This window comes from Suncus etruscus, chromosome 20 (assembly GCF_024139225.1).
Source record: "Suncus etruscus isolate mSunEtr1 chromosome 20, mSunEtr1.pri.cur, whole genome shotgun sequence".
Lineage (NCBI taxonomy): Eukaryota > Metazoa > Chordata > Mammalia > Eulipotyphla > Soricidae > Suncus > Suncus etruscus.
This window is the reverse complement of record NC_064867.1, coordinates 32981562-33053650: the sequence shown is the minus strand read 5'-3', so window position 1 is coordinate 33053650 and position 72089 is coordinate 32981562. Positions and strand designations below refer to the sequence as shown.

The following is a 72089-nucleotide window of genomic DNA, read 5'->3' as shown; positions in this document are numbered from 1 at the left end:
ACCATATGGGACACTGGGATTCGAACCAACCACCTTTGGTCCTGGATCGGCTGCTTGCAAGGAAAACGCCGCTGTGCTATCTCTCCAGGCCCTGAAGTCCTCATTTTTATTTTAAAAGTTCTTTTGTTTCAGATTTCACATTTCAATTGATATTTGACTATAGAGATTTATATTTTTGTTTCCAAATAGCTATTCAGTTGACCTCCCATTTACTAAAAATTACCATTCTTTCTCTCTTATCCTGAAGTTAAATTCTTATAAATCAGTCCTATGTATATATGTATACATTCCATATATATATATATATATATATATATATATATATATATATATATATATATATATAAGAGACTGATTATATATTTGCTTTTCTGTTACATTGGTCTATTTTTCTATCTTTGTAGCAAATAAGATTTCTTTCTTTTTTTGTTTTTTGCTTTTGGGTCACACCCAGCAGCACTCAGGGATTACTCCTGGCTCTATGCTCAGAAATCGCTCTTGGCAGGTTCGGGGGACCATATAGAATGCCAGGATTCGAAGCACTGTCCTTCTGCATGCAAGGCAAATGCCCTACGTCCATGCTATCTCTCCAGCCCCAAATAAGATTTCTTAACTACTGCAGCTTTTAATTGGGCTTGAAAGCAGATAATATAAGTCCTTTGGTGTTCTTTGAGGCTGCTTTGGTTCATTTTTGCTCTTTCATTTTTCATATATATTTGTTTATTTGGTTTTGGGACTTCACTCAGCGGTGTTCAAGGGCTACTTTCATCTCTGTGGTTCCCTATACAAATGTAAAAGTCAGCATATCCATTTTCACACCAAAATTCTAGGATTTTTATTAAAATGGTTCTGAATCTCCAAATACAGTGAGGATAGCATGACAATATTGTCAGCAGCATGAACATAGGATATTCTTCCATTTACTCAGTCTTTTTGCTTCATTATCTTTAGTTTTCAGGGTAGAGTGTAAGTTGTCCCATTTTTTTAAATTTAATTGCTGATGCTATTGTAAAAATCATTTTCATCTCATTTTCTATTTTTACAGAAATAAAGTTCATTTTTAAATATCGACCTTCTATTTAGCACGTCTATTAAATTATCTTTCGAAAATAATGCTTTTAGGACTAGAGAGATAGCACAGCGATAGGGCATTTTTCTTGCTTGGGGCTGACCCAGGACGGACCTGGGTTCAATTCCTGGCATCCCATATGGTTCCCTGAGCCTACCAGGAGCAATTTCTGAGCACAGAGCCAGGAGTAACCCCTGCGCGTCACCGGGTGTGGCCCAAACACCAAATAATAAATCAATATGTAAAATAAAATAATGTTTTCTGTAGAAAAAAATTTCTACAAAGTTTTTTGTAGAAGCCACGTCTCTGTAAGTAATGTTAGTTTGCTGCTTTTTTTTTTCTTTATAAAGTGTTAGGACAGACTTTTCATCAGATGTTGCACAGAAATAAATCTTATTCCTGATTTCAGAAAGGCTTTAACTAGTTCACCACCAGGCGCTTCAGGCTTTTTTAATACATTTTTTTATCAAATTAATGAAGCTTTTTTGCCTTCCTAGTTCAAAGATTTTTAAAATCCTAAACAAGTTGGCCCAGAAAGACATTACAGATAATACCAGAAAGAGTATTACATCTCTTGCCTTCTATATGGCCAACCCTGACTCAATCCCCCAACACTACCTATGTTTCCCTGACCAACTAATAGGAATGATCTCTGAGCAATCTGGAGTAAGCCTGAGTAATAACAAGTGTGCACCACCATCCCTAAAATATGAACTAGTACTAAATTGTATACAATTATTTTATGTAAAAATTTTGTAATAGTTTTTTTTATTTAAACGCAGTAATTACAAACATGATTGTGGTTGGGTTTCAGTCATGTAGGAAAAAAAAAAACCATCACCAGTGCAACATTCCCATCACCAATGTCCCACATCTCCCTCCTCCCCACCCAAACCCCCACAAAAATGTATACAAAAAAATTTTGTAAAAAGATTCTATAATAGTTCAGGCAGAATATTTAAGCACTGAAAAATACTGACTATGGATGTTTGAATATCACATAATATATTTTAAGATGACATGCAGTTATTGAAACTCTGCAAACCAGCCTGTAACTACTAGTGATCTATATTCGTCTGTTTGGACATTTAGTCAGCAGTGTTTGTTTAGCTCAAGACCATTTGTGCTCTCTCTGAGTGCCTAAAACAGTAAATTTTAAAACAAAAGGGTAAATAGAAACATCATTTATCACAAAATTTTGCCCGACTAAACAACTCTGTGTATGAAAATGTCTTTCTCTATACAATAATGTCATGCAGTTGGAGAGCCTTCAGAAATAACTTGTTATTTTAAACCACCTATCCACAATTTTTTTTCCTGGTTGCAAGAGGCTTTTCTAATGTTTGAGGGGTGAAAAAAATAATGAGACTGATAGTAATTGGCAGATTTTTTTTTTGATAGCTTCTTCCTGTTTAGTAACTACAAACTTCTGGAGCATTTTTCTCAGTCTCCTCTCTCTTGTTTTCATTACCCTATCACAACAAACCAAAATAAATGTACAGAGATATAGCTGGAGAGAATACTCTAGTTCCTTTTTTTTTTCTGTCTTAGGCAGTCTTCTCTTGCGGCAGGTTTGTGTACAAGGCAACATCAGAATTTCAACTCAAACAGAGTGATAAACTCTTGAACAGATGTTACCTTTGGAGAAAGATGTGGGGGAAAGCCTCCCTTTTCAAGGCAGTTTTAGCAGAAGAGCCACATTCAAGCTAATAATGAAGAGGACATACTTCTTGAGTTAAAGAAGCAGAAGAAATGAGTTTGGGGGCCAGAGCCATAGCACAGCAGGTAGGGCTTTTGCCTTGCATGCAGCCAACCCTGGTTCTATCCTCAGCATCCCATATGGTCCCCTGAGTACTGTCAGGAGCTATTTCTAAGTGCTGAGTCAGGAGTGACCCCTGAGTGCCCCTAGCTATGGCTCAGAAACAAAAAAAAAATTAGTATGGATGAAGGACTGATGAAAGACAGACTAGAGGAGGCAAACTGTCTAAGCAGGATGTCTCTGAACAAGACCATAAACTCTTTTGTGTGTGTGTGGTTTTTGGGTCACACCTGGCAGTGCTCAGGGGTTACTCCTGCCTCCATGCTCAGAAATTGCTCCTGGCAGGCATGGGGGACCATATGGGACGCCGGGATTCGAACCGATAACCTTCTGCATGAAAGGCCTTACCTCCATGCTATCTCTCCGGCCCCAAGACCATGAACTCTTATAGAGCATACATGGATAAAGTCTGTTTTACAGCTGATATGTCCCTTTATAACTGAATTTGAAATTATACATTGAGACCTTCTGGATTCTTTCAAGGGAATGTGCATATAACAAATATGTACTAGAAGGTGTAATGTCTGCTAATATTATTAATGTTTTCAATCCGTTGGGCTGTAATCAGAGGCAAATATTACTATACAAAGATATTTAACTTACTTTTTGCTTTTATCATAGAAATAGCTGAATATAGATTAAAAAGTTAGATAGTAAAAGGTTTTTAACAAGGAACAATCTTCAATTTTCACCCCTCTGAGGGAGCGGTTCTTAATTTTTCGCAATTGTTATGAACTTAATCCATTTTAATACTTCTGGTAACCCTTTTACTACCAAGCCTCTTTTCCCCAAAATACACTCTCCTTTGCCCCATCATCATAGTATGGTTATCTATAATTTTGCATTAAATTAGTTGCTTGTGTTTATTGCACAATAGTGCTGAAAGTACTGCTTCTAATTATTAGCTAGACGTTATACACAATTCTGTTTATGAGCTTGAATTGCCACTTAGATTTCTGGAGTTATTACTTTTTGGGAGTGGGAGGGAGAGATGGAAAGAGGTGGAACTCCTTTATACAGTTGATTCTCAAATTTTCCAAGAGATGGAATACATCAGGTTTTCTTAATTTCTCAAGTAATCTCACATGGATTTCTTCTCCTCTTTGCTCTTGTTGGTTCATCCCCACATTTTCCTTTTAGTTCTGGTAGAGTTGGGACATCACTTTTACTTTAAAAAAAAATGAGGGGCCGGAGAGATAGAAAGAAGGTAAGGCGTTTGCCTTACCTGCAGAAGGTCGGTGGTTCCAATCCCGGCATCCCGTATGATCCCCTGAGCCTGCCTGGAGCGATTTCTGAACATAAAGCCAGGACTAACCCCTGAGCACTGCCGGGTGTGACCAAAAAAAAAAAAAAGGGAGACCTTTTGATTTAAAAAATGTCTTTATTCTTCTTGTGCATTGATTGATGGTTTTGGCTGAGTATAAAACTCTAAATTGGAAATATTTTTTTTTAATTTTGAAAACTTGGCTCTATGGATTTCTCAGCTCCCATCATTTCTACTAAGAAGTTCAGTATCATTCTGATTCCTTATTCTTTCAATGGAATTTTTTATTTGTTCTTCCAGAACTCTTGGGGATTGTCTCTACAGAAAAGGCATTGATATTTGCAATGATATGTTTCTGTTCTAATATGTTTAACCTTTCTTGGTTTTTGTTATTGTTTTAATCAACATAGGTGCTTATCATTCTTTATTCTAAAGTTAAAATCTGAGGAACTGTATTATGGAGACAGTACCAACTACATGTTTCAAAAATGAGGGTGGATGTTGGCCCAGGGGAAAACATAACTACAAACTCCAAAATGTCTAAAACATTGTTACACAACCAACATCACAGTATTTTCCAGCACCTTCAGTGTTAACATCATGTCACCCTGTGCCACCCCTTCGCAAGCTCGCACGCGCACACACACACACACACACACACACACTCTTTGTACTCACATGTATTAGATCAGGTCGCTCTAATTTAATTCTGCAGTAAAGCCCTTTAACCTGATTTAACCTCATATTCCCTTAAGTGATTTGACCACCAGATTTATTTTTTTTTGTTTAGAAAGGTACATCATTAACACATTCATAAAACAGTTGGAGAAATTCCATATAAGACATAGACTTTGCTGGTCCCCAAAAGAGCAATTTAGCATTGGAATTAGTCACCCAGAGAGTCTGGACACTCCTTGTCCAGAGGGCTTCCAAACAGGACATCTGTTTTTGGCATAGTGCTCACTGAACAATAGCACTTTATTGGAGTGTCTTCCTCTTCCTGTCCCCTAGTAGTGGTGTGACAGGCCTGGAGCCTACCTTCTACATGCTTCTACAACTCCAGCTCCTAATGGCTACAAAAACTACTCCTTCTCATGATTATGTTTACTGAGCACTTTTTCAGTGATTGTCCCTATGCTAAATGGCTCTGCTCCGGTTATCTCTTTCAGTCTTCATAGCAACTTTACCTTGTCCTCAAGCTTACTGTTTTTCAGATGAGGGCAATTAGATATAGAAAGATCACAAAACAGAGGAGCCAGTCAGAGGTCAGAATTCAAACACATAATTCTAATCTGATAGTCCCTCTCCTCTTTCTTTGCTGTTAATGTTCCAACAGCAGCCCTAAAGAAAAAAATATGCATATCCCTCTATTCATCAAGTATAATCTGGATTGATGCAAGGCTTACCTCTGCGACTGTTTTCTAAATCTTTTAATTCTGAATTTAGGGACAGAGATAGTACAGTGGATGGGTGCTTGTCTTGAATGCAGCCAACCCTGGTCCCCTGAGCACTGTCAAGCAAGATCCCTGAACACAGAGCCAGGAGTAAACTCTGAGTTCTGCCAGATGTGACCCAAACGCCTCCATATATATTTAATTCTGGGTTTATTACTATTCTTAAAAACAAATTTTATTCCAGATTTCTTTTTTCTTCTCTTTTTATTTCGCTATAATTTTCCTAAAGTGAATGGTTCCTAATACAAGACTTCTCCTTCATAAACTTTAATATTGTTCTTGCATATAAGTTACTGAAACACCAGATATCTAGATCCGTGAAAATTGACACGGGTTGGAAGTTTCTTTTCCAATATATTTACAAATTGTCACAGCGTCATGTTCAGAACAGAGACTTCTGTGAGATTAGAACTGAGGGACATTCTAGGACCAGAGTAATAGCTAAGACACTTGCTTTGCACATGGTCAACCTAGGTCTGATCCATGGCATCTTGTGTGGTCCCCCAAGCTTGCCAGGAGTTATGTCTGAATGCAGAGCCCCACCAAGTGTGACCCCCCCAAAAAAGAAAGAAAGCTTGGGTTCTTATTTCCTTCACTTTGACCCATCATGATCTCAAAAGCAAATCATGTGTCCCCTTTTTTTCAATCTGCCAAAGGAGAAACTATTAAAAGAGCATTTTGATTTCTGGCCCAGGATACCTACTGGCATATGGGAAGAAAGATTATAACATTTCCATGTTCACTTACACAGCACAAATGCCTGGGTTGGTAGGGACATGGCAAAATTAATTTGGGACCATATTTGTGAGAACCCTAACGGTAAGCAGAAACAATGAAGAGAGAGAAAATAATCAGAACCCCAAAGAATCTCCTTCAGGACACTGTCAGCGAAGATAGTAGGCTTTAGAGAACATATGAAGAATTTTCCTGAGCATATCCTCTTGGAAACTGCACATCATGTTTCTCCATGAAGCTTTGGCTTGAGAATCTTTTGCTCTTTGAGACATACATCATCAATGTGTAATGAAAGTTTATTAAAATTCACTGTTGTCTGATATAGAACTGGAAGATTGGAAAAAAAATTTGTCTCCTTAGAAAGTAGTGTGCACAGGCCATGGCTTTTTATTCTCTGCATCCATATTCATACTCTATCTCTACTGTGTAGGTTCTTACTTCCAAATCTGAGCCTCAGTTTCCTCTTTTTTAGGACACTTACAGGTGAACCTATTTCTCAAGGCTGTGGTGAGGATTGAGAGACAATCCAGTGCTTGTATGTGGTACCATACAAAGCAAAAATTAAGGGGTCTGCTAATAGCAGCTAATGTATTATTCAGGCAGTGCAATCTTCCTCTAGATATCATAACAGTTTTTCTCCCCTTTCTTATGAAGAGAAACATTGAACCTCAAAGATAATTAGTTTGGGTGGTTGGTTCAAAGTTCAAAATCCTTTCTGGCCCACTTCCCTACTCTCATATAATGATGCCACTCAGAAGAGGGGCATTACTTTATTTTTGAAATTGGTTTTACACACACACACACACACACACACACACACACACACACACACACACACACTCGGAGATTCCCAGAGTTTCAAACCAAGTTAGAAGGTCTAAAAGGAATGGGCCAAGCCTTATCTCCCTATCTGGGGCTGCCCCAGATGTGAAAGTGATGGATGCACCACTGTAGAAAGTGACAACACGGTTACTCATTCCTCAGGAGGTCTCTGTTTGTGTAAACACTCACAGTCATTCTTTCCTGGGTGACTGAATGGAGAAACAGTGCTTGCTGCATTTGAAGCCTGGCACATCCAATAGCTTGTGTCTCGTCTGCTAGAGAACAAATTAGAAGCAGGCTCTCTGGACCCATCTTTAAGTCAAAACAAAATATGCTATCTAGGGATCCACACCCCGTTCAGGCCCTTTGGTTTATGGAGTACAACAGAATTCAGGTCAGGACGTTCTGAATGAGAAGACAGGGATAAAGGAAGGCAGAGGGAAAAGCATATGGGGGCAGCATTTTCTGTTTTCATAGCAATGAAGGAGCTGCTTTTCTAATTTTGTCTTGTCTACTTGGGGGATGGAGAAGACAAATTTTTTTTCTTGAACCCTAATCTAACTCCTGCATTTATCAAAAGGGAAAAACTCAAGCTTCCTGTGGGAAGAAATTGCAGCTTAATTATTTTTATGTAGAGTATTGAAGACTGGCTATCTTTTCAGGGGAGCTGAAATCTGAGCCAAAGAAGAAACCTTTGGGAAAGTAACCTAATTTATCTATTTTCACTGGACAATGAAAACACACTTCCCAACATCGAATCTTCTGGCCAGCAAGACAAAGGAGGGAAGAGCTAGGCCTAGGAAAATACCCCCATGCATTGGCTCCAAAACTTATATTTGCATGTTGAAAATAGTTACCCGACTAAACTTTCAGAGTTGAGGGATCGGGTAATCACAGGGAGAAAAGAGGTACAGCATATGTTTGAGATGGAGAAAATATGAAATATTTTTAGGCGGAAGGAACATCAACTACTACTACCACCACTACACACACACACAAACACACACACACACACATGTGGGATTTCTCACTTGTATAGAAATCCATTGAGTGGACTTGATTGTGTAATGACTATGAGCACAGGTTCTGAGGGTCCTTGAGTTCAAGTTGAGATGTTTTCAGAGTTGTTTAGACCTGTACCACCACTATTTTCCTCCAGCATATCCTCTTAGGACATACACTGCAGAGTATGTAAAACTGAGTTCTTGGGGGTGCAAGAACAGAGCTTGGAGATGTTTAAGACGGTAAAACTGTGCTAGTGTATACATGCTGTTATGTATTTGTCAGAACCCATAGAATGTACAACACGAAGCATGTTCCCTATGGTAAGCTATGGACTTACTAACAACCATTCACTACTGGTTCATAGGGTTTGTAATAAATGGTCACAACTGCTGCCAGAATTCATTATAAGAAAAATGGGAGCTAAGAAATGGGGCATCTGTGCAAGTTTGGGGGTCAGAAAAAGGATACTAAGACCCCTTTCTGATCAGTTTCTAAGTAAGCTGAAAACTGCCCTGTAAAATAAACTATTTTTCAGAGTAGCATTTTCTAGCTCATAAAGCATATTGCATACAGAAAATTTCAGGGGTGTCATGGATCTTTATAATCACATGAATCTTTCATTCTTCTCCCTAGTGCAGAAATGACTAACATTAACACTTCCCCCCAACTTTCCAATAAAGTTGAGATTCCCCCCTAGGGATCTGAGTCTTGCATTAAGAAGCATGGCTTCGGTTGACAGGGTGTCATTAAAATCATATGTTAAAAGTGAAACATAACAAAATCGAACCAGAAAAAATGATGAGCCATCGGTTTTTCTTGCAACACAGGGATCCTTTGCGCATCCTTCATTTCCCTTTCCCAGCATTCCACAGAGGCACTGCACCAAACCTCGATGGCAGAAGAGCTTGGACATCGACCTGATGGGAATTCATGCATAAACCCACCTTTGCAGCTGCTGGGTAGAGCAGGGAAGGCAGCTTTTGATAGGAAATGGCTTTTCCTAAGAAAAGTGGGACTTGAGCAGTGAAGTAAGTTAGCCCAGGGGGAGGGTCAAGTTTATGGCTGACCCCCCAGGGTTAAACAGTAAAGAGTTTAAAGCTCACAATAAAGTCTAATTTGGGGTGTCCCAGAGGACACAGACCTTTTTGGGGTGCCATTGAAGCCCAGACATCCCCCAAATCCTAAACCTCAAGCTTTAGTAGCAGTCCCATTGGCTGGTAGAGTTTACACTCAATTTTTGTTTATGTGGCTGTTAAAACCTATGAGCCTTTGGAAAATATTGATTTCCCCCTTGGAACTAGAGGGACTGGTTATTGGTCTCTTCAAGACCTCCTTGTTGGTCTCTTCAAGGTACTTTGTTTTTCAAGAAGACCAGTGGTGGCCCACTCCTGACAGTTACCCCCACGGAGAGTACTCCTGTGGCAGAAACCATCTCCAGCCCAGGCAGAAGAAAGTGGAATGACCCGATAAGGGCTTCAGGGTCAGTGCTGGAATGTGAGGCCTCACCTTACTAGCCATGGGCCATGGGCAAGTCCCTTCCCGTCTCTATTTCTAGCTTGTTTCTCTCTGAACTCCAGTTACAGTGAGCCCAGGTAGGCTGTGGCTGGTACAGGACGGTACCCTATAAATACTTCTGGCTTCTCCCCCTCCCTACCCCAGCTGTCAGAATCCACAGTTGCCTCATCAACTCATCCCCTGTTTGATAAGCAAATCCTTGATGAGCATCTTCTAGGATGCTCTTGGGGAGCTGGGGACATAAATACCCCCAGATTTACCTTGGATAAGACAGATGCACCTTGGATTTCAGAAGTCTAGAGTTCATAGGTAGTTCATGGCTTTATCTCTGAGATCTAGTGATTCCAATTCACAGAGCTCTCCCCAGTGGCCATGTTTCACATACACAGTGGGTGGCCAGAGAAGCAGAATGGGGTGGGGGGAGATGCTTATTTCACATGCAGCATACCAAGATTCAATCCCTGGCACTATATATGGACCCAGAGTGATCCTTGAGCATAGAGACAGGAGTAAATCCTGAGCACCACTGGGTGTGCCCCCTTCAAAACTAATTTCTTAAATGCATAGTGGAGCCAGGAAAATAGTAAAGGTCTCTATCAAGGTTTGAGTCCCTATATAGCAGCCTTACCAACCATCAGGTATGGCCCTCCCTTTGGCAACAAAGGGTCACTGTTGAGTTCACTGCATCCTCAGGTTCTTGCACAGGGCCACCAGCCTGGTTTGACTACGAGTCACCTGGAGTGACCCTGTTGCCTCTGAGCACCACTTCAGGGACCTCTCAAAAATAAAACAAAAGGGGGTAGAGCAAGAGCTCATCAGGGAGGGCATTTGCCTTGCACAAGTCCAACCCAGGTTCAAAACTCTAACATCCAATATGGTCCCCTGACTTTTGGTCCTGCCAAAAGTAATTTCTGAGCACAGAGCTACGAATAACCCCTGACTACCACTGACTGTCACACTCCTCCCTAACAAATAAATAAATCTGAACAGAAAGAAAATTCATAGTAGTTGTGAGCTTGAAGGACACTTCAGACAAGGAAAGAAAAACACTATTTAGTCTCACTTACGCATGCAGTTAAAAAAGAACAACTGGTAAAAATTTAATTAAAAAAAAAAAGAACTGAATTAATGGACACAGGGAACAGACTGGAGGCTGCCTGAGAGTGGGGTCATGATTGAGGGTGAAATGGGAGAAAGGGGCAAAAAGCACCAACTTTTGTGTGATGGAAGGATAAAGTTTAGTGTTGGTGTACAGCATGGGACTAGAATTTCTGATAAGGGGCTATATTTTGTATATTTGAAAATTGCAAAGAAAGTGCATTACACCATAAACAGAATCTACCTCCATCTGATGAGATGTGTGACTAGATTGTGGTGGTTAGTTTACAACTACTGTATAGCTGTAACCAGGCTACAACTCAGATCATTCAACTATATAGTCTGGTAGACTTATTATGTTGTATGTCAATTGTGTATATCATTCTTAAAATTGAGACTCTTTTTGATAGCCTTTTGGATTTGAGTAGTAAATTAAGTACACTAAGTCCAATGGGCTCCAATTATATCACTGTACAAAGTCTACACCATCTGAGGTCAGCAATATGGCTCATGGTAGAGTATATGCCCTGATTTGATCGCCAATACCTTATGTCCCCACCCTGCCCAGCACTGCCAGGAGTGTCCCAAAAATAAATAAAGTCTACACTCCCCAGTGACTCACAAGACTATGTTAAATACTTAAGAGTTTTATTTCATTTACTTTGACCACCAATCATCTGTAGAAACACACATGAGTCACCCGCCCCAGGCAGTTGGGAAAACACTGTGTTCCAGGGCCTGAGAACTCATAGATTTGGACTTACCTCCATCTTCTATATGTTTTCTTCACTTCTGTTTTGTCTGGTTGATGATTTTAAAGCACTGTTGGCCAGCATACTTTCGGGTCTGACCCCTAGAGCAACAGCGACAGAAATTTCAAAACTAGAAGCTCAGCTAGATTCTGATGTTGACATTCTCAATTATAAATAAATACGTTTCCAGGTGTTACTTCCCTTTATATTCTAATAATATGTCAACCACTTTCTCCTCTTGAAGTTACAGGACAGGAAAAAAATACACCTCTGAGGAAGTTTAACTAACACAGAAAGTTCTTTCCTTTTATTTGAATTTTTATTTTAGCGTGGCTATAAGAAAAGAATTACAATGCAGTTAAAGAATAAATTTGATGACTATATTACAAACACAAAGCATGCATTGTATTCGATACAATGGAGGAGTGAAATCTTCCTCTGAAAAAAATAGGTTTTTAAGGAAGTTTAAGATAATGCTTTCCCAGGGGGGGTGGGGGCACAGAGAAATAGCATAGAGGTAGGGCACTTGCCTTGCATGCAGAAGGATGGTGGTTCGAGTCCTTGCATCCCATATGGTTTCCCAAGCCTGCCAGGAACAACTTAAGAGCACTGAGCCAGGAGTAACCCCTGAGCACTGCTGGGTATGACCCAGAAATCAAAAAATAATAATAATACTTTTCCAAAATTACATGTGTTCCAGAACCCTAAGCTCATTAAAAATCATGTACAGAGGCCAAAGAGATAGTAAATGTGTACTTGCATGAAGCTGACCTGGGTTCCCTCCCCAACACCATTTATAGACCCCCCAAGTCCCTTCAGGAGTGATCCCTAAACTCAGAGCTAGGAATAGGCCTGACTTCTCACAAGCAAACTTCTTGGCAAACTATGGAAGTAGATAAGGACAGGGCCATTTGCAGCAAAACACCTCATGAAGCTGCAAACCCTTCTGTGCTCTCTCCCAGAGCCTGGCCAGTCTCTGTCCTCTAGAGCAGTAGCCAATCTTCAACATGAAGAAGCTCTGTGCTCTTTTCTCACTATCCAGGCCTGATATTCACTCACTGAGGCCTTTCCACCATTTTTGGGAAGGCCACTCTGTTCCCCAGAACTAACTTCACGACCTTTCTCTTTCATTTCAGAACTCACCATGGTTGACACGGAGATGCCCTTCTGGCCCACCAATTTTGGGATCAGCTCTGTGGATCTCTCTGTGATGGATGATCATTCACACTCCTTTGACATCAAGCCCTTCACCACGGTGGATTTCTCCAGCATTTCAACACCCCACTATGAAGACCTTCCATTCGCAAGAGCAGACCCCATGGTGGCCGATTACAAATATGACCTGAAGCTCCAAGACTACCAAAGTATGATGTTTATATTGATTTTCTAGACTAGACATGCTTCTGAGAGGAAAATTCTGTAGAGAAGACATCACCATTGATTGATTTGTGCTTGGCATGTTAAGTGTTGTATGTTATACCAAAGAGAAAGATGGTGTATAAATACCCCAGATCGTACCCTGTGGGTCCCACCTTTCTCCTTCCTTTCTTTTCTTGATTCTTTACAAGCATTTTCCAGCATGATGATTACATTACTATGTGTACCTCAGGCAAGAGGGGGTACTCCTGGCTCTGTGCTCAGAAATCACTACAAGAGGCCTGAGGGGACCATATGGATGCCAGCACAGCTGTGTGCAGGGCAAATGCCTTGCCTGCTATACAATTTTTCAGGCCTCTATTAATTTTTTGTTTGTTTGTTTGTTTTGTTTGTTTGGGTTTTTTTTTTTTTTTGGTTTTTTGGGCCACACCCGTTTGGTGCTCAGGGGCTACTCCTGGCTAAGCGCTCAGAAATCGCCCCTGGCTTGGGGGACCATATGGGACGCCGGGGGATCAAACCTCGGTCACAAATTTTCCTTGGCTAGCGCTTGCAAGGCGCTTACCTCTAGTGCCACCTTCCCGGCCCCCGCTATTAATATTTTAACGTTGTCATTTTTTAAAAAGTCACTAACACTATACTAGTAATTGTAATATTTATAATAGATGATGTGACTTGGTGGATTAAAAAATATTAATAAGTTTGCATTTGCTTATGTTTACATACAATTTGCCTATCTAAAAGGAGACAGAAGATGAAATTTGAATATTTTTGTTATACTAATGATGCAGTTACATTAACTTTTCACATATAAATGTTTTTAGCTGTTAAAAAAAAAAAGGAGTTCATCATCCAAATTGAAATTTTTTTGGTCACTTTGGAAAGCTAAGTTTTTGCCTTACCTTACTTACTATCATTAAGTTACTATTATCATTCATTTTTGCTTCATTCTGTACTTTGAGGTGCTAACAGCAGAGTAAAATATGGTTTTCACGGAAATGCAATCTGTAATGCTAAAATCTGTTACTCAGCACAAATGCAAGTTTTGACATTGTTTAGTCTTTTATGGATGAATCTTGATGGGCTTACCCAATCCAAGTGCAATTTTAGACTCAAGAAAAACTAAAGCTGCACTTTTCAAGATATAATACAGTTCTCTGATGCTACTTCCTTGATTTTTATCTCTTTGTGGTCAGTGTGCTGGTTTTCAAAGCTGCCACCATGCAATTGGCCACCACTGTTTGACAATAAGTAAGAACTTCTTGTATTTCTGGTTGATTATTTTTTAGATAAATAAAATATTTAGTTATATTTATATATGTGGTTTGCCATTGAGCCTACTGTTGAAACTTAATAGGCCTGATCCTAACCAACAGGAAGGTAGAATGTTCTTTCCATAGGTGTTCTCTGGCCTCTGTCAAAGATCGTTTTACATTCACCCCTCTTCTATGAGCAGTGATGGGAAGGACCTAGTCTGGTCTTTGAGGGCAGGGGCTAGTAGAGAGACTTCTGAACGCTTCTTAGGGAATTCAGAATCCATTTCTATAGATATTTAAGCAACTAGATCAGATGGTTTAACACTTGAGCCACCCAAAACTGCCCTCAACTGTGCCAGGAATTGAACTCGGGCTCTTGCATGAGCATGAGATGTGATCCAGCCCTTTGAGACACACCTTGAAGTCTCATTTGCCATGTGCCTTCAAGCTGGATTCCTCCTTCCTTGCGTGTGGCAGACTTCCTTCTGCACTTCTCACTGACGCCATTAAAATGCTTCTAAACTGCAGCATTTCTGTGAAAACATATCGTTTTGTATTGTGAAGAGTGTCAGCTGCCAACAGAGTGCTGAGTAGCAAAATAACAACCTAAGCTGTTCCCAGTGCTACATAATCGCCATTGGAGCCATTAGTATTTGGAGGTGTTGAGTTTTAGTATTTGGAAGTGTTGAGGGGTCAGAGAGCTCCAGGCTTAATCCCTTCCTCCAGTTTCAAGCTATGGGCACCTCCATTTTCCTCTTTGTTTGCTTTTTCCTGTCCCACTTCAATACTACCAGTAGGGCAGGAGACAAGTAACACCATGGTCTGAGCACAAGCTCCAATAACACGAGGTCCCAGATTCAGTCCCCAACCATGATTGGGAGTGACCCCTGAGCACAGAGCTGGGTGTGGCCCAGAAACCAAACAAACAATCAAACAAACAAATAGGAGAGTGTGGGCCGTTCCACTCGTCATGGGCCCACCCATTCCTCATGGGCCTCCTTCTTGGTGGGATAGTAATATATTCACATTCTTTGCTCACAGGCGCCATCAAAGTGGAGCCCGCGTCCCCACCGTACTATTCGGAGAAGACACAGCTGTATAATAAGTCTCACGAGGAGTCATCCAACTCTCTCATGGCCATTGAGTGTCGCGTCTGTGGGGACAAAGCTTCTGGCTTTCACTACGGTGTTCACGCCTGTGAAGGGTGTAAGGTAAAGACTAGTAGTATATCCAAGAACTTGCTCACCTCTCCACTCTCTGATTTCCTGTTGTAAACAGTTGACCAGGAATTGAAATAGAGTGGCCAGTTCTGCTTTTTACTTTTTGGGTTAAGCCCCTTCTTCCAGAGAACAAGTCTTTGAAAGATTGAAGTAAGCTTGTGTGCCTCATTTGAATCCTTTCCAATCGGAACTTTATGGGTCAGATTTAATCCAGTTCTTGCTTCTTGATAATTGGGAAAAAAACAAAGTGACTTGTTCGAGGTAGCATGACAAGGCTTGGAGGGCCTGAACTGTTGTTGTTATTGATATTTTACCTTCACTTATCCATGCAAGATTTCGTATATGTAAGGTTTAAAAGATAAATGGTAAGTAGGCAAGTGGGCGAATGTCATGGGAAGGTGTAAAAACCTCATAGGGTCAAACTTGTTTATATTCAATTTACAGATGTAGAAATTAGCTGTTAACATGATTTGCTCAAAATCATCTAAAAATAAGTGCCAGATCTAAGTCTATTGCTTATCTTTCCTAACTGTGTTTTCTGGTTCCACTAGCAATTTGAGCCATGATATCTGAACAGGCACCATAAAGATAATCTCTTCATCTTTTCATATGAAAGAAAAGATCTGCTCCTTGATTAAAAGGCGGATTATGGGAAGGTCAGACATTTGGTAGTATTCTGTTCAATCACAAATATGGTGTTAATCAGCTCATTTTAATATGTGGTCTCTGAAGATAATTTTAATAAACTGAGTCAATAAAATAAAGATAGACTAGTGTTTGCTCTCTCCTCCAGGGTTCAGAGTAGTTTGTTCATAAATATTTACCTTATAAAATTAAATACTCCCTTTTTAAGATCAGAGTCAATCCTCAGTTGGGCTTTTTTTTCTCTCAGAATAAAGACACATAACAGCAGTTAAATAGGCAAGAGAACACATATCTAATTTCCTAATTATGGACAAATAAAGGAAATTAATATTAATTGGATTTCTGCTATGCACTAATTTTGGTTGGAGATACATATGCCATTTTTAATCACATTGTGTCAGTGATGGAATTGAATTCAGTGAGAAGTCTAATCAGTTTCTTACTTGGAAGGCAGCCTAAAACAATGTGGAAAGATGATATAAAAAGTATAATGTAAGAAATCCCCAATTATGGAGCCAGAGAGAAAACACAGGGGTAGGGCATTTGCCTTGCATGTGGCCAACCTGGGAGGGACCCAGTTCGGTACCCATTATTCCATATGGTCTCCCAGCCTGCGAGGGATGATTTCTGAGTGCAGAGCCAGGAGTGCCGCTGGATGTGGCCCAAAAACAAACCAATCAATCAATCAATTTTTTTTTAAATCCCCAATTTCATTTGGTGAAAGTCACTAAACAATCACATATACAACTGAGCTCTGAGATACCTACTTGAAAAACAGCCTCATTAGATTAGTTTGCCAAGACCTTGTTCATTCTTCGGGTTTAAGATGTGAAAATGACTCTAGGGTGTATCAGAAAAATATTACAATGGGGGAAGAGCTTGCCCTGCATGTAGTTGATCCCTGTTCAAACTCTAGTACCACATATGGTCCCCTAACCTCTTCTGGGACTCCCTTCTAAACACAGAACCAGGAACAGCTCTCAAGCACCACCAAGTGTGTCCCAGAAACAAATAAAAACACTCTTTGAGACACTACTTATATGGGAGGTTTCATTTACAATTCTAAAACTCACTCAAAACTCGCTATACCTGTGATCTTGTTGAAAGTCAAATTGAATAATCAGTTATTTCAGTTCTCAGTGGCAAGTAATGCCCTATCATTTTATGCTGTTAGATTCATGCCATGTTAGTCAGTTGCTGCTGAATCCTGAGAAATACCTAAAGAGGCCATTCTGTTTGGGTCGCTGTGGAAATTTTCCCTAATAAATAAAAACAGCCTGAATGGTTCCCAAGGAAGTTTCTCTTTTCAGTGAGTTGGTCAAACACTTAGGAAATGAGAATCTTAAAGCAAATTTTTTTACTTTGGTTCTCTGTATCAAATTTGGTAGCAGATAATCTTTCTGAGCAAAGCTAAACATTGAAGGACAGAAATGTTGTTGGAAGTTGTCTCTAGTGGTGAAAGCTGAGTTCTAAAGATAACAATAGATGGCATGACCAAAGAGGGCAAAGAGAAAAAAAGAAGCAAAAAATGTATAGATAAGTCACATGTGCTCCCTAGGCCCATAAACATGCATGTTCATGTCACCTACATCTCCCCTCTTGAGCTGTGGACTTATCTCCTTTTATGCTGGGTTGTGTTCTGGAGCTTTTTCCACTTTTGAAAAAAAGTTCTATTATTCTATCATACATTATCTCTCCCTTTCTTCTCTCTCTCTCTCTCTCTCTCTCTCTCTCTCTCTCTCTCTCTCTCTCTCTCTCTCTCTCTCTCCCCTCTTCCTCAAAGCCTTTAAGTAAAACCTGTTTCTACTTTTAAAAAAAAGTCAGAAAAGATGAAGATGCAATGTCTTTCATTAGGAATGGAAGTTAGAAGGGTAGAATGGTAGAAGGTAGAGTTAGAGAATAAATGCTGAGTAAAGCCAAAGAGAACAGAGCTGTTCTTAACCAACTGTTGAGAAATGAATCAAGCAACCCAGAAAAATAGAAGGAAACTAAGGATATTCTTTAGTACCCTGCAGTGACCAGAAAGTTACCCAAAGTAGAGATCACAGATTTACTATACTAAAAAAATAGTTTAATAAAAAAAAAAGAAAGTTGTGCTAACCCTGGAAGGGTAAATAGGCTCATTTTTAAAGATAAGAATAAGAAAAAATGTTAGTGGGATAATATAATTTGGCTTCTCTAAGTATGAGTCATCAGCTCTCAAAGTGTGGTCCAGGCACCTCCAGGGATCCCACTGACCCACCAAGGCCCCCATGGGGTTGAAAGTATTTTCATAATAATACTAAGTTGTTATGTAGTATTTTCATTTTCATTCTCCAAGGAGTGTAAGTTGAGTGTTTCTGAAGCACCACGACATGGAATGATAACATAGCTTTGATCACTGAAGACATGTTTGCCTGTATTTTGTCGCACATAATAATTTCTCAGACTCAATTTCGGATGTGTGTCAGTAGAGATAGCCTACAGAAACCAAAACTCTTTCTAAAAGAGGGAAGGGAATGTACAGAAGAGAAGGCACCAGGGCTAAAGGAGGGTTTGTTCTTTGCCACTTTGAAACCCAACAAAATTGCTACCACATTCTGGTGCCTTTAAATTTACACCCCCCAGGGTCATCAAAGCCACTCTTAGTTTATTAGCTAAAAAGAATTCAGGGAATCCAGAAAAAATGAAATTAGCATTATGTGTGACTTCCCTGTTTGCGTGTTCTGAAAGGTGATTTGATAATTAGTGTTTGTGGTTGCACTCTAAAGTCACTTGAGTTGTTCTCAAGTTTTACTCAAGATGCCTCAAATTGAATCTTGTTGGCCACAAACCTGCAGATTAATTTATGGATTGAAAAAAAAATGGTTCTGTTGCTCAAGCTTGCTCTCATCGGTCTTCTTAAACAATTTTACCACGCAAATGAAACAGATTTATATTAGTGATCCCTGCCAAAATTCCAATTGGGATAAAAAGCTTGAATTTGCATGACAGAAAAATAGGGACAGATTCTTGAATGCATTCATGTGTAGACTTAGGGAAAAATAACAAACTTTTGGCCACCAAAGCATACAGACACCTCAGAGCTTGCAAAATTATCATTAATTCATCTTGCAAATTGGATGATTGTTTTTTTTTCCTTGTGGTTTCATCATGTTTTTGTGTCTTTAATGAAAGATTATTTTAGGGCCTAAAGATATCAGTAAAGTTACCATACAGTACAATACAATATCATCTCGGGGTCTGGTTACATCCTTGGGCTTTTAGTTTCATCAAATTACCAAGACCATTCTTAGGTCTCATGGCTCCTAAAGTTTTACTCAAAGTAAAAGAGTTGCAGAAAGGTTAGAGGCATTTTTAAGGCAAATTTTTAAAAAATCTCATATGTTATAGTCAAAAATAGACCCCAAACAATGTTCTGAAATTCAGCCACATAAAACCAATTCACAGACTGCAGGATCATCAGAAGAGTGAGTTGTTAAAATTACATATTTTGGTGGTGGGAATGCCCCTGATTCAATGTCACTATGTGCCTAAAATATTATTGTGAAGGATTTGTTATTTACTTTGGTCAAAATAGAAATTATTTAATTAAAAAAAGAAATATCCCTATCTCCACTGGAAAAAAAAAACATATTTTGGACATATGGACTCTTGCATGGAATGAAGAAAGTTAAGGGCCAGGAGATAGTGGTTAAATCCACAGTACAAATAGGCTTCCAGAGCATCCTCTTTGGCCCTGAGGTTGCCAAGATTGCCAGGATGGCCTTAAATGGCTACTGGCATTGCAGGATCAGAGAAACACCACATCCTTCGGGCCCTAATAAAAAGAATCACTGATCCCACTGTGATTGCCTTGTATATGTGAAGACTTGAGTTTGATCCCCAGTATTATTCCACATCCCTGAATGGGAAACCCAACCCCCACAGTACAAGTGAAGAAATATATTCATAAAGCACAACCTAGGGGGGAAATCACTGTAAATTTGAAAAGATCTTATGCACAAGTACAATAATTAAGTCATATAAAGAAGGATGGTCCTGGGCCCGGAGAGATAGCACAGCGGCGTTTGCCTTGCAAGCAGCCAATCCAGGACCAAAGGTGGTTGGTTCGAATCCCGGTGTCCCATATGGTCCCCCGTGCCTGCCAGGAGCTATTTCTGAGAAGACAGCCAGGAGAAACCCCTGAGTACCGCCAGGTGTGGCCCAAAAACAAAACAAAACAAAACAAAACAAAAAAAAGGATGGTCCTAGGGCAGGAAAAACAGTACAGCAAGTGGGACATTTATCTTGCACATGACTGACCTGGTATTCATTTCTTATCCCCTCAAGCTCCACCAGATGTGATTCCTGAGGGCAGAGACAGGAGTAAGCCCTGAACACTGTTGTGTATAATGCCCCCTCCCAAATTTTAAAATAGCTAAAAAAAAAATTATGGTCCTTTAACATTCCAAAAGGAAATGAAAGGGGGATCATTATCCGCTAAAAAAGACTTGTAGATCAGTCATAGGCAAAAATCACAAAATATCAGAAATGCAAGTGCTTTTTCATTTGGTAGATGGAAAAGATGAGAACCAAGAAAGGCGTTTAATTCAACATATTTTCATGAAGTATTACTGTTGATGGTTGAATTACATCCTAGGTATAAGAGACCATCCTTATCACCACAGAGTTCACAATTATAATGGGTGTTGGGGAAGAGCCAGCAAATTAACTCCTAAATATGCAGATAAAATATGTGAGATGATAAAAAAAAGTAATTAAGAAACTACTTAAAAGTTATTATGGGGTTTAGAGAGACAGGATTTAAGACACTTGCTTTGCATGCAGTTGACCCTGGTTTGGTCCCAGCACCCTATTTAGTCCAACAAGCACTGCCAGCAGTGATCCCTGAGCAAAGAGCCAGGAGTAAACTCTGAGCACTGCTTGATGTGGCCCAAATATCACAAAAAGAACGCTATTTGGTTAAAATCAACAACAGCATAGTGTCAAGAGTTTCAGGGGTATCAGGAGAAGCAAAAGATTACAATGGGGGCCGGCGAGGTGGCGCTAGAGGTAAGGTGTCTGCCTTGCAAGCGCTAGCCAAGGAAGGACCGCGGTTCAATTCCCCCGGTGTCCCATATGGTCCCCGCAAGCCAGAGGCAATTTCTGAGCGCTTAGCCAGGAGTAACCCCTGAGCATCAAATGGCTGTGAACCGGAAAAACCAAACACACACACACACACAAAAAAAAAAAAAGATTACAATGGGCAAGTGTCATTGGTAGGCAATGGATGAGTGTCATTGGTAGGTCATGGTATGAGCAGGGAATAGGCAGGTGTGTTTCAGAGAAAGAACTTCCTCTGTGAAAGAAAGCAAAAATTGGAAAACTGGGAGGATGGAGTTAAGTGAGAAAGAGAAAATTTATGTGCAGGCAGGCCATGGAACAAAAGCATGAATTCAGCATTCGTCTTGCAGGATGGTGGTAGCTGAAAGTTTGCAGGGCAAGTTAGCCATAGCAGGAATTTGTCTAGACACAGGGACAGAAATCTAGACAGGCCAAATGCATGTTTGTGACAGGATACAGGGCTTATATTTACTATAAGTGAAACTAGATAAATATGAAAGAATTAAGAGTTTGGAAAGATAAACATAATAGGGGCCGGAGCGGTGGCGCAAGCTCTAGGGCATTTGTCTTGCAAGTACTAGGATGGACCACAGTTTGATCCCCCGCATCCCATATGGTCTCCCAAACCAGGAGCGATTTCTGAGCGCATAGCCAGGAGTAACCCCTGAGCATACCGGGTGTGGCCCAAAAAACAAACAAATAAAAAAGATAAACATAATAAAAATAAGTAGGATTATTCTGAAATCCCTCACCCCCAATGGAGTCAGAAAGCACTTCTGATACAAATTTTTTCTCAAGTCTTTCAAAAACCTTACAAAAAAAAAAATTCAGTATGCCTCTAATGTACATATTTATTATTTTGACAAAGCAGTAAACTTTGGGATGGGGCAGGGGGATATTTTTTTTTTATTCTTTCTCCTGCCCTGTCCTTGATCTCTTATTTCTATAGGCTACATTTTGGAGCACTTTCTACTGCAGAAAGAAATGAAACGAATTTTGTAGGAATTATGCAACATAAGAGAATTCCATCCAATTATCCACATATGGGTTTTTATTGGCCTTGATCATGCTTTAGCATGACACGATTATAGCTTCGCCAAACTGCTCAGCACAGTTATAAAGGCTGGGGCCTGCTTTTGGAATGATTTGCTGAGAGACTAAACTGATTCCACGGTGTTGGCTTCACGTTGCATTAAATCCAGCACACATCGAGCAGGCTGAAATCCAGATGCAGAGCCAAGAAAAATGGAATGACATCAACTGGATGGGGTCTTTGTCCTGAAAGAGGACACTGGAGAGGCTCTCTGGGGTGTACTTTAGAGCAAAGACACTGAGTTCCAGGGAGGTTGTGAGACGGAGCTAGGTTAGCAGAGACAGGGCCATGTCAAGAAATTGCCCTTCCTGGAGCAAAGGATAGATAGTGCAAGTGGCAACTCAAGCACATGCCTGTATGTGTGAGGCCTTGAATTGGTTTCCCAGTTATGATGACATCATAGGATGTGACTCTGGTTGCCCCAAGAACCACCAAGTGTGGCCCTGACAGCAACAACACGAAAATGGGGCAGGAGAGATAACACAGCGGTAGGACATTTGCCTTGCATGTGGCCAACCCGGGAAAGACCGGATTCTATTCCCCGGCATCCCCTATGGTCCCCCAGCCTGCCAGAGGCAATTTCTGAGTGCAGAGCCAGGAGGAGCCCCTCAGCACCGCTGGGTGTGGCCCAAAAACCAAACAAGCAATCAATCAATCAATAAATAAAGTTTTAAAGAAAACACACAAAATGGTTTATAAAGATCAAACTACTTTGTTTCACACACGCAAGCACACAAACACACACAACTAGACAGATCTAAGTCAATCTAGAACCTTGCCAGTGGGTGTGGTCATGAGGGCCATGTACAGAGGTGAATCCATCTTCTCCAAATGGACAGGGTGTTGATGTTACAAGCCATGATAAACCAGTAGCATTGTGTGATGTGTGTGGATGTGTGTGTGTGTGTGTGTGTGTGTGTGAGTGCGTGAAGCAAAGTAGTTTGATTCTCTGTTTTTATTTTGTTGTTTTGGTTTTTGAACCATACCTAGCAGTGCTCAAGGCTTACTTCCTGCTCTGCACTCAGGAATCTGGGAGACCATATGGACTGCTGGGGATCAAATCCAGGTCGGGCACATGTAAGGCAAGAGTCTTACCCACTCTACTATGGCTCCGGTTCTCAAAATAGTTTTTATTTAAAGAAATTTACTTAGTGAAGTGTGTATGAGAGAAGAAGAAAAGACAAAACTAACAACTATCATGACCATCTTAATGAGTGAGAGAAGTAGAATGCCTGTCTCAAATACAGGCAAGGGTTGGGAAGGAGGGAGGGAAGGCATTGGTGGTGGGAATGTTGCACTGGTGAAGGGGGGGTGTTCTGTTTATGACTGAACCCCAACTACAATCATGCTTGTAAGCATGATGCTTCAAGACATATTTTATATATAAAAAAAGAAAGAAAAATTCAATAACATTGATTGAAAAAAATGAAAGAAACCACCATTGGGGACTCCCAGGCCAACACAATAGCTGCCATGCTATTCCCCATGTGACCCAGATACCAAATTTGATTCTTTCCTTTCCCATGTCCCCCACACCCTGCAGGGTTTCTTCCGGAGGACAATCAGATTGAAGCTAATTTACGATAGGTGTGACCTCAACTGTCGGATCCACAAAAAGAGTCGAAATAAATGTCAGTACTGCCGCTTTCAGAAATGCCTAGCCGTGGGGATGTCACATAACGGTGAGTGAACCCAAGCGCCATATTGAGGGCTCTCTCTTGGGACAAAATATGGGAGCTGCTAGGCAGGACAAATGCCAGGTTTGAGGGTAAAACCTACAACTGAGATATTCATTGTTCAGTGAGGACAGGATTTCTACACTTTTTGTGTAGAATTCTGTTTGGGCCTGTGCCATGAGGGGAGAGAGCAAAGATGAAAAACCTGCAAGGTGCAGGAAATGATAGTATTTTGAAAGAGCTATTTATTACAGATAATATTTTAATGTGGCTTTAGTAGTAGTGTTTTTAAAAGTAACTATATTGTCTTGCACAAAGTCAAGATGGGTTCTTTCTCAACATATATGGGTCCCATATCCCACCACGTAATTCCTGCATGCAGAGCCAGGAGTAAGCCCTGAGCACAGCCATGCATGACCTGAAAACAAAAATAAATCAAAATATTTTAAAAACTAGTTTTAGACCTTTAGATTATCCAGTTTTAATCCTGTCAAAAAATACAGAGATAAGGACCAGAGTGATAGCACAGAAGTAGGGTGCTTGCCTTGCAAGCTGCTGACCATTCGGACCCGGATTTGATCCCCAGTATCCCCTATAGTCCCCCGAGCTTGCCAGAAACAATTTCTTAGTGCAGAGCCAGGAATAATCCCTAAGCACAGCCAGGTGTGGTCCAAACACAAACAAAAAAAAAAATAAACACGGAGATATCAAATTTAATTCAAAGTCATATTTTGAGGTATACTCTGTTTTTTTTTCCTTTCCCCTCTCTCAGTCCTGATCTATTTGATCAGAGTTTAAACTGATAGGTTTAGATCTATAAACTCCAAAGTATTTATGAATATTAAAGTGTTCTACCATACCCAATGCTTGGATTCCACCACAGAAATCATGAATTGGTTTATATCTGACCCTTTAAAATTGGTCCCCAAAATTGTATTTGTATGACTATGGGATTATTTCCTCTAAAGATAAGAGTGTATTTTTATTTTTATTTTACATCTGTAAGCCATAGCAAACTGGATGGAAATGTGATTTTAAGTCTCTTCAACAATTGATTACATCATCCATGTGGCACCATATATGCAGCCACCGATTGCAAAAATAATTTGCTGGTTCCAGTCCATCCATTTTCTTTTTATTCCAGACCTCATAAATCTTAAGGGCACATTTTCAAGTCAAGGGTCATACTTTAGGTGATGCAATCACATTGCAATAAACTTATCCTATCTTTATGAAGAAATCTTTGACTTTAAGGTCATTATCCCAAGGACTTCCTGGATAAGCATGCCAATTCTGCCTATACACAACCATGTAAAATATAGTTCCTAGTGCATCCAGTTTGTAGGCAAGCAGTAATTCAAAGCCCAACCACGTATTGTATTAATGGTATAGTTTTCTCTCCCTAGCAAAGTCAAAGAAAACTCCTAAAGTTGATAATCAGGCCATCTTTTGACTCGAAATAATTCACTTTCTCAAATCCAAGGGAGAAGCAATATTGATCAAGAATGTTCTGTTAGCTCTTCTGAAAACAGAAGGACTTAAATATCAGGCACCAAAGACTTCCATACTTGACATTTACAGGATTACTAGCATGACTTAAAAATATCTCTTCTCGGGGCCCGGAGAGATAGCACAGTGGCGTTTGCCTTGCAAGCAGCCGATCCAGGACCAAAGGTGGTTGGTTCGAATCCCGGTGTCCCATATGGTCCCCCGTGCCTGCCAGGAGCTGTTTCTGAGCAGACAGCCAGGAATAACCCCTGAGCACCGCCGGGTATGGCCCAAAAACCAAAAATAATAATAATAATAATAATAATAATATCTCTTCTCAGAGATTTAATGGGAATACGCTGGCCGAATTAAAAAGAAAACACCCATTTTCTCCATTCTCAAGAAGGAAACTCAACTATGGTTGCCTTCTTTCTGCCTGTTTTCCTACTAAGAAAAGCTTTCCCAAATACAGAGTTTCCTAGAGATGTGGTCAGTCTTTTTGTGCATTTTTTTGACCACTGCAAGGTCAAGAGTGTCAATTTATATTCATTGTTTTTTTTTAATTAATGTGTTTGGGCATGGACTGCAATGCAAATGCAATCAACTTATCAAGAGAAATTTCTGGGGACTTTGTGCTGCTCTCAGAATATCCCAAGGCAGTTTACCCCATTCCTATCATTTTTCCTTTTGCTCTTGGTCTATAGTTAGGCCAGCCTTTTCTTTGCTTCTCATTTTTTCCACCTCCTCCCAAATCTGAACGAACCTCCTCTATAACCACCGTCAAAGAACCCAAAGGATCCTGGGATTGTTGGCATCAATGGTTGCCATGTCCTTTCCACTTAATAAATTCTGTGATTCCAAGAAAGAAATTTTTTTGAATGGTCTCATGAATATTTTGCTGTTCAACCAACTCTTCTGTATCTTCCAAACCTTATCACAGTCTCCCCTTTTATCTTGGCATCTGTCGGTTGTCCAAATGTCTGAGTTTCGCTTGCATGTATTCGTGCCATAAATGAATGGTATTATTCATTGGCCAGTACCCGCTGTTCTCTATGTCCTGATGCTCAGCAATTGAAAGTAGCACATTGATGGTTGTGTAATGATATGGCCCCAGAGGGCAGATCCAAATTAAAGGAAGTTTGGTTGGCATGTTTGATGAGCTATGTGTTGTCTGGGGAAGGCTCTTTAGATCGAACTAGATTTTGAGCATGGGAGGACACGTCTTCGGCATTCTTTCCTTGAAAACTATCATTACTCCAACAACTACTTTCACCTACTGGCTGACAAAAGCACTCAGGGCTAGACTTGATGTATTTGGGAAGCAATGTTTCTATTTGGTTTTTCTAAGTGATCAATATAAAAATAGATCCAAGTTCTTTGGGGCATTAAACAGTCCTTTCTTCCTGACCCCTGGATCACCCCAACAAGGTCTCAAAATCTTCCTGGGTTTTTCCATACACTGTATGTTTAATCCTGTCTACATACAACCCTCAGAGTGTCAGAAAAAAGGGGAGCAAAATAAAGATTCAGCTTCATAGCCACCCACTGCAGGAGGGCATCATCCACCACTATTCTGGTTTGGGGTTTTGAATAATAGAACTGGGGACAGCAGTATTGGGCATGGAATCTAGCTCTCATACATGCAGCCACTGTAGGACTTTAAACTGAGCCACATCCCTGGCCCCCTGTAGAATCTTACTGCAAATGCTCTCACAAATTGGCATTGTTTTTTCAGTCCAGTGGGCTCTCATACACACTTTAATAATTTTGGAATGTAATTTCTGTGTTAAAGTGTTACTGTCACTATCCCTGACATTAGTTCTTTTTTTTTGGGGGGGGGGGGGGAGAGTGGGAGCCACACCCAGCAGTGCTCAGGGGCTGGTGGCTCTGCTCTCAGAAATCACTCCTGGCAGGCCCAGGGGACCATATGGAATGCTGGGGATCAAACCATCATCTGTCCAGGGTCGGCCGCATGCAAGGCAAACGCCCTACCACTGTACTATCTCTTTGGCCCCTAGTTCTTTTTCTTCAATGTGCCCTCTTTTGTTTTTCACAGGCAGTCATTTAAAATTCTAATGAGTGAGGAACTGGAATGGTAGTATAAAGAAAGTAAGATATTTACATTGCGTGCAATGGACCCAGGCTAGATCCCCAGCATCCGATAGATCTCCTGAGCACTAGAAGTGTTCCCCTTGATCCCCAAGTGATCCCCAAGTACAGAGCCAGGAGTAACCCCCCCTAAGCACAACTGGATGTGGCCCCAAAACCAAATAAACAAACAAATAAATTTGTTTTTGTTTTTGGGCCACACCCGGCGGTGCTCAGGGGTTACTCCTGGCTGTCTGCTCAGAAATAGCTCCTGGCAGGCACGGGGGACCATATGGGACACCGGGATTTGAACCAACCACCTTAGGTCCTGGATTGGCTGCTTGCAAGGCAAACACCGCTGTGCTATCTCTCCGGGCCCACAAATAAATTTCTAGCTAGTGAATAGTTTTTATTTCGAGGTGCTTTTCACATATAAACTAAAAAAAATAAAATTGTACTTCTAAGTTGTGCAATTTAAAAAAAAATCGGAAGTCAGGCCAGGAAGATGGCTCAGTGCTGGAACTTGGTGTAGGGCCCCAGAGTTCAGCACAGCACTTCATGATCCCCTGAGCACTGTCAGAGAGGCCCCCAAAATAAATAATAAATAGGGCCCGGAGAGATAGCACAGCAGTGTTTGCCTTGCAAGAGCCAATCCAGGACCTAAGGTGGTTGGTTCGAATCCCAGTGTCCCATATGGTCCCCCGTGCCTGCCAGGAGCTATTTCTGAGCAGACAGCCAGGAGTAACCCCTGAGCATCACCGGGTGTGGCCCAAAAACCAAAATAAATAAATAAATAAATAAATAAATAAATAAATAAATAAATAAATAAATAAATAAAAGAAGTTTATAATTTAGATGAAAATTGAATTAGGCTACTAAAATTTCATTGGATTCATTTCCCTTTTTGTTTTGCTTTGTTTTTTTCTTGTTTGTTTTGTTTTTGAGTCACACCTGGCAGGGCTCAGGGCTTACTTCTGGCTCTGAGCTCAGAAATCACTCCTGGCAGGCTTAGGGGACCATATAAGGGATACTAGAGATCAAACCCAGGATGACTGTGTGAAAAGCAAACTCCCTACCCATTGTACTATCTCTTCAGCCCTGGGCTTATTTCCTGTGCCATTGAGATTAGAAGTAAAATTATGTTTTTTCAAGAACACCTATTTGCATATATATAAGTCTCTGTATTCAGTCCCCAGTTCCACAAAATTTATATATTTTAAAAAAAAATTTTACATAAATATAAAAAAATCAGTGAAACACAGCTTTTCTCATGAGAATATTTTCTTCTACAAGAGACCATTTTTCCTTTTATTAGAATAAAACAAGCTGACAGCTTTAAAGTGAGTTTCTCAATGACATCAGAAAAATTCAGGGAAAAAAATCAGTCTTTAAATTTGGGGACAACAGCATGGGTTTCCCTTTCTTGGACTCAGAGGTTTAGGTGCATACTGCAAAAAAAAAAATTACAAAATATAGGAATATATCTGGACAGCAAGGTTAATCTTCAACTTGCTCCCTTTTTTTCCTATGTGCCTTCCTCGTGGTATAAAGGGAGATCACCCCCAATATTAGCTGTTAGAAAATGTAGCCAAGGGACCAGAGCAGTGGCGCAGTGGTAGGACATTTGCCTTGCATACATTAACCTAGGATGAACCATGGTTCTGATCCCCCAGCATCCCATATGGTCCCCCAAGCCAGGAGCGATTTCTGAGCTCATTGCCAGGAGTAACCCCTGAGTGTCACCGGGTGTGCCCCCCCCCCAAGAAAAATTAAATAAAGATCTTTTTGAGGACCTGGTAAACAGCAGGCAGAAGATCCCCAAATTCAAAACTAGTTTCAATAGTTTTGTTTTAGTGGGAGGGTGAAGGGAACTATACCTAACATGCTGAAGAGCTATTCCTGCCTCTGATCAGGAATCGTTCCTGGAAGGGGATAGGAGAGAATTGGGCCTAAGTGAATGCACTTAATACTCATTGGGCATCACTGTTCAATGACACACACACTTTCTACCTATAGCCCACCCAGAATGTCTTGCTTCTGGCACCAAACAGGGGCTCAGTTAACACCCCATCAAGGGAGAGAGCTTGAATCTGTGCTTTTGATCTTCTCCACTTCAGCAAGATACCCCAACAAATATTTACATATTTTCTAACATTGCAAGACAGCCCCCCCCCAGCTTAAAAAAAAAAAAGGTTAATATTACTACTAAGGCATTAGGAAAGCAATTATAAAACGTCCAAGTTCTGCAGAATTTCTAGAAGCACAAGTTTTCTTTTTCCTCAGGAAAGAGAGTAGTGAGCTAGGGAGATAGTTCAGACAACTGGGGTGTGTATATCTTACATGCTTGGAGTCCTAAGTTTGATCCCCAAAATACTTGCCTTTCTTCCACCTCAGTGTCACTGAGTATGACCCTGGTACCCTCCAAGGATCTGGGGGTCCAATTAGCACCTCATCACTGGCCAAAGAACTGACCAAACAATGCTTGAAAAAGGACAGAGAAGTTCCTGCGGTGAGCCAGTTCCCTGAGCTCTGTTTGGGAGCCACAGAAAGAAAGGAAAGAAGGGCAGACATCACTTATTGGTATAAGATGTAGAAAAAGCAAGAAAGTTTTGTGCCTTGCTGATGCCAAAAGGTGTTGGCAAAATAAACATATTAAAATAGAAAAGTGAGCATGAGAATGTAATTGTCATCAGCCTGATAGGATATTCAAATACACCCCTTCCGTGTTGAAAAAGACAGTTTTCTATTGACTTGTTTTGAAAAAATCTGCTGCAAGTCATTTTTGTAATCACAATAGCATTTGTCTTTCAAGAGCCTACAATCAGGTTGGCAGAAGTGGTCATTAAGCAGCACTGGGAGAGCTGGGACAATAGTACAGTGAGTTTCAGACCACTTGCCAGGCAAGTGGCTGACCCAGGTTCAACTCTCAACACCCCCAAGCAACTGCCAGGAGTGACACCTGAGCACAGAGCCAGGAGTAAGCCCTGAGTAATCTGGGGATGGCCCAAAGCAAAAGCAAAATCAAAGCAGCAGTAGCACACCCCCACCCCAGGTTTTGTCTCTCTTTCTCTGTATCTCTGAATGTTCTATGGAAATATTCCATGCTGAGTGGCTTTGTCCCTAGCACACATTACCAATCCCAGGCGAGGTTTGTCACATGCCTACAGTGAATGGCAGCTTCTCCACTGTAGCATGACCAGGGAGGGGACCATATGGGATGCCCAGGGTGGGGGGGAATCAGACCACGGTCCGTTCTAGGTCAGTTGCATGCAAGGCAAATGCCCTACCACTGCGCCACCACTCCGGCCCCCACCAAGTCTCTTCTAAGTGCACAATGCTTATTCCCATACAGGGTCTTGATTTTATTTTTCAACCAGGATATCTGAGTTTTCTCAGGTGACACCATGTTTGCATGCTCTGGACGTTGATCTATATAAAAGGGGCTAGATCTGTAGAAGAGAAAGATAGAGCAAGAGAAAAGAGAGAGATTGTCAGCCTCATAGATTCCAAGGAAGAGAGAGCACAGAGCATGTTCTGTGTTTTGCAGAGCTTTGTCTAATTTGTTTGCTTGATTAGTTTGGTTTGGTTTGGTTTGGTTTGGTTTGGTTTGGTTTGGGGCCATATGCAGTGATGCGCAGGGCTTACTCCTGGCTCAACACTCAGGAATCTCTGCTGGTGGAATTTGGGGGACCATAAAATGCTAGGAATTGAGGGCAAATGCCTTACCCCCAGTACCATCTCTCCTTCCCACACTTTGTCAAACTTTCTATCTAAACTCAGAGCTCTAAGAAAGCTCAGACTTTTAGAGGCCTTCTTTTCCCATCCCCCATTCTGAAGTCAGAAGCTTAACCTCTTAGCGGGTTTTTCATGGAACTGAGACTAGATAAAAAAATAAAAAAGTCACTATTTTCAATGCGGTAGATTCCATTCATAGGCTTCCAGAAAGATACCTCATATGAATATACAGGATATTTTTTTCTCTGCCTTTTGAGCACTTTAGAAGATTTCTAAAAGCTGGCTTGCATGAGGTCACACAGCCTCCATATTTCTGCACCCCCATCTAGAACTTTCTTGTCCTTCTCAGCTCCAATTTCAGTCATAGAGAGAGCAGTGATCCCAAGAAGGAATTCTGCCTTTTTCTTGTCCTTTGGTTCTCCACACAAAGTGCATAAACAAGGGTTCAAGAATTATTTAACCAAAAAATAAAAAAAAAATCATTCCCTAAAGAGACAGAGATGGAGGTCAGGTTGGGGTGGGGGATAGGCTGGGGCACACAGTGAGTAAAATATAAGTTTAGTGAGACCTAAATGCCCACCTAGACTGTGATCACTTTGGACCCCTAATCCACGAAGTCTGACCTGTGTTCATCATACTGTCCAGTCCTTCCACTTCCCAGGTCTGTCCCTGAGTGATTATTACCATGTGGAACTCACAGACAGCAATGTAAAAGAGTCTTAAATCAGCCTTAAAAAATATCTGGCAAAGGGCCAGAATGATAGCACAGTGGGTCAGGTGTTTGCCTTGCACAGGGCCAACCCAGGTTTGATCCTGGCATTTTATATGGTTCCCTGAGCCTGCCAGGAGTGTTTTCTGAGTGCAGAAACAGAAGTAACCCCTAATCACTACCATATGTAGCCCAAAAACAAATCAACAATAACAACAACAAAACTAGTAGGTGGTATAGGTGCAAAGGATTTGCTTGCATGCAATTGAAAGTTCAATCCCTAGATCACACAGTGTCCTGAGCACAGGAAAATTGACCTAGGGGGTCTCTGAGCCTAGGGAACCCCAGCACCACAGACAGCAATGTCCTGGACTCTCACACTGCCCAAAGTCCTGCTCAACTGAAGCCCCTAGGTGGGTCTCAGTCCCCCTGGGTACCTCTGGGGTGCCTGCACCATGCATTTAAGAAAAATTGTATTTCTTCTCCCACATCAGAGTTTTCTATGTCTCATACCAATCCACTACCACCAAATAGAGTAAGTTGTTTTCTTTAATTTTCATTTATTTGTGTATAATAATGTTAAAATCACATTGATGATTGATCATGTGGTTTTTCACCTGAATATTAATGATATATAGAAAAGTTGTCCATAAAATATGGAGAGAACTCAATATAGAAATGCTCACATTTCATTCAAGCTAAAGGGATTCACTTTAGAAAATCTGCAACTCCTTAGTTTTTTGGGTTTTTTTTTTTAAGTTATTTTGGCTGCTTTTGTTAAGTTATGGAAAATCAGGACTAAGAAAAGTAATAAATGCTATCTGGGGCCATTTGTTTAACTTTCTGGTTACCTTAGGGTGGAGGTTTTCTTAGTGTGTAAACTGTGTGTGTTTATAGTTTATTGCTGGTGAAATATAATCAGAGCCTAGAACAATGTCTGGCATATGTGGGGCATTCACCATTAGTGGGTGAGGAGACTTGATCATGTGCTGGGTTAAAGTAATTCAGAATAGTAGAGTGGGGCTTGGCAGTGTTCGCCAGCAAGCATTGCTCTGTTATGTAAGAGCTTTTTTGTCAAGGTTTGCTCCCAAATCCCTTCTACTTTTATGATCCCCTATGTCTTGCTGGGCATATTCTGCCATGCTCCCTTTCCTAAACTTTCCACTGTATGGACTCTTTTGAGAATTGAGATCTTGTTACTGGATTGCCCAAACATATCTTGGCTCCCAGCTCCCAGGTATTGGCATCCCTGAGGAACACAGTTGAGAAAAGCTGCTCTTCAGACATGCCTGCCCAGGCACAGCACAGACACTGGGGTCCTGCCTATCTGGGGGTTCCACATCCAAGCGACAGTCATGGGGCTGATGGATATGGAGAGCGCTTGATCACATAGATTCCACCATCTTATCCCTCCCCCCCAAAAAAAACATTTGTTTAAAGAACTGTATTTGAAAGGATCATGGACAAAGGCATTAAATGAAAAATAATGAAAAAGAACCACAGTAGACTGTTCCTTGGTCAGAAAGTTTATCTAGGAACAACTGAAATACTTTGATAAATTTGAGTCTCGATATACAAAGCAATCTCTTCTTGCAAAGTCTAAGTTTGAGTCACTGAGTTCCCAGGCAGCCAGCTTTCTAAGTGCCTTTATAGCTTGTAGTCAAAATACAGCCCTTCATGGAGCTGAAGTCATAGCAGGTATGACACTTGCCTTGCACATGGCTGACCTGAGTTCAATCCTTAGCAACCCATCTGGTCCCAGAGCACTGCCAGGAGTGATTCTTGAGTGCAGAGCCAGGAATAAGCCTGAGCATCACCGGGTGTAACACAAAAACAAACAAACAAATATAAACAAACCACGTTAGAAACAAAACAAGGCACCTCCTCTGATAAATCCCTAGATTCAACAGCCACGTTTGCCAGCCATTCTGTGCTGGACTCGAAAAAAACAGTTACTCATAACCAAGGTCCTTAGCCTGGGTAAAAACAGAGACTCCAAAATGAGACACACACACACACACACACACACACACACACACACACACACACACACACACACACACACCCCAAAGCAGCATGAGTTCAGATAAAATGTCACAGAAGGATAGGGAAGAAATCATAGCTCAGTTGACGTAGAGATGATTTTCCTCAGTTGAGGAGAAATCCCTCACGATGTTATACCAGGCCTTTCTCTCTTGGGTTTTCACCTCCTTCCACATTTCCTCACCCCAAGTGGGAAGCCAAGTGGGAAAGGGATGAGCTTTGGATGAATGTTATTAAGTGTGACCCTGGAGGGTCTGGAGAAATAATTATGCATCGTCATGACATACAAAAGTGTCTTGAATTTCATCTGGAAAATTAAGTGTGGCCATGGACCTCATTTTGTGTTACTCCTTTCTTTAATTCATACTGTTTCAAACTTAATTCATTGAGTGCCTGCCTTCATGTCCCGTGATGCCCCAAATATTGTCCCTGGCCTTCGGGATCTTGTTCTCTGGTGGGTTCAGTAGACCCATGAAATATCATGTGAAATTATTCTCCGTTAGAATCTGCAGCTTAGAAGGCAGGAACAGTAGCACTCTCTCAAAGAAGGGGCATTGGCGTGAGGCTCTTGCAAGAGGCCTTGAGCTGGCTCTCCATTTATTCATCCATAAATAGACTTTCCTTTCTGGGCTTACTTGGATTCCTTCTCCCTAGGGGGAATCACGTATTCTTTTTTATTTTTTAATGAAAGGCACGTGCAATTGCATGTTTGCAGAGCTCAGGCACTGTGCCAGGGAAAGAACCGCCTGAGTACAGATATAGGTGGGTGGAAAGCAGAACCGGAGAGGGGTTGGGGAGAGAGAAAAGTGGCTTCTAGGAGGTGAGGAGGAAAGTGCCTTCAGAGCCGGAGCTAGTCACTAATGTGTCACGTCCTTTCATTTCTCTTCCTCTGCAGCCATCAGGTTTGGGCGAATGCCACAGGCAGAGAAGGAGAAGCTGTTGGCAGAGATCTCCAGCGATATCGACCAACTGAACCCAGAATCAGCTGATCTTCGTGCCCTCGCCAAACACTTGTATGACTCATACATAAAGTCCTTCCCGCTGACCAAAGCAAAGGCCAGAGCCATCTTGACAGGAAAGACAACAGACAAATCAGTCAGTTCTCTTCTGCTCTTTTCACGTGTGGGATGGGGGTGTGCAATGGGTTGGCTTTCCTGAGGGGTCATATTCCCCCATGCCCTGCACAGATGGGGGTGATCCTCAGCTGCTGGTTGTGCCACGTGGCCAGGCTGAGTCAGGAACCCTGGAAAGGAGAAGTTGTGAGAGCAGAGCAGTAAATTTCAGCTCACGTGACCTCCAAGGTCCTGCTAAGATCCTAAATGGACAGGCAGGACTTTCCCACCTGAAATAGGAGTTCTCACCTCTATCACACCTGCCCATCTCAGGACCCTTCTTTTCCAGATATTACATTAGTGTCCACAGCTCCAGTCTTCTAGAAGCTTCGATTGGCTCAGGAGAATGCTCCAAGTTACAGTTAAGAAATTCCACACAGGGCATAAAAATGCATGCCAAAACTCTGTACTGTCTCTCTCCCCCTACACCCTATCCCTGCAATACTCCACTCTTGGATCCCTGACAACTCTAGTCTTTTATTTCTTTGTTTTGGGGGGCCACAGCCCTTGGTGTTCAGGGGCCACTCAATGTAGTGCTCAGAGGTCACTTCGAACAATGCTGAGGAGACCTTAAGTTACCAAGGATTGAATCCGGGTCTCCCAAGTGCAAAGCCTGCATGCCAGTTGCTTTGAGCTCTCTCCCAAGCTCTCTAGCTGTAGGTGTTATCTCTCTACTATGCAGCTCTGAGCAGCAGAGACTGCAGGAGACTGGCCCAAAGTCTCTCCAAAGGTGCCATTTAGAAATCCCAGTCTGTGGGCTAAATATTATTCAATGGAGTGTTCCCAGAAGCAGCGTTCAAGCTGGTGGGAATCTGAGAGCAGTGTGGGATTTCATGAAAGCAAACCCCAGATCCCTGAATCCTAATTCCCCCGCTGCCACAGGCTTACAAGGTGTCTGGGCCTCCTCTCTGTACCCCAGGTCCACCAGGCAGGACTGGCCTAGAGCAGGTGTCTTCGGCATATCCTGGCCCAGGGAAAGCCACAGAGCCCCCAGGAAGCCTGTCCACACAGCGGCCTGTGTTGTATAGGGACATAACATATATACAGTTACATCCGGTGTCTTCACATGTAAACTCTCATTACCCTGCAGTCTGCCTTGATTTCTATCTCCAAGTACATTTTTCTCTCTGCGCAACCCTAGTTGTTGAAGAGACAGAACAGCAATTTCTGAGAGGTATCATTCTCTGTAGAGCTACATGCCTTTAGGGAAGATGGTTCTCCTCTATGCCCTACCCTGCTGATACCTTGCATAGTCTTTGCCTGTATCCAGTTGTTTACAGTTTTTTTAAAACTTTATTTACTGATTGCATCAGGCCACAGGACCTCCTGACCAACTCTTGAGAGGCCTAACAGAAAAGAATGAGGACACTATTGTCAGGCCAAAGGTCAGCTAGTAGTATGCACTGTTTTCCAGCCCAACGGCCCAGACTCAAGCGAGATGGCATGTGAGCAAAGCATCATATTTCAGCTCATTTGTAGCCGTATCTAGTCATTTTTAAAAATTGGACATTTCCTGCCCTCATCACCACACCCACCAGTACATTTTTAGTCGGGACCTTTCTTTCTTTGCGGCACTCTATCCTTTCAGCTTGTTGGGCCCTGCCTCCTAAGCTATCTGTGGCCCACAGGGGTGGGCGGGTATTCTGGTAAGAGAGGAGAAATTTCAGAACTTAACCAAGATGATGAAGTCTCTGCTAAAAGGAAAAAAAATATGAGAGTGACAGGGTGACTCTACTCTGGCTATTGGTGGATATTTGCTGAAAGCAGATGGGCCAGGAGGGAACCTTCAGACTGTACCTGAAAAGTGCAGTTTAACTCGGTGGTCTTGCTCTGGGCAGTTCAGCTTCCATAAATGACTTCCTTTCCTGCTTTTATCTGCCACTCCAACCCTGCAACCCTCGCTGGAAATGCTCCCTTGACTGACTAAGGAGAACCTTCAAATCCAGCATTAAAATGAGCACCCACTTCCAATCCCCCCACTGCTCTATAAATCTCTTGCAAACCTCATGCCCTGGTTGACTCTTTGGCTCTAAACCTTGGTATTAAAAATAGGATAATTGCAGGCTCTTTGCGGGCTGCATTGGCATTTAAGCTATTTTAAGGAAAAGGGCTGTAAATCCTTAATGAAGGATTTCTCAGGTTCTCCGGCCAAATGTTTGCCTTCTCCCAGCATAGTAACTACAAACTGTATGGTTTTCCCATAATAACTGTTTGGGATGTATTTGCTTAATTGAATTAAAAAAAAAAAACTGTGGCTTATGTCTTTTCAAAGTCCATACTTTGAACAGAGGCCTTTCCTAGCCCGACCTGGAAATCATTCATGGTCTGGAGAGAGACAGATCGCCTCTTGTCCGGAACTTTTTGAAAGGGAAGAGAGATTTGGGCCAAATTGAAATCATCCACTCCCTGATTACACAAAACTGAAATAGAATTGTTTGGCTTTCTCATTGTACCTTATCTTGCAAAATCGAATTAAGCACAAGTGGAAAGAAAGCTGCTGAGAAGGAAAGCGGGGAATCCAAATCGTGATTTCCAATGAGACGAGAGATTGATTCTTTATCAGCGTGGCCATGTTATTCATTTGATAGCATCTGTCTCTGGGGTGTTCGCTTATCTCTTGGCCAGGTCTTATGAAAGTTGAGATTCGCCATCGATAGGGAAAGTTCTGCTGAGGCTTGTGATCTCGGGAGGGTGGGGTGATGAAAAGAGCAGCGAAGGCTGGGACTGAAATGCAGTCTGGGTTCACTATCATGCACCCTGCTGGACTGATGTCATTTGTGTAGAGTAAGGCCATGTGCTGTGGAGGTGCATGGATGGTTACCCAGAATATCTGGGATAGAAATGAACTTTACTGAAGTCTTTACCTGGATCTTCCTGCACCCATTTCTCTCTGAAGATCTCTGTACTCGGACTCAGCTCCTGCCTCTGTTTCTTGGCCTCTCCACTTCCTTCTCCTCTCTCTGGTCCCTATTTTCCCCTGGACCCCTTCCACCCAGAAGTAAGGTACCAATAAAACAGTTGCCCCTGATCTTACCACTCTTTCTCTCCTTCTCAGCTCAGACTCAGGGATACGTGATGCCCCCCCTGGTCTCTGCCTGGCCCCCCAAAAAAATGTGGTGGAAAATCTCAAGCTCAGGGTAGTAGGGAAATGGGGGTGGGAGAGTTTAGGCCAATTGGCTTGTTAGCCTCCTCCAATCTGAATGAAACTCACTCTCCTCAAGGCTTGTTCTCCCTGCTCAGGTCCTTCCTTAAAGAGTGCCTTTTGCCAAGTTTGGGCACATGGGAGCTCGGAGCTCAGATGTCAGAGCTCAGGTGCCTATTTCCAGTGGCATTTTGAGAAGCGATTGGACTTTGGAAGTCAATAATATTGAGTGACTGTCCCTGGTGGCCTCAGTGTGTATACTGGGCAGCCCCACGCCATGTGATCCCAGGATTGTTGGTGAAAGTAAACAGCGGGTGGCTCTTGGTCACCACACTCAGTGCTCAGGTTCATAAAACAATACCTAGACCAGCCCTTGTTGGCCTCCCAGCTTGCCACCCTGAATCTGAGAGATGGAAGAGCTTGGAGGGTCCTGACCACACTCTGGGTAAAGAGAATTTCAGACTTTCAAGGATTGAGGTGCTTTGCCTGGGTCTCTGTGCAGTTGCCATTTTGAAAATGATAAAAGCCAAGTGGCATGGTCCTAAAAAAGAGTTTGTGTAATAGGAGATAGCAAGGCACAGAGAGAATCTAGAAATGGAACTTTCCAGAACAAGTGGACACAACCTTGGGATTTTGACATTCTAGAACTGAAGGTAGTCCTTCAACTGTTGTCAAAGTGGCTGTTGGTAAGGTCCAGGTGTTTTGACTTCTCCACTTTAGTGCTAAACAGAGTGGCCTTTTCCCCGTCTGTTTGTGGGAGAGCTAAGCTGGAAGGTGCTTGCCTAAAAGCAAGATACCCCTGGAGAAAAAGACGCAGGAACAGCAATATAAAGAAACCTGTATTTAAGATCTGAACCGACTTGATGCTTCCAGACAATAAATGGAAAGATAATATTTGACATCGTTCCGAAGACAGGCACGGGCTGTTTTGTTCCATGATTAGTCTTGGTTGGCCAACTCCTGACATGTTAACTGGCAATGGCTTGGTCTTTTAAGAGTTGTGATTGTGTGCTAGTTCATTCATGTGTGAATAAGTCTTCCTATTACACGTTCATTTGCCTTAAATCTCCAACCACTCAGGAGAACAGAATTACACATGGCAGACTTTCCATCTTCACCTCCTTCACACACAGCATTTCATAGATATGTGAAATACTAGTTCTGCCAGGAAATGATAGTTCTCCTATGATATCAGGATAGAAGGGTTTTTCTGCAAAGCTGCCTTCTTCCTAGAAGAGTCTGTCTGTAAAAAGAGAGAGGGAGTGAGGGAATGACGGAAGGAAGGAGGGAAGGAAGGAAGGAAGGAGGGAAGGAGGGAAGGAAGGAAGGAATGGAAGGAAGGAAGGGAGGGAAGGAAGGGAGGGAGGGAAGGAAGGAAGGGAGGGAAGAAAGGAGGGAGGAAATGAGGGAAGGAAGGAAGGATGGAAGGAAGGAAGGGAAGGAAGGAAGGGAGGGAAGGAAGGAAGGGAGGGAAGGAAGGAAGGGAGGGAAGGAAGGGAGGGAAGGAAGGAAGGGAGGGAAGGAAGGAAGGGAGGGAAGGAAGGAAGGAAGGGAGGGAAGAAAGGAAGGAAGGAAGGAAGATATATTTCTGCTCACAGTTGGTGCCAACAGCTATTTGAATTTGGAAAATCTCTTGCTTCCTTTCTTCATACATAGAGAAGGCAGCTTCATTTCTTTTTAAAGAACCTTTTGCTTTTGTAAATCTCCTAGTTATCCCCAAGAGGACAGAACAGAACAGAAGAAACTAAAAGAGGTGGTACAAGTCCAAAAGACTCTCCCACCTCAGTGCCCAGATAAACATTGGCCCTTTGTTAACAATGGAGGAGGCTCAGATGTGTCAAGCAGAAGGATAAAAAGAGAGAAGGAAATTAAAAGAAAAAGACAGGCCTTAAGAGTTCCATTTTCTTCTCTGAGCCTTTGCTCTCATCTCTCTAGCAGAAGTGTCCCAGGAGCTAGGCACAGATTTCTGGGGCGAGTTTTAACTTACATGGTTCCCAAGAGATTGTGAAAGTAGAGGAATTGCCTACATTAATTTCTATTTCCCATATTAGAGAAATCACCAGAATAATCTGCTTTTTTTTTGGTGTCTTTTTCACCTATTTCTCTTTCTCATCTATTTATGCTATTGTATTAACCAAAGGAACTTTAAATTTAGTGCATGTGTAATCCCTTTCATAACTCTCTTGAGAATTATGAGATTTGGGAGGCCTAAGAGACACAAATGATCTTTATCCATTCAGAAACTTTTGTTATGCTCCCTTGTTTCCATCATGCAGCCAGTTTCCTTTGTGTTATACATGAGACATACAATAGATCCGTAATTCAGTTTATTTCTCTGCATAAAACGGTAACCCAAATCCATCCTGCTATTGGCATGTGGTGCCATTTTTGAGAATCGAAATATTATCACACTCAATTTGGTTTGGCATATCCCAGAAAACCAGTTTCTCTATACAAAAACCATTTTAACTTTTCTGGAAAGACATTGTGTCAGAGTACAGTTTCCATCATGCCATTCTTGCCTTTTTATGGTCAGGATGTGAAAATTGGTAGAATCTAGAGGCAGACTCCCCAGAAAGAGACTGTCTCGAGGTCTCTTCCTGGCAAAATCCCCTACAATGTTCTGATGAGATCCTAAACAATTTTTCTTTTGTGACTCATACTATTTTTTTATAAAGAATACCCCCAGTAGTTCTGTATATTTTAAGACCCACAAAACCTACATCCATTTCTTCCTCCTAAGGAGGGATGCTTATCTGGCTGCTCGTTGGAATGATTGAAGATAAAAATACACTGGTAGTCTCTGATTACAACTGGAAGATTATTAAGTCCAAATGTGGAGACGTCCTAGGTTCTCCTACAATGTCAATTCATTGGATCACACACTAGATAGAAGTTAATCCAATGTGAAAGGCTTCACTTTGTTAAAAAAAAAATATGAAGCACATGAAGAATATTTGGGTGTAAGAGTTTTTGAGGATCAATATTAAACCAATCCCTTCATTATTTAGAGGAATATTCTCATTCCTGTAGGCAGGCCTCAGTCTTTTCACTGAACTTGATGGTTAGGAGGTCCCACTGTGAAAGGCACAAGACAGATGTTTGCAGTGTAACCCCCATAAGTAGGTGCAAGGGGTAAATGGATGGTGTTCGCTGGTCAGTTGTCCCTTGATAGATCAATCTGGATACTTGGTATATCACAACAAAAATGTAATGGAAACAGCAGCGTGGAGTAGGAGAACCAGAAAACTCCACCTAGGAGCCATTTGAATGTCAATCTCCAGAATTTTTCTGCCCATTCCCACTTTTTTTTTTAGAGAGGGTTGAAGAGATTAACAACAACAACAAAAAAAAAACTGGAATGGTTTGGCATGATGGTTGAGCTGCTGCCTCCTTTCGATGTCCTTGAGTGTTTACTGCCAGGAAATCCTGACCAACTTTGATTGCCAAGGGGTTCAAGTCACATTGTTGTTAAATTGGGAGAGAAAATGAACAGGACTTGGTGCCCTCTGTTCAGTTCTCACAGAGTTGCAAAAACAGGAACCTGGAGCTTTATATGAGGGGACAGGGGAAGTCAAGGGGGAAGAGTCATAGGGTAATTTATTAGGGCACAGTTCCAAATAAATTGCTTATGTGGAGGTGGAAGGATATTATGCATGCATTCTGGACCAACAAGCAAGCCAATTGCAGGGCAAGAACTCTTGTCAGGCCCAAAGGGGAGAGGGTGGTGGTCCTACATGTGGTAAAAGCTAAGGCCTATGCAGGTGGATTTCCTTCTCCAGTCCCTATCATCAGATTCTCCAGAAAAGAAAGTCAGTCAGTATTTCCCCCCACCTAAATGGCAGGAAAGCCTGCTCTGGGTTTTCTGAATGCAAACTCTTCTCATGGTGGGGAAACTCAACAGATTCTAACCGAGGTGATTGACTCCTTCTTCTTCCCTTTATTCCTCTTCCATTCACACCATCAATCTTACAGTAGGAAAAAAAAAAAAACAGTATCCAAAACTCTAAGAACTTTTTGCTTCTGATCAACTTGAATCAGAACAGTGATTTCGGTGGCCGATACCACACATGTATACACAGCTTTGTACATCCATACATCACACATAGGCACATGCACAATGCCACATACACAACACACTTAACTGCCATGCAATTCTGAGAAATGAACTAAACAGTCCTCAAGAAAAGAGATGGAACTTCCTTCTTCAATCGAGTTCCCTCAACTAAGAAAAATTAAAATGAGGGGCCAGATTAACAGTGTATAAGTAGGGTGCTTGCATTGCCCACAGCTGACCTGGCTTAGATCTCCCATATCCCATCTGGTCCCTTGAGCATCTCCAGGAGTGATTCCTGAGTGCAGAATCAAGAGTAAGCCCTGAGTACCACTGGGTATGACCTCCAAATCAAAAGTTAATTCATTGATTAATTAAAGTCACATGATTAACCACAAAACCCAAGCTGGATTCCAAAGTTCCCTCAACCTTAGATTCTTGAGGAGGACTCTGGCATGAGGAATGCAGAACGGCATGCAGAATGGTCTCCTCATATAATTCAGAATATTCTTCATATGTGAAATGCTGTCCGTTGTCAGAGAAGCCTTGACAATTTCAGTTGCCCCAAACCTTTTGTTAGTTCTCCTTATTTTTATTTCATATCTTTATTTAAGCACCATGACTACAAACATGTTTGTAGTTGGGCTTCAATCATAAGTAGGACCCCACCCCCTTCACCAGTGCAATATTGCAAGATTGGGGCAATTTCAATTGCCTCAAACCTTTCGTTAGTTCTTTTTATTTTTATTTAATATCTTTATTTAAGCATCATGATTACAAACATGTTTTTAGTTGAGTTTCAGTCATAAATAGAATGCCACCACCACCCCCCTTCACCAGTTCAATATTGCAAGATTGGGGCAATTTCATTTGCCCCAAACCTTTGTTAGTTCTTTTTATTTTTATTTAATATATTTATTTAAGCACCATGATTACAAACATGTTTGTAGTTGGGTTTCAGTCATAAATAGAACCCCCCCTTCACCAGTGCAATATTGCAAGATTCAATCACCAATGCCCCCCATCTCCCTAGTTCCATACAAACCAATGTGGTATAGAAAGCATCTGCATAATGGATCACAAACCTTAGAAAAGGGTGCATGTCTTCTATTGATTATTTGGCCCCCAGGGACAGATATTTTGAAAGACAGGCTCAAAACTCTTTTTATTTACTCTTGGCAGCACACACAACACAGGCCTAGCCATCTGCTCTTTCTGCAACGGATGGCTTCCAGAACATTAAAATAAGAAATAGACATTTTCTTGGCTCCCTACTCCTAATCTGCTTTCAGACTAACTTTTTTTAATAATACAATATATTGTCCATGCACTCTGCTTTTCATTCAAGACCGGAGTAAGATCTGATCTAAAATTGCAAGATGTGTTCGAGTGGGTCTCTCCAAGCAGGGTTGCTGAAATTGCATTTTATTGAAAGGTTAAAAACATCTCTCATTGAAAGCCAAGGCAAACAAGGGGGTTTGCGTCCTTTGTGAAAAGCCTCAATATGCTCCAATCAATAAAAATTGGAACTATTAGTTTGTCAGAGGCCAAGTCTTGCAGTATAAGTAGAATGGAGAGATGACCAAATTTGGTGAAAGATGTTTGGTCCTTGAAGACTATGAGGAAGAATAATCAGGGGAGAAAAGTGTTTTCTTTTCTTTTTTATTTAATCATCATGAAATAAATACAAAATTATTCATATTTGAGTTTTGATCATTCAATATTTCAACTCCTAACCCTTTACCAATGTCTATTTCCCACCACCAATGTCCCCAATTTTCTTCCTGTCTTCTTCCCACCTAACCACCCCCAGCCTGCCTCTATAACTTTTTTCTTCACTGTCTCTCTCCACTCTCTTTATTTTTCTTTTGTCATTATGGTTTAAAATTCTTACTGAATGGGTATCATGCATATCACTTTATCTCCTTTCAGCATCCAGTTCTTGTTCAGAGTGATCATTTCCGATTATTGATTTGGTGATTGATCCCTTGTGAGAAGCCTTTTCTCATTCCTGGTTTTGACTTTATTTTTGTTTGTTTGTTTGTTTGTTTTAGGGCCACACTCTATGACACTCAGGGGTTATTCTTGGCTATGTGCTCAGAAATCACTCCTGGCTTGGGGGACCATATGGGATGGTGGGAATCAAACCTAGGTCCATCTGGGATCAGCCGAGTGCAAGGCAAATGCCCTACCACTGTGATATCACTCCGGCTCCCTGGTTTTGACTTTAAAAGCTCTAGTCAGCAAAGCAAATCTCGGTATAGACATATTCTAAGCTTGCATGGCGCTCACAGTGGCTGAGATATCTCCATTGAGCTGCTTTTCACTCTCTCTTCTTTGTCTCTCCCCTGCAGCCTTTTGTCATCTATGACATGAACTCCTTAATGATGGGAGAGGACAAAATCAAATTCAAGCACATCACCCCGCTGCAGGAGCAGAGCAAAGAGGTAGCCATCCGCATTTTCCAAGGCTGCCAGTTTCGCTCGGTAGAGGCTGTCCAAGAGATCACCGAGTACGCCAAAAGCATCCCTGGATTCGTGAGCCTCGACTTGAACGATCAAGTGACTCTCCTCAAATACGGGGTCCATGAGATCATTTACACCATGCTGGCCTCCCTGATGAATAAAGATGGGGTTCTCATATCTGAGGGCCAAGGCTTCATGACCAGGGAGTTTCTAAAGAGCCTGAGGAAGCCCTTCGGTGACTTTATGGAGCCCAAGTTTGAGTTTGCTGTGAAATTCAATGCACTGGAATTAGACGACAGCGACTTGGCCATATTTATAGCTGTCATTATTCTCAGTGGAGGTAAGAGACAGTTTTTGATCTTTCATAAAAGGGGGTACAGGGGGTGATGGGAGGGACAGAGGAATTGGGATTTTCATTCATATTAGTCCATATTTCCCTTCATTCTGTGCTTCCTGCACATTTTGTACAGAAAAATGCCACAAGCAGAGTGTCCCAGGTATCCCTGCGTGTAGAAGACACCAAGAAAAATATATATTATATATATTCATATTCTGCATTTGCTGTGTCCATGTGTGACTCATCGTTGCAATACTTTTTCCAAATGTCAAATGTCCTCTTCTCTTGTTGTCTCGCACTTTTCTTTGTCTTAGTTCTTCACCTTTCCAGAAGGCCAGATCAATGATCTTCTGATTCAAGTAATGGCATATCTAACTTTACTTAAAATGAGGCTAACTCAAGACAGATCAGGAACCTCTTAAACCTTGCTCACTCATCACCCCGTTTTTTGCCCTCGAACTATAGCCAAGATGAAGGCAACCAGAAAAAAAAAAAAAAAACACAGTTTCTTTACTTGTGTTGGATTAATTTTCGGCAGTTGCATGTTCTGAATGCTATTATAGTTGCCAAATGCTTCCTTATGACTCCATCATTTATTTGGGTAGCCCTATATGGCGTGCCACTTCATGGTTTTAGAAGTTTGGGCAGGGCCCGGAGAGATAGCACAGCGGTGTTTGCCTTGCGAGCAGCTGATCCAGGACCTAAGGTGGTTGGTTCAAATCCTGGTGTCCCATATGGTCCCCCATGCCTGCCAGGAGCTATTTCTGAGCAGACAGCCAGGAGTAACCTCTGAGCATCGCCAGGTGTGGCCCAAAAACCAAAAAAAGAAGAAGTTTGGGCACAGAGGAAGCACTCTGGGTTTGCATCACACCCATTATTACCTCACACAGACATAGGACAATTCTTTAAATTGCTTTCTCAAGACCTTAGGAATATAACTGCCAACTATTCAATCAAGCACTCCTGCTGTTACCTTCCCAGACTCCTTGAGTGAGGGGGTGGACTGGAACAGTTAAGAAGAGTCTGAAGCAAGCAGAGAAATTCGTTAGCCATTCCTGGTCTTTCTGGCCTTGCAAGTACCCAGTCTGGTTACCCAACCCCCAAATCAATCCAGTATTTTCTACTCAAGGCTACTTGTGTTGGCCTCTTACACCCCCGCTGCTTTCTTGGGAAGCTTCCCTGTGATCTCCTGACAAGATATGTGTCTAAGGGATGAGTTTTCCCAAGATGCCAGACAACTATCCATCTTCTTTGGAGCTGTTGGTGTCCTAGGACGTGACAGCAACACCCTTTGAAATCAAGTATATAGTACCACTGGTTACCATTAGTAAGACTTGTTATGCTAAATCAGTACTAACTGCCAAATCCAAAATTGCTGGTTAATGATGATACATACATACATATATACATACATACATGGTACATACATGCACAGTCAGTGCTGAGTGTCAGGCAGTGTTCTGTGCACTGTACACAAGTGTCTATCCTGGTCTGACATCCCAAAGATGTAAGGACCATTTGTAGCAGAGTCTCTAAAGACTGCAGTCTCATGCACTGGGTCCCCTGAGCCCCAGCTACAGTGGATAGTGGCAATCAGGCAGCTGGTTCCCAAGTTCACACAGATAACAGCAATCAGGCCTAAGGAAACTGCAGCTCCAAGGCCAAGGTCTAGTTATAGATCATATGAAAAATAACACCTTTTGATGTGGCATGTAGTATAATATAGTATCCCATAAGTTTTTTAGTATTTTGGGCAAATCTGCTTTTTTTTTTTTTTTTTTTTTTGCTTTTTTGGGCCATACTTGTAATGCTCAGGGGTTCCTCCTGGTTATGTGCTCAAAAATTGCTCCTGGCTTGGGGGACCATATGAGATGCTGAGGGATCGAACCAAGGTTCATCCTGGGTCAGCCTGGCAAATGCCCTATCACTTGTGCCACCACTCTGACCCCCAAATTTGCTTCTTAACTAAATAAACCCTTGAACCACAAACTGATTGATGTTGGTAGTTTTGTGGTCTCTACACTCCAGAATCACTCTTGGCAATGCTGGGGGGACCATATAGGATGTCAGGGATTAAACCTGGCTTAGATGCATGCAAGGCAAACACCCTCCCTACTGTAGTATCCCTCCAACCCAAGATCAGTGATGAATTTAACAAATGAAAGTGAGAGCTTGAGAGATAGAGCATTTATTTTACACACAGTCAATCCTGTTTCTGTCCTTGGCACCCCATAAGACCCCCAAATCCTTCCAAGGGTGATTCCTGAGCAAAGAGCCTGTAGTCAACCCTGAGCACCACTAAGTATGACTCCAGAGCCCTAAAACAGAGAATAAGCTACAATAAAATATATGAAAAAAGAATATTAGAAGTTTATTGCAAATGTGCCCTAAATGCTGCTGTGAATATCCTTCTGTGTGAATTTCTGTTCAAATTTCAGATTATTTTCTCATTCTAATTTTGCAAAGGTAGAACTGCTGGGTAGATAGTTATTTTGAAGTCTTCTGTTATTTTATTGCCAGACTACGGTATTACTTGTATTTTCACTGACACTAAGGGAGGTATTTGAATTAAGTTACCCAAGGATGCTTAGCGTCTAAAGAGGATGGGCTTAAACAAGTAGCAATTATGATCATCCTGAAGGCTTTGAACCTGTTCCGTGTTGATCTCTGAGTATATGCTCAGGGGTGAGAGATTTTGCCTTGTGTGTGGCCAACCTGGATTTGATCTTTGGCATCCCATATGGTCCCCTGAGTCTGCCAGGAGTGATTTCTGAACACAGAGCCAGGAGTAACCCCTGAGTGCCACCAGATGTGGCCCCCAAACAAACAAAACAAAACAAAAACTAAAATGAAACTTCATGTAGGGGGGAATGGAATGACATTTCTCATAACTCATTGACTTCGTTTTGTGAAAATCAGTGATTTGTTAGACTTTTACATCTTTTATTAATGGGCCAAGAAATAACTCTGGGAGCAGCTTGATTCACTTTAGGCACGTAGGTTTTGACTCGGCCCTGTGAAAACTTCAAACAGTCCCATTTAAAAGTCGAAGCTCTCTGAACCAATCCCTTTAATCTTGTACAGATTGTCTTCATTAGCCAGATCTCACCAGATCCTTGCAACACCGATGAAATCTCAAGGTGGCAGCCAGCCACCAGTGATTAAAATCTTTTCAATTTGCGGTTATGATGAGAAGGAAAACCTTATCATAGTTCAGGCTGCCTATTATACATATCACGCCTATCATACATATTACTGTCAGCTGGTTTCCATATCACAAAAGGCAAATGTGCTTCTGTAGATGACGTTCTCCTAGGGGCAATAGAGAAGAATGAATCAATTGAGTTGGATCAATAGTACACCAGGCCGGCACTTTCCTTACATGCTGCTAACTTGGATTCAATCCCCAGTATTCCATATAGTCCCCTGGGCCTCACCAGGAGTGATCCCTTGCTGAAGAGCCATAATAAGCCCTGAGCACAGCCAGATGTGACCCCCTCGTCCCCCCCAAAAAAAATCCTGCAAAAATAAGAATGAATCAACTGTATTCCGTATGTGTTCAACACCTAGAAACATGACTTTCCTTTCAACTTGTAGAAGCTAATTGGGAAAAGCCAAAGAAAGTTTCTTCAAGTCATCTGTATCACAGAGATTGGGTTCTGATAGAACCAGAATCCAATGCATTTGTAGCCAGAGTGAATAATAATAATCCAGATTGTAGCTTTGTATAAATATTCATATATAATTTTCCTCCTGCTTTGGATTTTTCCATACAAGAGGCTGAATCCAGGAAATAAATGTCTGCTCTTCACCCAAGTGATTATAGGCTACTACGGCGAATTTAGGAAGCAGGATTTTGGGCAGAAAACCTTGTCTTCTTCTAAACTAGGATTAGATCATGGAAAAGCTTCCTTCTGACAGGAGAGCCCCAGCATGGGAGAGTAGGATATAAGGAACCAGACAGAGAAATTAATGTCCCAGAAGATCCAAAGGGAGCTTGGGATTGGGTTTGTTTGTTTTCGTGTTTGTTTTTTTTTATAAAAGTAGCTGCTTTGGGGCCGGGCGGTGGCGCTAGAGGTAAGGTGCCTGCCTTGCCTGCGCTAGCCTTGGATGGACCGCGGTTCAATCCCCCGGTGTCCCATATGGTCCCCCAAGCCAGGAGCAACTTCTGAGCACATAGCCAGGAGTAACCCCTGAGCGTTACCGGGTGTGGCCCAAAAACAAAAAAACAAAACAAAAAAAAAAGTAGCTGCTTTGACCCTGCTAAGTAGTATTAGCCAAGGAAAGTGGAGGTGTTGCAGTGAGATGGCTGTGATTTTGAGAGTCCTAGAAACTACTAACACCATTAGATTTAATGCTAGAAGTGATCTCAGCATTTTGGCTATGCATTTAGCTCTCAGATCAAGTTCATGAAGGAAGAGAGTCTCCAAGGATTCTCCTCCTTCTGAACAGAGAGCAGGAGGAGCCTAGAAATAACAACTGCAAATTTGGGCTGGAACAATTAAGAGTGGTGAGGCCACTTGCCTTGCACACCTAGGTTTGATTTCCTGGCATTCTACATAGTACCAAAAACATTGCCATGGATAACTCCTAAGTGCAGAGCCAGGAGTAACTCCTCTCTCGCCACCAAAAATAAAAATAATAACTGCAGAGAACCACACGTGGTCCCTTTGCTCAAAAGGTTTTATCTTTATTCCCTCCTGCAAGCCTGACCATTGTGCCTGACCATCTTGCTTCTCATCTCATAGAAACTCAGGGTCCCAGGATTTGCTGTTTCTCCAAGCTCTAAGAACTTTAGACCTAGGACTGAAGACTGGGGTGTCCAGGCTTTCCACTGTCTGGGGGTCATGGTCAGCCCTTCCAACTCTACCTATGTACAATCTACACACACACACACACACACACACACACACACACACCCCACTCACCTTCACACTGCCTAAAAAAAGGGGTTCAGAATTCTAGGCACTTCCCATGGAATTGTGGGAAATCCTGCTTCCTGCTGGCTGGATGGTGGTTAGAGTAATAAAACGGGCTCCAGAGCCGGCCTACTGCAGCTGGCGCCACACCATCCTGCCAGCCACACCACCAAGCTCTCCCAGCCAAGAGTGGCACTCAGCCAGGCTGACAAGCCCCAGGACACTCAGTCGGACACTTGCCCACCACTCACCCCCACTAAGCATTTGCTTAGTTTGGTGCAGAAAAATCCAGGAGGGTTCCAGCTGGAACCATGCAAATGGGAAAAGCTCTGTTCATTCAGAACAGACTGGAATCCCTCACTGATCTTCCAGGACATGGGGGAGGCTGGCTGCCACAGTTTTGACTACACATTTATCAAGGCAGTGGCTTTGCCCATCCTCTAGAGAAGCTGTAGCTATTGTTCTAACAAGCACATATGCTCCCGCTCCCCCCTCTGAGCCTGGGCAGGGGATGAGACTATTCCGCAACTCTCATTTCCAGCAAGACCCTGTGTTTCATCCCAAATCTTCCTAATTGTCTGCAAAGCAATTTGGGACAATGGCTCCGGATGAGGGAAGGGTAGGAGGCTCCACTCTTCAACTCACAGAACTGTGATGTCAGACCAGGGTCCCTTCCCTGAGCCTTCACTTCCTTACCAGTGAAATGACATAAATTGACAGCAAGTGTGGCGGGAGCAGGTGAGACAGAAAGGACAGTGAGACACTGAAGGTTCTCCCACCTCCTACCCTTCTCCCACTGCAGGCCCAGAAGGTTTAGCTAATCAGATTATCATCTCTCACTTGAAGGAGATTAGCAGTGAGAACTAAATCCTAGCTGAACAGAAGGAGGGACAGGCCAGTCTGGGGGTGTGGAGACAAAGGGTTCAGTGGGGCATGTGGAGTCTCACACTCCCACAGTTCAAGGAAATTCTCTCTGGTGGGGTCATATTCTGAGATTTGGGATCCCAATTCTCAAAATTACACAAAGATATCAAAAAAGAAGACATGGGGGAGGCTCTATTTTAATCTCTGTTTTTGAACTGCTGTGACATTTCTCTTGCTCGCTCGCTCTCTCTGTCTCTCTCTGTCTCTCTCTGTCTCTGTCTCTGTCTCTCTCTCTCTCTCCCATACCTCCCTCTCTCCATACTCAGAGTTCTGTTCTTCCTCCCCCCAAGAACAGCTTATCCCCTTCCATTTCTTGGGGGGCATGTGCCTGTGACATGGTAAGAAGACTCTGTTTCTCTCTCCCACCCAAGCCAAGGGCATCAACCCACTACTGTCTTTTTGTTTTGTTTTGTTTTGTTTTTGGGGGGACGGGTCAAACCTGGCATCGCTCAGGGGTTACTACTGGTTCATTGCTCAGAAGTTGCTCCTGACAGGCTTGGGGGACCATATGGGATGCCGGGATTCGAACCACCATCCTTCTGCATGCAAGGCAAGTGCCCTACCTTCATGCTATATCTCTGGCCCCCACTGCTGTCTTAAACTTGAAGCCTAAGCCCAGAAGGACCACTGATCCCAAGTGACACAAAGGAAAGAGAATGCAAACCAGGCCATCAAGTTCCAATATTCCTTTGATAGGACCAGACTCCAGGGTGCTTACTAGTGGGCAAACTCAGATGGGATTCTCTCTGGGGCCTGTGCAGTCTCACAAGTCAGGCACCAGGGACCCAACTCAGTTCTAGACTCAACTCAGTTGGGTGCAAGGTCACAGATTCAACCCTTCTTCTGGTTCTATATGTGAGTTTGCAAACATGGTTCCCAAGGTAACTTCTGGGGCCTCGGTAGGGCCCCATGACTCTGCCCCCATGTTTGCCTTGAACCTCCAACAAAAGCACATGAGGATGGTTTCAGTGGCTAGAGTAACAGGAAGGGCATTTGCCTTGCACATGGCTGACCCGGATTGAATCCTTGCTTCCCACATGGTCGCCTGAGCCTGCCAGAACTAATTCCAGAGTACAGAACCAGATGTAAGCCCTGAGCATTGCTGGGTATGTCCCAAAACTTAAATTTAAAAAATAAAGAAAAGGAAGAAGAGGGTCTGAAGGTCAGCAGAGAACACCAGCATCTCAGCAGGTCTGGGCTGAAGGGAGGAAAAGGAGAATGTTAGGCTAGGCCAGCCTGCTATAGATCAATATCTCTGACACAAGGGCACCAAACTTAGCTCTCTCAGGGTTTACATAGAAGGGGAAGGTAGATGAAAATGGAAGGGACTAGAGAACCCAGAATGCCTTGCAGCTGGCTGGAGTGTTGGGGTCAGAAACCAGTATTCAGAGCCCCTTTTACCCTTCACCCAAGGACTAATTAAGACAATAGAAATATCTTAGCTTGGTTGGTTGTTGGCTTTATTTGGTTTTGGTTTGGGGCTATAATGAAGGTGCTCAGGGCTTTCTCCTGGCTCTATGCTCAGACACCACTCCTGGCAGTCTAAGGCAACCTGATGGGGTGCCGGGGATCAAATCCAAGTTGGCCACATGCAAAACAAACACCATCCTTACTATATTATGTCTCGGCCCAGTTTGTTTGTTGTTGTTTGGTTTGGGGGCCACACCCGGTGATGCTCAGGGATTACTCCTGGCTAAGCACTTAGGAATCACTCTTGGCTTGGGGGGCCATATGGGACATCAGGGATAGAACCCAGGTCCATCCTGGGTTAGCCGCTTGCGAGGCAAACACCGTACTGCTGTGCTATTGCTCCAGTCCGGCAGTTTGTTTTAAATAAGCCCAGTGTTCTAAGTTTACAGTGAAAATCTACTTCTCCACTTGTTACTTAGACTTTGAGTTGATAACTCTCATTTAATGATGTGAATTAAATGAAGGGAATTTCAAATGAGAATAAGGCTTGGGACTCCTAACTTGGGGTCTCAGAAGTCAGCCATCTAGTTCAATTCTTCTCGGTTAAGGAAGGGAAAATTGAGACCCAGGGAACTCAATCAGGGTGGCAAGATCACAGAGTTGGTTTGTGAAAGACTGAGAAGCAGAATATATTTCCTCCTCCCAAATTCTGCTGCACCCCATTTGGCTACTGAAGCTCTTGGTGAAAGGGGGACAGTATGAGAGATGGAAATGATCTATCTGACTTATCACTAAAGACCATGCAAGTCAACAGTCACAGAATCACAGCCCTGCACCAAACTTCATCTGTCACATCATAAAAATAATAATAATAATAATAATAACAACTTACCAAGGGGAGTGGGTGGGGGTTAAAAAATCCAAACCAGATCTTTCTCAAGGCAAACGGAGCCAACTCCAAACCCCATGCCAAAGTCCTGAGTTTCCAGGCAGCATGGCCTGTTGTATTGTCAGGGGTTGGTGGCCTGAGCCACTATCCTAGATGAATGTCCTCTCTCTAGAGGAAAGAGGAAGAAGAAAGACACTCAGGGCCAGGCACCCCCAGAGCCAGGGGTCATTCCTGCACAGGGGTGAATCATTTCTTTAACTCTCCAGAAATCTGCAGGTTTTAGGTTGTGATTCCAAAGTTAAACAGCGCTGGGTGGTGGGAATAGATTTTGTTGGGGAACATGGCATGACTGAACACTTGAGAGCAAGCAGACATCTAAACATGCCATTGTGAGACTCTTCTAGCTTTGATGCCCTGCAAACATCTTATAAAAAAAAAAAAAGATTTACTAGAGGGGCTGGAGTGATAGCACAGCAGTAGGACGTTTGCCTTGCATGTGTCTGACCCAGGATGAACCCTAGTTCAATCCAAAGCATCCCATATGGTCCCATGAACCTGCCAGGAGCGATTTCTGAGCATATAAACCATACCCTGAGTATGACTAGGTATGCCCCCACCGAAAAAAAAAAAGTTTATCAGAGAATGTTTGCTGCAGGAAATCTCTGTGGCCAGGAGACTTCTTCCTTGTGTGATCATTCCACTCTAGGCTTTGTCACCATGCTGAAGAATTGTGCTTTATTTTTTTTTTCAGTCTCAGACTTTTAGCCAGAACAACCTTCTCATGCCTTAGCTCAGCCAACTGAATGCTTCCTGTTTGTTCTGGACAATTATGTTGAGCAGACCCAGTCTTGGAGTCTTATGACCTGGTGGGGGAGATAAACAAGCAAGTCAGGACTGAGAATGCCAGGCAGTAAATAGGGTGCAGAGACTGGCACTGGAAGTCCAGCAGACTTCTACTCATTTCTGCTCTGCCATGTGCTGGCAAAGTAGAAGTTCTTTTTAAATTTTCATTTTCCCATGGACACCATGGGATCCTGGTGAGAGTGATAGGTGAGACAGAGAGCTGAGATAGGACCCCATATCTTAGTAAATGGCACTGACTGTACCACAGTGATAGGGGGATGCATCATGTGACCTCGGGATCCCCCCAAAAAAGGACCAGAAGGGCACAGGATGCTGATGGGAATACAGGAAAGCTTTATGGACATCAGTCACAGCTGCATCCAAGAACAGGTTGAAGATAGAATGAGTACATGGCACTTAGAAAGATTTCAAGTGGGTGGAAACCAGTCGTGGCAGAATCTCGGTATGGAAGCAGCTTGATGTGGCTGGAACAGAGAAATTATTACAGAATCTGAAATGGCTGGAATGGTAGATGTGCAGTTGGGACAGCAGACCAAATGCTTTTAAGAGCCTCTGGACTAGGGGCCAGAGAGATAGCACAGTGGTAGAGTGTTTGCCTTGCACCAGCCAACCCAGGATAAACAGTGGTTCAAATCCCAGCATCCCATCTGGTCTCCCCTGTGCCTGCCAGGAGCAATTTCTGAGTGTAGAGCCATGCTGAGTAACCCCTGAATGCCGTTGGGTGTGGCACAAAAACTAAAAAGAAAAAAAAAGAAAAGGAAAAAAAAAACCTCTATACTAGAGGATGCTTTGGTTTGTTTAGGTGGTGAGATAGGGTTTCTCAAGCAGTGCTTGGGAGGCCCAGATTGCTCACACCATTTCAGAAGTGCTCAGAGTCTTCCAAAATTACACCTTGTGGTGTTCAGGGAATGAAACTAGAACTGACCACATGTCAGGCCTCTACTCCTCACACCTTTACTGTATTATCTTCTGGAAGCACGTCTAAGTTTTTATGGCGAGATGAGACAAAGGCCTGGGATGCATACTAGGCCCCAGGTTTGATCTGGGATACTGCATAGACTCCTTGGTATACTGGATGTAGCCCTAATGTCCCCTTCATAGTGTTTTTTATTTATAGTGAAGAGAAAGAAGATTTAAAATTAGAAGCAAAGAGTTCAGAGTCAAAATGCAGCGGGGAATGTGTTTGCCTTATATTCAGCCAACCCAGTTTCAATCCCCAGAACCCCATTTGAGCCCCTGAGGCCCACCAGGTGTTATTCCTGAGCTCAGAGGCAGGAATAACCCCTCAGCATTGCTGGGTATGCCCCCCCAAAAAAATAACAACAACAATGAAATTAGAAAAAGAAGGCTGAAGAGATAGTAGTAGGTGGGTGTAGAACACTTGTTTTAGACGTTGCTAATCTGGGTTTCCTGACATCCCTTATGGTCCCTTGTACCTTGCCAGGAGTGATCCCTGAGTGTAGAGCCAGGAGTAAGTCCTGAGCACTGCTGGATGTGTCCCCAAAAACAAACAAGCAAAAACTAGAAAAGGAGAGTGAATAATCTTAAGAGAGCTAAAATTTGGAATCTATACAAGGTATCAAGTAAATACCCTACATGTTGTTCATAAATCCTGTGCCCTCCTCATGAGTCTCAATGAGGAAACTTTATATTTGAACCACATTTCAATAAACTCAGAAATTAGAAAATAAAGCGTAGAAGTGTGAAAACAAAAACAAGCACCCAAACTTTCCACTTGGAAACTTAAGAGCATGTTTCTATATCACTGTTAGCTCAAAAATGAAATGAAAACAGTAAGCCATACAGCTTGGAAAATAACTAAGAAAGTACTGTTCTGTTGTGTGTTCGTGTAAAGCCAGAGACACACGGGAAATGTTAGAGCTTTAAATGTATGAATTAGAAAATAAGAAATGCTAAAACTACATGAGCTAAACATTCCATTTAAGAAACTAAAAAAAGATGAAAAGATAAATCTAAACTAAGTTTTCAAAAGAGTGAATGGGTTACAATGGAAAACAAAATTTTAAATTTAACAAGTGTTGTCTAACAAACCCAAAAGTCTTGGGTTGCATTGTGGTTTTGTGGTTTTTTTAATTTAATTTAATTTATTTAAAGAAAATGCATCACATAATGGACCTAGTTGATCACAATATGGGGCCGGAGAGATAGCAAGGAGGTAAGGCGTTTGCCTTTCATGCAGAAGGTCATCAGTTCGAATCCCGGCGTCCCATATGGTTCCCCATGCCTGCCAGGAGCAATTTCTGAGCATGAAGCCAGGAGTAACCCCTGAGCACTGCCAGGTGTGACCCAAAAACCACAAAAAAAAAACCCAACAACAATTTTTTTTCAAATAAGTGGAAGCAAAGTCATTGATAAAAATGGAAGGAAAAGATAAAAAAAAATAAATTGGAAGAGAAGAAGGGGAAAAGACAGAAAGAAAAAAGAAAAAGTATAGTAGCAAGGTCATTTGTTTTGTTTTATTTTATAAAATATTTATTTAAGCACCATAATTACAAGTATGATTGTAGTTCGGTTTCAGTCATAAACAGAATTCCCCACTTCACCAGTGCAAAACTCATTTGTGAAAATTACTTTATCACTAATGATGTTAGAAATATAGTGGTAGAAGGTTTAGTAAGCTCTTGTTGCTATATGCCCAGTTTGTTAAATTGGGATGTTGCTTTAAGGGTGATGGCATTATATGAATAAAGTTGTTCAGAAATTCAAAACTAAGATACTAAAAATTGTAGAGGCATATACTCAGCTGCAGAGCCTCCTGGAAGAAGGCCCTGTTCCAACATGGTGACTACATTTGTGGGTGTGGATACAGCGGGCAGGCTTTCCCAGAAGAAGGAAGAAATGGGGGAGAGTGGGAGCACTCACTCCCCAAAAGCCCTGGTGATATCAACCCAATACTTGGTGTACCTGAAATGAGATCAGATTGGCTTCCCTGAAGGGAATCTCCTAGGGGCTAGTGATGAGGCAGGCAGGCCACTGGGGAACTGATTCTGGTTGGTGGAGGCACAAGCATGACGTAGGCAGTGTAGAGCCTTGGCCTACCCTCTCTTCTTGAGATGGCCGACTTTGTACTGCGTGACCTAGTGTAGCCATAACCTTTCATGAGTCCGTTTACATCTTGTTGGAGAAAAGAGTGACTCTATGGAGCTGGCCCAGTCCAAACATGGCAACTGTGTTTGTGGACGTGGTCACAGTTGGTTTGGGTTTTCTTGTGTTTTTGTTTGTTTGTTTTGTTTTTTGTTTTTTGGGCCACACCCGGCAGTGCTCAGGGGTTACTCCTGGCTGCTCAGAAATAGCTCCTGGCAGGCACACAGGGGACCATATGGAACACCAGGATTCGAACCAACCACCTTTGGTACTGGATCGGCTGCTTGCAAGGCAAACGCCACTGTGCTATCTCTCCGGGCCCTGGTTTGAGTTTTTAAGCAAAAAGTATATACACCTTTGGCAAATCAAAGTCTTAAATGAGATAATGCACCAAAAAAGCATTCATTAAGAATGTGTAAATAGGGCCCGGAGAGATAGCACAGCGGCGTTTGCCTTGCAAGCAGCCGATCTAGGACCAAAGGTGGTTGGTTCGAATCCCGGTGTCCCATATGGTCCCCTCTGCCTGCCAGGAGCTGTTTCTGAGCAGACAGCCAGGAGTAGCCCCTGAGCACTGTGGGGAGTGATCCAAAAAAAAAAAAAAAGAATGTGTAAATAAAAATAAGAGATGGCAGACCTTAAGGGACTATTATATACAACCTTATACCTGCATAAATGACTAAAATGTTATATGGAGCAAAAAGCCTAGAAGAATTTAAAGCTCTAGAAGAAATCTTTAAAGTAGTCAAAGATTTGCCATGAGACTGGTGTTTCTGCCAGGGAATTCCAAGAATTCCAAGAAGACATCAAGGAACAATGCTACATAGAAAAAGAAAGAAACTTTCAAACTCCATCTATAATCCAAGTTAACATTTATTACTCAAACTAGCACAAAAAGGTAGAATTCTGGATCAATCTCGGAAACCTAGATTAGCAGCAAGGATTTTAAAAACCCTAGATAAAATATTTGCAAAATAGCATAAAAAATAAAGATACCTATTCTAAAAATCATAAGACTTCAGTGCTGCAAATCGTAGGGTTTCAGTGAAGAAATCTGAAAATCATAGAGGTTCAATGATAAATATCTGAAAATCGGGGTTCAGTGATAAAAATATGAAAATCATTGGGGTTCAGTAATGAGAGAGGCCATCAGGGAAGTAATGACTCTGGCTGATGGAGGTAGAAAGCAATAATCATTATACTAGTTGAAGATAAATCTGTGGCTTGACTGGGAATACGTGCAATGAAAGAAACTTTCCCTGTCTGACTGAGGTCTTGCATTTGGTTCCTACCATCACCACCAAAACATAAAGCAAAATAAAACCCCTATGTCTGTTGTTGTTGTTGTTGTTGTTGTTTTAACATTTAAAAAGAATGTGGCTGGGGAACTGGAACAATAAAATAATAGAATGGGTAGGTTCTTGCCTTGTTCCTGGCCAGGTTCAATTCCTCGTACGAGTGGCCCAAATAACAAATGATTCAGGCCAAGGAAGTGGCAAGAACGTGTGGAAGATCTGAGTTTTATGACCAATGTATACACACACACACACACACACACACACACACACACACACACACACACACACACACAAAATACAGCTGCTCCAGATAAATAGTACAAAGCAAGCTTGACTTGTATGTAGTTGACCTAGGTTCAACCCCTCACATTCCATCTGATCCCCTAAACTCCTCCAGGCATGATCTTTAGCACAGACAGGAATCACCCTTGAGTACTACTAGGTGTGATCCAAATAAGCAAAAAATTATAAACATTTGATTGGAGCCAGAGAGACAGTACAGTGGGTATGGTGCTTGTCTTGCACATGGCCAAACTGGGTTCAATCCCCAATTCTTATGGTCTCCTGAGCTCTGCCAGGAATAATTCCTAAGTGTAAATCCAGGAGTAGTCCCTGAGGATCAGCAGGTGTGTCCCCCCAAAATTAGAAGCATTTGAAATGCAGCACTACTTTGACTAAAACTAAAAAAAGCATCAAAACTCTTAGAGATTCAGAAGTAAAACATATCCACCACATTCTTGTAGTAAATTGTTTGCAGCAAATTTCAAGATTCGGATTAGAATAAGAATGCTTCCTCTCACTGCTATGATTTAATAGCATATTAGTGATATATGCCTTTGCAGTATAACAAGAAAAAGATAATTATAAATGTTGGTTAAAAAAATAATTAAAGAAAAATGCCGTTGTTTTACAGATAAGCCATCTAGTTAAACGCCTCCAGTTGTAATTTTTAAAAAATGCCAGTCAAATCATAATAGCTCAGGAAATAGGATAAAATTTATATATTAAAATTAATCATCTAAAACTCCAGAGTATTTAAGGATGAGTCCTAGGCTGGGAGACAGTTCAGTGGGCTGTATTCATGCAAAAGGATTGGTTTTGATTCCCAGCAACACATGGTTCGCTAAACCCTCAGCCAGGAATAGTCCCTGAGCACATTTAGGTCTGGCTCCAAAACAAAGAAGGATAAATCTAATTAGCTCTACATATGAAAAATCATTAAAGTCTATGAGTAATTTCAACTCACTATTTTACATTTTAAATAACTCTACCCAAAAAAATGAAAATTACCCTCAGCATTATCTCTCAGAACATACTTATTAAAAAACCTATCCTGCCAGGGGACTGGAGCAATAGTACAGCAGGTAGGGCATTTGAATTGCATTCATCCAACCAATCTTTGGCATCCCATATGGTCCTTCAAGACTACAAGGAATAAATCCTTAGTGCAGAACCTGAAGTAACCCCTGAGCATACCCCCGGTATGGCTCAAATAAGAAAAAAAAAAAAATCTATCCTTCCGAACAATAAAGGTATTCAAAGACTGTCTTATCTCTTTGAAGTTTTTATGTTATCTTAGGCAAAATAAAATAATGAGTGCATTTCAGGTGGCAGTAAGAAAATAAATAGGGATGATAAAACAGATTTGTCAGCTAGGAGTGCAAGTAGAAAATGAGATATTTCAGTGAGCAGAAACAATCTGGCCCCAGAGTCCTGAGTTTTGAGAGAAAAACACTTTGTTATCAGGTTCTATCAACTGATGACCCAAAACTGGTCCTGATCAAAGATCTTTTCTCCAAGGCAAGCCCCAAAGGTGCTCTGGGTTTGCCTCCATTTCTCCCATCTGCCTATAGTTCGGAGCTGGGCTCCCCTCATCTTATCTGAGGTTACAGCAAGCAAACAGAACACCAGGGGAGGAATTGGGCAGAGTGCCAGACCCAGGGGCCAGAGAACTTTGTCATTGAACCTCTTGTTCTGTGTCCCTTTCTGCTCCCTAGACCGACCAGGTTTGCTGAATGTGAAACCCATCGAGGACATTCAGGACAACCTACTGCAAGCCTTGGAGCTCCAGCTGAAGCTGAACCACCCCGAGTCCTCTCAGCTCTTTGCCAAGTTGCTGCAGAAAATGACAGACCTCAGACAGATTGTCACAGAACATGTGCAGCTATTACAAGTCATAAAGAAAACGGAGACGGACATGTGTCTCCATCCCCTTCTCCAAGAGATCTACAAGGACTTGTACTAGCAGAGAAGTCCTCATGCTTTCACTGGCGTTTTCTTCTTCGATTGCACTATTATTTCGAAGGGGAAATCTGACACCTAAAAAAAATTTTACTGTGAAAAAAGCATTTAAAAAAAAAAGAAGAAACCGTTTTAGAATAATAGATCTATTTTATGCATATTGTTTATAAAGATACATTTACAATTTACTTTTAATATTAAAACTTGCCACATTATAAAATTACTGGGTTTGAGATGACTATGATAGGATCCTACCCTTGGATTTCTTTCCCCTTTGTTTCCCCTTCATTCCTTTACTTCCTTCTTTCTTTTTCTCTTCTGATTTTTCAGGTGTGGGAGATTGAACCTAGGGACATTGAACATCCAATTTCAGTGCTCTGTTGTTAAGCTATCTTTTCCTCCTTACATATGTTTTAAAAAAATATGGATGAGGGGGACTGGAGTGGTGGTGCAGGGCATAAGGCATCTGTGCACTCTAGACTAGGATAGACTGCAGTTTATGATGCAGTATGCAAAATTTTATTTCTTGCAAAAGTGTATTAAAGCCCTAGACTCTAGGGTTTTATTTCAGAGGTCCCTGTGGCTTGCACCTGTCTTTTGAGTTAGTTAACTCATATGTCCCATATGGTCCCCCAAGCCAGGAGCGATTTCTTAGCACAGGAGTAACCCCTGAGCATCACCGGGTGTGGCCCCAAAACAAAAAATAAATAAAAAATATGAATGTGAGGGGCTAGAAAGCTAGAGCAGTGGGTAGGGTACTAGACTTACATGATACAGGCCCAGGTTTAATTTCCTAGCATCCCATATAATCCTCCCCAAGCACTGCCAGAAGTGAGTCCTGAATGAGAGATAGGAGTAACCCCTGAGCACTGCTGGGTGTGGTCCCAAAAATAAAATTAATAAAATATGAATGAAGGGCTGGAGAGATAGTACATCAGGTAAGGCAGTTGACTTGCATGAAGGGAATCCAGGTTCAAGCCCTGGAACCATATAGTGTCCCCGTAAGCCCCTCCAGGAGTAATCCCTGTGTGCAGAGCTAGGAATAAGCCCTGAGCACTTCCAGATGTGCCCCACCCCAAAAAAATAGAGTTCAAAAATTAAACATAATGGCTGAAGGGATAGCACAGTGAGTAGGGTATTAGCCTTGCACACAGCTGACCTGGGTTCAATCCCCAGTATCCCATAAGGTCCCTAGAGCTGCCATGAGTAACCCCTGAGAGCCTCCAGGTGTGATCAAAAAAAAAAAAAACATAAATAAATATATGAATGGGGCCAGAGAGATAGCATGGAGGTAAGGTGTTTGCCTTTCATGCAGAAGGTCATCAGTTTGAATCCCGGAATCCCATATGGTCCCCTGTGCCTGCCAGGAGCAATTTCTGAGCATGGAGCCAGGAGTAACCCCTGAGCGCTGCCGGGTGTGACCCAAAAACCACCAATAAATAAACAAATAAATAAATAAATGAATAAATGAATGAATGAAACTGTTCCCCAAATTCCACACTGTCAGTAAATGAACTGTTAACTTAATTCACAACTTCTGAGAATCCTCAAACTCAGTCTCTTAACACTGACTGAGAAGGGAAGTGAAAGCTTTAGGTTCAAAAGCTGCTCAGAACCTGTGTTTCTAAAATTGAAGCCCAAACCTCCACACTGCCAACCAGGTTTTCATGACCATCAGTCACCTGCCACTAGAATGTCAGCACATAACCCAGTGCCCTGTGGCAGGGATTCTCTGCACAAAACAAATGTTTTCTGACTCAGGCACTGAGTGTTCAAACAAAAGCACAGTGGAATGGAGGTGCAATAATGTTTAGCTTATCTTAGAGCTTTAGGAACCCAAATAACTATGTACCAGCTGAATGGTGGGGGGCTCTAAGTCCTGTAGTTGCTGAAAAGAAGCAAAACTGAGAGCCAGAGAGATAGCATAGAGTTAGGGAGTTTGCCCCACATGCAGAAGGACGGTGGTTCGAATCCCGGCATCCCATATGGTCCCCCAAGCCTGCCAGGAGTGATTTCTGGGTGTAGAGCCAGGAGTAACCCCTGAGCAATCCTGGGTGTAACCCAAAAACAAACAAACAAACAAACAAAAACAAAAACAAAAAAGAAGCAAAACTGAAGGACAGAGAGCTAGCTCAAAGTGCAGCGCTATATGGAAAGGTCCTGGGTTCAAGACACTGCATGGTTCGATATAGGTCTGGTAGCCCCACCAGGTAGATCCTCCCACCATATCCCCAAACCTCAGCACAGTTGACTGAGAATTCCTGAAATATCTCCTGGGGCTCCTTGAGTTTCTAAATTCAGCCACATTGGCAGACCCTACTTATTTGTTCCTCCCAAAAAATGAAGATTGGAAGGTGGCCTCTGAGCATAGGCTGGCTTTGGGGTAGCCTTCAGGAAATTCACTGGTATAGTAACAAAAGAAGCCAACTCAAAAAGAAGAGAAGTGGGGGTCAAGGAGGAACCTTGCTTCATGGGACTTCACAGTCATCCCAGGGACAGCTGGTCCAGAAATGCACATTTGCACACACACACACACACACACACACACACACACACACACACACAAGCACACCCTGCTCTGAGCTCCATGGCAGTGAGTCACATTGTTTAGTAAGTGCTTTAGCCTGTCACCCTATCCCTAGCCATGACATTTGTTTTCTAGACCCTGTTTAGGGGCATAGTTCTTTTTGTTGCTGTTTTTTGTTTTTGCACCCGGTCAATGGTGTTTAGGCTTACTCGCTCAAGAATCACTCTGGCATCACTCAGGGGACCATATAGGATGCTGGGGACCAATCCTAGGACAGTGAAGAAGGTAAAAGCTATATCTGCTGTACTATAACTCCAGCCCCCAGGGGTACAGTTCTCAGGAATATCATGCAGTGTTTGATGCTGCTGGTAGAATTCAGCCTTATTGCCCTCTAACCCGGAAGTTGACAATATTGAGACCTCACTTGTCTGGGATGCACAATTCCACTGACCTCGGGAGCCCCCTGCAACTCCCCCATCTGCTTTATCTGTCCTACTGGTATTGTGATGCTCAGGGAAGTGTAGCTTTCCAACAGAAGGTTTCACACCCAAATATCAGACAAGATCTTTTTATCCTTTGCCCCCCAAAACACAGATCACCAGAGTCAGTTCACAGAAGTGAGTTCCCATCTCAACCCTAAAGGAAAGAAATTATGGGGCTGGAGCCATAGTACAACAGGTAAGGTGTTTGCCTTGTATGTAGCCAACACAGATTCAATCCCTGGCACCCCCATATGGTCCCCCTGAGCACCACCAGGAATGATCCCTGAGCAGAGAAGTAGGAGTAACCCCTAAGCAACTCCGAAAAACAAAAAACAAAAACAAAAAACACCCAAAGTTGAGAAGTACAATCCTTGAGATGTACCTCTGAGCATACCACTGAGATCAATATGGAAGCTATTGCTTGAGCACATGGAAACATCGAGAAGGCCAGATATCCGTCAATGGCAGGGTCAAGGTTTACACATCCCCAGGATCAAGCATGGATTTAAATAAAGTCTTCCCAAAACTCACTCTTGAGGGTCCACTATGCTGAGACAGAATCTGAATGATCTAGACACAAGAGAAGGCTGCTGAGACCCTCTGTTTACAGGGTTCTTTTCAACAAAAGGCCTCTCAAGACTCCCCACTCCCCTTCCCACCCATCTCAGGCTCCACCACAGAGCCAAGCCCTTTCCAGTCCCTGGAGCTGGTGTCTGCCAAGGCAGGAGGCTGGGAGGTGCTTTCAGTGCTTTGGCACCAAGGGAGGGTCCGCATGAAACAGCTTTTAAATCCTGGCAGCTTGCAGAGTCTCTGCTCTCTTTCTCCCTGTGGTTTGGATGCTCATTTGCGAAATATCTGATGACACGTCGTGTCCAGCCTCTGGGGTTCCTGCCTCTTTCTGCCGCCCCCCTGTGTGATTTTTATGCTCGTCAGCACAGCACTTTCTTCATATCCATAAACCCTGTTTCTCTAGCCAGAGTCCAAAAACAGTTGATCTAAGCTTTAGCATCTTTATTTTTATTTATTTTTTTTTTTACAAGTTGGAGTACAAATAGAGGAGGGGCCTCCCACAGAGTTTAGGAAGTCCCACTGGTCCACACTAAATTCTCCACAGAAACCACTGAGGATGGGAGGGAGCCTCAGGGGCAGGCTTACTCAGAGGCTTACTCAGTAGATTCCAACGACTTTGTCTTGGTTCCCTTGAGGCTTCAAAGCAAACACTTCTCATGGGCAGGCCCTAACCTGCTAGGTATCTGATCCCACTCATGACGGTGTGGACAAAGCAGACCTGGGTGAGGGGGTTGGACACTGACTTCCTTGGAACTATGTATGGGAAAGCCAGCTGGGAGAGGTCATTTTTAGTCCTCAGATCCAAGAGAACCAAGTTCACCCCTGCAGGCCCTGCTCCCCGTGTTCTTACTGCCATGTACCAATTTAGAACCAACTTAGGGTTCACAGACAAAGGACCTGGTCTTTTGCTGCTAATCTCCTCCCCCAAAGTTCTCTCTCCTCAGCCCCCTCATGGGTCTCTGTCTATAGGGTGGTGGTGACAATTGTCTCTTTCCATGAGGTCATATGTGGCTGGCCTCCACTGAATCCTTCTCAACACACCATGTCCAATCTAGTCCATACTGCGGCCTCCAGATGGAGACAGGGTGACAGTCTGTTGATGAAATCTATCTGTCCTGAGGAATATGCACAAGTAACTGAACAGTTCAGTAGGGCTGTGCTTGGCTCAGTGGGGGCTGAGAAGGGACAGTGGACTTTGGAAACTCTCTAAAGATGGTTGGGAGAGTGTAGATGTGGCCAGGCAGGTGAGGAGCTGTATCAGCTTTATATTTAGTAAACTTGGCTTGAGTGACTACCTACAGAAACAGGAAGTGCCACCATTGAACCCTCTGGGTAATTTCTAATTTCTATCGCTGGCCTTCCACCTGAGGGTCTCTGACTCACTTCTTTCTTTTCAATCAAGTTACCATCTTTTGGCCCAAGGGGCTTCAAGGAAACCCTGACTGTTCTTTGCCCTCAGCTGTCCATTTTCTACTATCCATTCCTACAAGGCAAGAATTGGGCCTCAAAACCCCCTAACCTTCCCTGTTCTTTCATTATCTGTGTTCATAGCCCCCTACAGACATTCTCCTTCTCAGCAGGCCCTACTTGTGCCCTACTTCTCGAAGGTCAGAGTTCAAGGAGTTAACCAACTCAAAAGACAGGTGCAAGCCACAGGGACCTCTGAAGTAAAACCCTAGAGTCTAGGGTTTTAATACACTTTTGCAAGAAATAAAACTTTGCATATGTTTAGGGCCTAGATGTATGCAAAGTTTTATTCATGCAAAAGTTATTACTGACACAAAGCACTGGTTGAACTATTTGCTTGTCTGCACAGGAGAGTCAAAGCAAACTAGGTTCACTTGGTAATTCCAGAAGTTTCTTAGAGAAAACTCAGGACAGTTTGGCATACAGAATGTGTCCCATTACAGGAGACAATATCCTAGAGTTACACTGAGAGGGGTGAAAATTCTAGATTCACAGCTTGTGTTGGACAGAACTGTATGGCTTTGGGCCAATCTCTTGACCTCTTTAGACTTCCATTACTCACTTGTGAAAATGGGAGCAGAGACAATACCTGATAGAGTTGTCATGAGGAGTGGCAGTTGCCCAACACTTCACACTCTTCCTTGGCAAATCTTCCTCAGCCCATATGTGTTGGCTACAGGCTAAGTCATGGTCATGGTCAGCAATAAAATGCCCTTTGCAGGGACTAGAGAAATAGCACAGCAGTAGGGCATTTGCATTGCTCGCAACCAACCCAGGACAGACGATGATTCAAATCCCGGCATCCCATATGGTCCCCCATGATTGCCAGGAGCGAGTTCTGAGCACAGAGTCAGTAGTAGCCCCTGAGCTCTGCCTGGTGTGACCCAAAAACAAAATTTTTAAAAAATGCCCTTTGCTGCAGAAGGGCCACGCCATCTCTTTTTTCTGGTCAAAGATGTGAAAACTTGAGTCAGAAGCAGCTGTGGATTCAAAGTCAAAAGAAGGATTGGATTTCAGTATTTGAAAAACAGTAAAAATGGGTTCTTCCAAGATTTTTGCTCCGAATCCATAAGCATTAAGAGAAGATAATTAGGGACTGGTGAGGTGGCGCTAGAGGTAAGGTGTCTGCCTTGCAAATGCTAGCCAAGGAAAGATTGCGACCGCAGTTCGATCCCCCGGTGTCCCATATGGTCCCCCCAAGCCAGGGGCAATTTCTGAGCGCTTAGCCAGGAGTAACCACTGAGCATCAAACGGCTGTGGCCCGAGAGAGAGAGAGAGAGAGAGAGAGAGAGAGAGAGAGAGAGAGAGAGAGAGAGAGAGAGAGAGAAAGATAATTATTGGAAAGACATTCTGATGGGGAGCAAAGGCAGGCATGAGATGAGGTTAAACAAACATTTTCTCCAAAAGCAGTGGGACTTTTCTCTTGTGACTAATTTTAGATCAATATCGCATAGTTTGCTTTTCCAGAGGGGTTTTAGGGAATAAGAAAACTGTCCTTTTGGGTCAAAAGGGAGTGGGTTGGGACATTTCTATCCCCCCAGGAATTTTGTAAGTATGTTCCAGACCAGAAATTCCCGGGAGAGAACTGTTTCTGGGATCAACTTTGTGCCATGGGCCAGGTCACCTAAATTGGTTTCTGTGAGCGTTCACTCACTGAGATCTTCTGGTTACATTTCTACAGTCCTCAGAGATACAAAGCTCCCCACACACACCAGTGTGAGGCTTAATTCTGCCTCTTTCTAGTCATGTGGCCCTGGGCGATCTCTTTCATTCCAGGAACTGGTACCAGGAAGCCCCTCAGCAAATCGCATCCAATGCATTCCTCATCAAGAAAGAAATGGGTCTTTGTGACCCCAATTGGATAATCTATAGGCACACAGATAGTTTTCACTCTGTTTCCATGAGGGCAACCTGGTCACCATTATCCGGATTAAAAAAAAAATGGGCATAGCAAAAAGAAGCTAGTCTTAGGTAGCATACCCAAGGGCTGAGGTCCATCAGTGCCATGAGTTCCAGACACTGAAAAAAAAATAATAATAACCCAAAAAAACATAGTGTCAGAGCTTAGGTTGGACCTGGACCCTAGCAGCTAGTTCTGGAAGAACCAAACACACACATCTGGCTGGCAGATGTGAACCCAGGATAGCTGATAGGATTGTAGGCTTTTTCTGTGAGGGCAGCCCCCTAAAGGTGCTCAGAGTTTGGTAAGGCATTCCTGATTTTATTTGACCTAAAAATATGGAACTCACTGTAAGCCATGTATGTAAGCCATGCTCAGCTGTGTTGTGTGCACTGGGGCTAAACCCAAGGGTGCTTTAGGTCTATGGGACAAGGAGGGCATTATTTGTGTTCTACTCTCTTTGAACTAGCACTTCAGTCTCATTGGTGTCTGTTGGTTCCACCATGAAGGAGCTATGTGATCTCTCAGCTAATCTGCTTCTTTCCAATATGGGAGGGTTACTGTAATGACCAGGGGTCACTTGGAGGTATGCCTGGTATACCACTAAACAGCAAAAGTCTCTGCAGCAATTAGAAGAGGTGAAATCTTGAGGCCAGAGCATTGCTACATAGGCTAAGGTGCTTGCCTTACATGCAGCCAACCCAACTTCAAACTCCAGCATCTCATGTGGTCTCCCAAATCTCCCCAGGAGTGATCCCTTAGCATAAAGCCAAGAGCAAGCCCTGGGCACCACTGGGTGTGACCCCAAAAACAAACAAAAAGGGATATTATGTTTTTGTTTTGTTTTTTTTTTTTTTTTTTGGTTTTTGGGCCACACCCGGTAACGCTCAGGGGTTACTCCTGGCTATGCGCTCAGAAGTCGCTCCTGGCTTGGGGGACCATATGGGACGCCGGGGGATCGAACCGCGGTCCGTCTCCTAGGCTAGCGCAGGTAAGGCAGGCACCTTACCTCCAGCGCCACCGCCCGGCCCCGGATATTATGTTTTTAATTAACTAATTTTTATTTTGACCAAAGTATATTACAAATCTTTCACAGTGATATTTGAGACACATAGTGACATTGAATCAGGGGCATTCCCACCACCAGCGTTGTCCTCCCTCCATGCCTGTTCTCAGCATGCATCCCATATCCCCCTCCTTTGATCCCCGGACTGCTAGTATAAGTGGTCCCCTCTGTGTCTAGCCTGTTGTAGATTGGGTATCGATTCTGTTGTAGTTGGCTTTGGATTTGTTGTTTAAGTATGATCGTTTTTTTATTTCTACTCAATGTTCATACACCTGTTTGGTCTTGGTCTCCTCCGTCATTTCCCCCTCAATTTGTAAGGCAGAACAAGATGGTTTGAGTTATGTGATTCTGTTTGGAGGGGAAGGGAAAAAAAGGAGAAAAAAGGGGGGTGGGTAAAAATCAAACAAGAAAGGAACAGAAGGAGTCCTTCTAGAGAAAAAGATATGATTTTAAGGGCATCATTGTCAAGCAAAATAAGTCAGCGAGAGAAGGACAAATACCATCGATGTGCTAGAGAGCTAGTACAGCAGTAGGGCAGTTGCCTTGCATGCGAACAACCCAGGAGGTTCCATTCCTGGCATGTCCCCCAGCCTGCCAGGGGTGATTTCTGAGTGCAGAGCCAGAAGTGGCCACTTAGTACCGCCTGGTGTGGCCAAAGACGAAACAATCCATCAATAAAGTTTTATATATATATATATATATATATATATATATATATATATATATAAAGGCCATAAATAGCAACACTGGTAGAACATGTGGCCTAAACTACCATCTCAAAATCATCCATTCCTGTTTAATCATATGAAAATTCACCTTAATCTAGAGCTGGGGTGCGGGGTGATAGTAATGGAAGATTTTAAGGACAGGCCCTTACAAGGTAACAGTGTTTGTGAGGTAAGGGTGCCCATTCTGACTTGGGGGCACTGATGGCCTTGGAGAGAGATAGGCTTAATTGCAATATGAATGATTGTGGGCCTGGGTGGATCCCCGGGGTGATTTCGACCTTGGAGCTTCTTGTCCCCTCTCCACCAGCCAGGAGCTGGGATGTCTTTCTCTCTGGACCCCCCTTCTGCCTCTTGGAGACTCTGGGGCGCTGGATGGGAGTCAGAGCTCCTTGGCTGGCCAGCAGAGGCCTAGTTCTGCAGGATGGCCCCCTGCCAGTGCGCCCTGGGGCCTGGGGCCGCTCCAGCCCAAGGGGGCTCCTCCTGCCAGGGCCCGGCAGGCTCCAGCCTACACCTCCCATCCCAGCCCCACCGACAGAGCCGCTGAGTCAGGCGCTGGCGGCCGTGTGCTGGGGCTCCCTGGCCGGCCCGCCTGCCAGATGAGTGGGCGCCAGAAGGTCTTGGAGGAGCCGGGCGGGTTATCGACGCTGCTCCTGCCGACCCGCCTCTCCTGGCCAGGCCTCCTGAGGTTCGGGCTGGGTAGCTGGAGGTGAGTCCCAGGGCAGCCTGCCTCCCTGTGGGGTTCCTTTCCACCCCCTCCCCATAGTTCTCCCCAGCACTGGGAGTTTTGGGGATCAATTTGGCTCTGAAGCAACCTTCTGCTGCAAGCTCCTCTCCTCACACCCCAGGTCCAGTGTGGGGATCTGTGCTGAGCTGGAGAGGCAAAGAATTTGCAAAGTTGCTGGAGGTCTTGGTGAGACCACCCCCAGATCATTCAGAGCAGAGAGAAAGCTTTGGGCAGCTCTATTTGGAATTCCCAAAGAATGGTAGGTAGGCATGGGGGTGGGCACCATTTGACAAGATGTGGGCCCAAAAATTTAGGGGTAGTACAGGAGGTAAGGGGCTTTCTTTGCACATAAGGGTCAATTGAAGGTCTATCCAGGTTCAATCCATAGTCCTTCTCAGGCATACCATATGGTTCTTCCAGCCTGCCAGCAATGATTACTGAGTGGAGAGCCAGAAGTAACTCCTGAGCATTGCCAGGTGTGACCCAAGAAAGAAAAAGAAAACAAGTTTACAAAGTAATGGTGTAACAGGGTGGAAACCGGGTATCTTTTTGCAACGCTTCATTTCTTCCCATAGTATTAAACTATCTGATGAAAGAAACCTGAGACCTGAATTCAAGGGCATTTTCTTACACACCTAGCTCAGATGGGTCAGTAGTTGGGGACTGGGCACATCTGTGGAGTGCATCCCACACTTTCTGGAGAACTGGGGTATGGCCTTTACCAGCCCATGCCTATTGAATTCTATTGCAGTTTATTCACCCATAACTAAATTTGAGGGAGTGCTTCTCAAGGGGGAACTGGAGACCCTTCTCTGCAGTTCTTGGCTGGCTGTTTAATGTTATAACTGAGGACATGTTGCTGTCAGATCACCCAGTGGTGATCCGGGGCTTCCAAAGCCATATCCAGAGGTGCTCAGGACTCCCACCTTCAATGCCTAAGAGTTAACCAGTGTCAGCTGCATGCAAGACATGTACCACAACCCCTGTAGTATCCCTCCAGGCCCCCTTTTTCTCTTTACGTGATGTTTAAAATAATGCTACAGCCCTGCATTAATTTCTTCCCCAAAACTTCATGGAGGAAAGCAACCTGTCAAGATGATAGCCACTCTAAGATGTAGAGAATCCCAGTGTTCTTTGAGGAAAGTGTCAAAAGTCAGTTCCTGCCCCTCCATGGTTAAGACCATATGATTCTAGCCATGCAGAGAAGAAGGAGCCTTCCAGGGAGGAAAGAAACAATGGGGAAGGAGGAAGAGTGGAAGAGGAGCAAAGACATCCTGACACCCCCTTTCCCTGACCCCCCAATCTGTGGACATGCTGATAAACCTGGCATGACTAGAAGAGCAAGGCTTCTGCACTGGCACTGAACAGTGGACAGGTGAGAAAGTGGAAAGGCACACAGAAGGCAGGCAGTTAGATCCAATGCCCAACGCTGCTTAACCTCAGGCAGGTGGTTTGACCCTGTGGGTTTCTACTTCCTCTTTGCTCCTTGGCAAGCTCCCACCTTCCCGATAACGTTGGACAGAAGCAGCAGAAAAGCACCAGCACTTTGACTCAGCAAATGTGAATTCATGATCGTCATATCCACTAGACCTGCCCATCTTGCAGTTAACAAAGGACATGCTCCCTGGCTAAACAGAACAGCCTGTGTTTCCAACCAGAGCTGAACTTGGGGCAAAAAAAAAAAAAAAAAAAAGCCAGGGAGTGGCTTTGAAGGAGCATGCAGGCCTTGTGTATGTGTGTGAGGCCCTGGGTTTGATCCCTGAATTGCAAACAAAACCATGATTATACTGGCAGCCACTAGCCAAAGAGGTCAGGTAGCTTTTACCCAGATGATCTGACTGTTATAGTGTCTGTGGCTAGGGGGCCACAGGAGAGGTTTGACTCTGCCAAGGGTGGGTGGTGAGGAAAGACTTCATGAAGGAG

General features: G+C 42.8%; 1 protein-coding gene across 1 annotated transcript; it reads left to right on the top strand.

Moving 5' to 3' along the window:
• Nucleotides 1-12674: 12674 nt before the first annotated feature.
• Nucleotides 12675-60706, top strand: PPARG (peroxisome proliferator activated receptor gamma). The gene is made up of 6 exons (XM_049766323.1): nucleotides 12675-12897; nucleotides 15205-15374; nucleotides 23750-23888; nucleotides 34841-35040; nucleotides 44608-45058; nucleotides 60459-60706. The coding sequence occupies exons 1-6, from the start codon at nucleotides 12678-12680 to the stop codon at nucleotides 60704-60706; spliced, it is 1428 nt and encodes a 475-aa protein (XP_049622280.1). The 5' UTR covers nucleotides 12675-12677.
• Nucleotides 60707-72089: the final 11383 nt, after the last annotated feature.

Excerpts from the sequence above, each read along its gene's own strand:
- PPARG (XM_049766323.1), top strand. The coding sequence starts at position 12,678 with ATGGTTGACACGGAGATGCCCTTCTGGCCCACCAATTTTGGGATCAGC. Across the intron at positions 23,889-34,840 it reads CGTGGGGATGTCACATAACG|CCATCAGGTTTGGGCGAATG; the intron begins GTGAGTGAACCC and ends CTTCCTCTGCAG. Across the intron at positions 35,041-44,607 it reads GAAAGACAACAGACAAATCA|CCTTTTGTCATCTATGACAT; the intron begins GTCAGTTCTCTT and ends TCTCCCCTGCAG.